At 34.5% G+C, this 72089-nt stretch overlaps 3 protein-coding genes and 2 pseudogenes across 3 annotated transcripts; 4 read left to right on the top strand and 1 right to left on the bottom strand.

The window, feature by feature from the left end:
• Nucleotides 1-3352: 3352 nt before the first annotated feature.
• On the top strand, nucleotides 3353-6349 carry LOC120178339 (40S ribosomal protein S3a). Its single transcript, XM_039184207.1, has 7 exons — nucleotides 3353-3407; nucleotides 3505-3552; nucleotides 3653-3758; nucleotides 5085-5225; nucleotides 5325-5510; nucleotides 5681-5881; nucleotides 6036-6349. Exons 1-7 carry the CDS (start codon nucleotides 3397-3399, stop codon nucleotides 6129-6131), a joined length of 789 nt encoding a protein of 262 aa, XP_039040138.1. The 5' UTR covers nucleotides 3353-3396; the 3' UTR covers nucleotides 6132-6349.
• Nucleotides 6350-7249: 900 nt separating this feature from the next.
• Nucleotides 7250-11410, bottom strand: LOC120178345 (annotated as a pseudogene).
• A 4628-nt stretch (nucleotides 11411-16038) lies between these two features.
• LOC120178344 lies at nucleotides 16039-18356 on the top strand (annotated as a pseudogene).
• A 24832-nt stretch (nucleotides 18357-43188) lies between these two features.
• LOC120178327 (protein TIME FOR COFFEE-like) lies at nucleotides 43189-50224 on the top strand. Its single transcript, XM_039184196.1, is given in 13 exon segments — nucleotides 43189-43521; nucleotides 43633-44010; nucleotides 44013-44114; nucleotides 44221-44405; nucleotides 44497-44788; nucleotides 44894-45341; nucleotides 45422-45482; nucleotides 45591-45683; nucleotides 45761-46031; nucleotides 46110-46173; nucleotides 46292-46358; nucleotides 46462-46830; nucleotides 47433-50224. Coding segments are annotated over 13 exon segments (4854 nt in total). The 5' UTR covers nucleotides 43189-43412; the 3' UTR covers nucleotides 49848-50224.
• An 11029-nt stretch (nucleotides 50225-61253) lies between these two features.
• Nucleotides 61254-69326, top strand: LOC120178343 (vacuole membrane protein KMS1-like). The gene is made up of 6 exons (XM_039184212.1): nucleotides 61254-61352; nucleotides 66088-66166; nucleotides 66763-67062; nucleotides 67559-67716; nucleotides 68576-68758; nucleotides 68874-69326. Exons 1-6 carry the CDS (start codon nucleotides 61254-61256, stop codon nucleotides 69030-69032), a joined length of 978 nt encoding a protein of 325 aa, XP_039040143.1. The 3' UTR covers nucleotides 69033-69326.
• The last annotated feature ends 2763 nt before the right edge of the window (nucleotides 69327-72089 follow it).

The raw sequence follows: 72089 nt of genomic DNA, 5'->3' as shown, positions 1-72089 counted from the left end.
TATGGGCAAATGTCACCGAAAATGAAGGCAATTTGGAAGATAAAAACATTACAACAAAAATATATTGTACGAATGAGTCGATCCTCTAAGTTTCAGGTTCGGGGTACCTATCCAAAAGTATCTGAAAGGGAGGAAAATTTTCAAAAAAATGAGTTAGTGAGCTTAGTGTGTTCCAGCAGTGCAAAATAAAAATATACAGTTGAGTTTTGAAATCAATTCGTTATCAAAGTTATGAAAATGATAGTAGAGTTGTATTTTAAAATACAGAATAACCTTCAAACTGTACACCATATACAGTTCCCCAGAACTGTATCCATAAGGACTTACCCTAAGCCCAAAGGGCGTAAGAGCCAACCTAAAGGAACACCTTGGGTCTACAAGGTCTTACCCTAGCCGAAACATAGGTGCCTACATGAGGGGTGTGCCCACTGGCCCATAAAGACTTACCTTAGGCCCAAAGAGCGTAAGAGCCTACCTAAGGGAACATCTTGGGACCATAAGGTCTTACCCTAACCTAAGCGTAGGTGCCCACCCGAGGGGTGTGCCCATTGGACCATAAGGACTTACTTAGAGCATAAGGCAAACAAACCACCCAAAATGAGTACCTTAAGGTCCATAAGGTCTTACCACTAGGCCCACCCAAGGGTTGCCTTAGGTTCATAAGAAATTACCAGCTTGATCGAAGCTGAACCTACATGAGGAATTATCAGCTTGATTGGTGCTGAACCTGCAGAGACTTCATACCAGATCCCGTAGTACCCTGAAGAAAATAATTTTCAGGCAGTAAGTAGTGGTAGCAGAAACACAGAGTTCAGACATATAATTATTTATCAGTAAAGCAATAACCAGAGAACATGCATCAAGAAAGCATGATTTAAATTATAGTAAATTATGAATCATACTTAAATTGGATAAAATCATAAGGTAATCAAATCAGAGTAGACAATACAATTCAAATCAGAGAAAATATTCATGTGCACATGGTATTTCAATCATATATTTAAAATAAATATATGGTACACAAGAAACACGTCTTGCAAAAAGAATCAGTCTGGTAGATCTATCAAGCACCAATTTCACTATGCTCTTCGACTGTACAAGAATCTAAGTCATATCAGAACAAAATTATTATCGGAGTAGTACACTAAACTAAGTATTTAACAGGGTTACAAAACTATACGAGTAATCATGGGCTTTTGTAGATGAGTGAATAGAGAATAACAGAGTCGAGAAGACGAACAGTCGGGATAATCACATGTACCTTTAATATACGATAGCATAAATTAGTCTTTGACCCTTTAATTAAATTAAATTAAACGCACTTAATTAAATCACATAAATTACATATGCATATTCGAGTTTATGGATCATTTCGAAGGTATTGGTTAGAATTTGGCAAAACGGACTTTGAATTCGGGCTCAAGACGTAGAAAAACATAAAATATAACTTTTCAAAAAATTTGACTTTTGGTTAAAGTCAACGGTCAAAACTGGTCAAAGTTAACGGGTATGGTCAACGGTCAATGGGCGGGTCAATGGTTCGGGTCAAAGTCAACGGGTTAGATCGATTCGGGTTGACTTAGACATGTTCGATCTAACACGATTCGGTTCACGTTTGGTCTAGAAGGGTATTGGCCGATGGAGGAGCCCCACATGCATTGTAAACCAAAACAACACGCAATTTAAGCTAAAAATTATAAAAATTGAACGAAAATGTTCTAACATCTTACCCCGACAGTAAACGGTGAGAAAGGAAACAATGACGCGACCCACTGGTTGGGTTTTGGTCGGACGACGATGAAGAGTCTAGTGGCGGCGGCAATAAGGCAAGAGAACAGTCGTGGCGATTGAAAAATGCGATAAACGAGGGTTTGAACTTGGGTTTTCAATGAAGCTTCAACCACTCATCCACTATGAACGACGGGCGTTTAGTGACGATGGCTGGCAGGGATTGATTTTTGGTAACCTGGTGCATTGGAATGGAGGTGGTCGTGCTGATCACCGACCACCGATGGTGGAGATCCAAAGTGAAGTGAACCGAACAGTTTTCTCATTCTTCGTGACGAACAATGGTTGAAATGGGTGGGTTAAAGGTCGGGGTTGAATCACCGATTGTTGCTAAGTCCGAAAGCGATGGTGGTGCACTCCATGCCTGTTGGAGAAGGATGAACGACGAAGGGCGACGGGAAAAGGATTTGATTTAAGGTAACTGGGTTTTCACGAATGAGAGAAGAGAAAAAATGGGTTGATGGTCGGGTATTTACAATCTGACCAAAATATTATTACAACTTATATTAATTACATAAAACCTCAATAGGAGTCTAGCCTATATAGGTAAGGCATGGTTTTGCATACCATAATGCCATGAGTTCAAACCAGCTTAGCCACCATTTTTCTTATTTTTTATTTTTCTCTACTGGCCTAAAAAGGGAAATTCAGGGTTAAGTCCATGGATTTCCTATATATTTGAAATTAACCCAGTAATTTTTAAAATTACCCATTTTGATCTTTTAACTAAATTAAATAAATTAAATATATTTTAAATTAAAATTTGGGGTGTGACAATTGAAATGGCCGTGGGTGGTTTAATGGGAAAAAGAATAAGAAGATGAAGAAGAAGAAGAAGAAAAAGAAGAAGAAGACACGTGAATTATTAGTTAAGAACGGAGCCATGATTGAACAATAAGGGGACAAGTTGTTTTATTTAAAACTAACAAGGTCTAAAAGTAATTAAATAATAAAAATTAAGTGAATAAGAGTTTAATTTCATTAATTTTAAAATTCAAAGGTCTTAAAATGTAATTATACAAAATAAATTTGGGGTCAAACCATTAGTTTTAAAATTGATATTATCTTAAAAAATAATTTTACCAAAAAAATTATGAGGGACAAAGGCTTAATTGTATGATTTCAAAATTATCAGTAGGTTAAAAAGTAATTATACCATGAAAGTTGGAATCATTACCCTCCCACCTAAAACATTGTTCCATACCTGATGGGGTGTTAACGATTGAATGATTAAAATTGAGCGAATTAACAGCGTAAGAGATCAAAATCACTTTTTTGGAATTGGTGACCAAAATCAGACAGACCAAAAATATAAAGCCCATCCATATAGTTTACCATTTTAAAAAAATAGTTAATTGACTAAAACAAAACAAAAATGATAATTAGATAACTAAATACGTAATTTTTTCTTATTTTGATCCAAAAACCTCTTTCAATAACAATTCAGTTCAAGCTGGGTCCAATTCTCCAACAGCAAAACTCAAAAGCCCAAAGCCGAAAAGGTTATAACTATATATACCCATCAATAAAGATAGGGTTTTTGAACTGAAAAAGAGTGTTGCTCTTGCAGCCGTCTGCGCGTCGTAGCTCGCCAGCAAAGTTTCGAACATGGCCGTCGGGTAGTCTTCTTGCTCTCTTTAATCTCCGCCATTGTTAAAAATATGTTTCTCTTCTGTTCTTTAATCTGCTTTGTCTTATATTTGTGTTGTAATATAGGAAGAACAAGCGGATTTCCAAGGGAAAGAAGGGAGGAAAGAAGAAGGCGTGAGTATCATTTGATTTTTTTTTACCTTTTAATCATGCTTTGGGTATGTTAGAAAGATATATGTTTGTTGAGTGTTGATTTTTTCCGGGTTCTCTTTAGAGCTGATCCGTTTGCCAAGAAGGATTGGTATGATATCAAAGCTCCATCGGTTTTCACTACGAGAAATGTCGGGAAGACTCTTGTTACGCGTACTCAGGGTACCAAGGTGTGTTTCCCCAGTTAACTTGTTACTTTTGAAAGCCCTTTCTTTGATAACTTGAGTGGAAATTTGGTTTCGTTCAGATTCTTGTTGCATTTTGTTGATTTTTTAGTGTTATATTGAAATGTTGATAAGTGAGTTTTTCATGCCATTTGTTGTTTTGCTATCGATGTTTGACTCTGATTGATGACTCCAGACCTTAACGAACTGAGTTGAGCAAGGTCCAACTTGACTCACTTAGTTCGGGTTTGTTAATTTTTTTTAAATAATTTTTTAGTAGTTATCTTAAATTATTGCATTAAAAAAAATGAAAGTCCAAATGATTATTACTAACTTACTAATAGATAATAAGAAAGATGTTAAATTATTAATTAATAATTATTAATAACTATTACTAATTTACTAATAAATTATTTTTTAATAAACAATAAAAAAATATTAAATTATTAACTGTACCCAAAAATTCTAGCGAGCTTAACCAGTAATGTGTATGAGTCGAGCAACAAATTTTTTTTAATGAGCACGAGTCGAGCAAAATTTTAAAGATTGCTCGACTCATGCTCGACTTGCTTGATAAGAACCCCTAGCACAGATTATTATTTTGTATTTTTCTTCTTTGTGGGATTGATTATAATTGTTGCTAGCTGAAATGTCTGCTTCGTTTATCTGATAAACTGTTAAAAGCCTGATATATTATATTGGCTTAAACTAGAAAGCGCTTTTTTGCTTTAGCTACCTTAACTATTTTTTAGTCAAAACAATCAATATCTCATTGGTCGAAAGAAATTTTTCTGACTGAAAGTATGACAGGACTTAGAATGGTTACATATAATAGTTTAAGGACTTATTTTGATAAAAAAAAGTAGTTTAGGGATTTAAAGATGAAAGAGACATAGTTTAGGGGATATTCTTACATTAAGCCTATTATATTATCAATCAAATTGGCTCTGCAATGGTTGAAGTTTTAATTTGTGCTGTGTCTGGTATGAAACCTCAATTCATGTTAACCTTTTACTTCATGGATACCTAGAGGATGTAACAATTGATTATGATAGAAATTCTAGGAAACCATAAGATTACCTTTCAAGGGATTAGTGTTGGTAAATTATGAACTTATTTTTTCCTTGTTCTGTTTAGTTTTTGCATTATTGGTCAGCTTAAGTTATTTAGACACTTATGTTGGTTTCCACTTACGTTGGTTTCGGACCTTGGGTAAATCTTAGTATTTAATAATTCATGACTGCAGCAGTGTTACTTAAGCCTGCTAAATACATTATTGTTTGATTTTTATCTGCATATTAAATGGTTTGGCCTTTACTATTTTATTGGCAGATTGCTTCTGAAGGACTTAAACACCGTGTGTTTGAAGTTTCACTGGCTGATCTTCAAGGAGGTGATGAGGATCATGCTTACAGAAAGATTCGTTTAAGAGCTGAAGATGTTCAAGGGAAAAATGTTTTGACCAACTTCTGGGTATGATAAATACAAGTATCTTTTGTTATGCCATTGTTTCTTTGTTGTTTTTGTTGGTAAGTTGACAAATTTGCTTTGTTTTCCTTTTCAAATTTCCAGGGCATGAATTTTACGACAGACAAACTAAGGTCTCTGGTGCGCAAATGGCAAACTCTGATTGAAGCTCATGTGGATGTGAAGACAACTGACAATTACACATTGAGAATGTTCTGCATTGGATTCACTAAAAGACGCCCAAACCAGGTTAAAAGGACTTGTTATGCTCAATCCAGCCAGATAAGACAGGTATAATTATGTTATCTTACATTTATTTAATAATCGTATTTTGTAATAAATTTTCTCGTCTTATACGTCTTTATATATTGGAACTTCACTTGTTACTTACACTGTATTTATGCATTCTTTGAATTGGTCAACCCCAAGATTAATTGAGCGAAGTTGCTTCTGATATTTAGATACGCCGAAAGATGAGGGAGATAATGACTGCCCAAGCAACATCCTGTGACTTGAAGGGATTAGTTCAAAAGTTCATTCCTGAGATGATTGGAAAAGAAATCGAGAAGGCAACATCCAGCATCTATCCTTTGCAGAATGTTTTCATTCGTAAAGTAAAAATCTTGAAGGCACCCAAGTTCGATCTTGGAAAGTTGATGGAAGTACGTTTCTGATACTTTTCTGGCTTTTACTCTCCCTGCATTCTATTGAACTTGCATTGATATATTCCATGGAGCCTTGTTATTTATTTGTAGCTGAATAAATCATTTATGCAGTGGTTGTTAATTTTCCCTCCTTTTCTTTTCACTTATTTAGGTTCACGGTGATTACTCGGAAGATGTTGGTGTGAAATTAGATAGGCCGGCTGATGAGACAATGGCCGAGGCTACTCCGGAGGTAGTTGGAGCTTGAACAACAAGTTATCTTGTTTTATTCTGCTTCTAAGCGTTTCGTTGATTGATTTCCTTTTACCGGAAACTCGAGTAGAGAATTTCTTGGTATTTTTTATGGTATGGATAAGATTTTGCTGAGCATTGAGTAGACAATCTGTTACTCCTTGGATACTTGTGTACTAGACGTTACATCCATACAGTTTACTTTTAATAGTTCAATCTTCTATGTTTTATTAATTTTTATTTATTTTTTATATTGTTCGTTTGCTGATTTGTTAAGAAAGAAATCAAGTTCGGAAAGAAGGAAGGTTTAAGGGTTTATTTTACCTCTAAAGTAAATCCAGTTAACATTCTTATCCAAGTCTGTAAACGAACTGAAAAGTTATCGAATTGTTGATGAAAAGTTCATTTATTTTGTTTATTTATTAAACGAGTGAACATGAATAAAATTTTATGTTCGTTTAATTAAATGAACGAACATAAATAAATGACTCGTTCTTTCATTCAATCTACAGATCTTTTAAAATGTTAAGACTTAATAAATTTTAGCCTTAAACCCTCTAGTATTTTAAAACCCATATAAAAAAATATCCAAATCATTTAAAGAAAATATAAGCTCTAAAATTATTTGGAAAGAACAAAACTCTTCTCGAATATAAATCCAATTAATTTTATGTTCATTCGTTTGTGTTCGTTTGCCATTTTAACAAACGAACATGAACAAGCTATATTTCTTAAAAAAATGAACACGAACGAGAAAATTTGTTCGTTTAGTTGTTCATATTCATTCGTTTGTTCGGTTAAAATTAAACAAATGAACATAAATATCCCTCGTTTGTGTTCGTTCGATTCGTTTACATGTCTAATGTTATCTTTATTTATTAATCACATCAATTGTATTTTTAAAGTCATTTAATTGTATTTATTTTATTTTATTTATCAATATTAGAATTAAAGGAAATAATATTAAGCATCAAAAGTACTTAATTAAAATAGTTCAATAATAATATTCAAAGCACTAACAACATTAGACAATAAAAATCCATTCCAACAAGAGTTCTCAAAATGTATCATTTGATAAAAATAAGTACTTAAACTATGCTTTCCTTTTTGTTTTAAGTACCTAAATGAATAATGTTAATGTTCAAGCTGAATACAAGCATGGCTGCAAGGATAAAAGTCAAATTCCGTAGGGTGACATGTTTAGAACAATTACTGATGCTCATCCACGAATCTGAACAACCAAATTATCCAAGGAACTTAATCTTTTACCAGGTAAAATGTTTCCACTCTTGTCTGTGCTGCTTCAGTCCCTATGATTATTAGCAAACAGTATGTCGTTTTTGTACAACAATGAAAGTCACCGGTGGTTGATAGTCCGGCTCTAGAGAAGCACAGGCGGATCCGAAATGAAAATATATCCTCCTTCACCTTCCGGATTGCATCGAGCTTATAAAGCAGAACTTGATAGAATTGCCTGCTCCAACAATACACCAATTAATACAACACATGAAGGGTCCCCGACATATGCATATGCATGACCAACAGATCATACACGCCTACATTATTTAAATGCAGGACTACAACCGAGTCGAATTTTAGCAAAGGAATGGCAACCGGAATATAGAAACTTTTACCAACAAACCTGTAAAATAAAATCCGCAATGGCTTCTGCCCTGTTGCCTTCCTAAAGGATACCAGAAGATTCCTACACAAGAAACTGTAATTAGAAATGAAAATACACAACTTGATGATTCAATGCATTTATCTTTACACTAGTTTACCTGATCATGCCACCACTAATGGTATCGTGTGCGGGGTCCTGCTACGTTTTGTACAAGTCCTGCATGAGTTCCAGTCTATGCCCTTGAGCACAAACTAGCCTGGCGTATATTTTGTCACTTCGGGCCAGTCCTGTGAAACTACTACCTACAGAACCAGTATAGATGAACAAGCCGAGCCTAAAGTCTAGCAGACTAGCACCAAGATGGAAAACTAAGCTTTAGGAAAGGGAATTATACAGCTGCTATCAAGGGGCTGGAGTCTTCTCCGTTTGCCGGGTGAGTCACATCTGCTCCAAATATTATTTCTGGTACATCACTAACTAGTAGAATTCTGCAGTTGATAGCATCCAAAAGAACAGTGTTCCTGCCACCCATCTGTATCGATTACGACAAGTAGTGTCGTTTATTACGGACTTTCAGATACATATAGTTAAAAGAATATAGAAGCATATATAGTGACCTTAACATTGATCTTAACTCTTAAGAGCGACATTAGCCAAGTACTGTTTACAGATCTTAAAGACATGTTTTATGAGACAGCATCGTGATATCAAGCCTAGATCGGTTTCACAAATCCGCTTCATATCATCTGAAAAGGTTGAATGATCTCACAATTCAGATCATTATTCCAGTTTTTCCATCCTTTTCGGAGGCCAAAAGGAATAAAGCATAAGTCTAAGAATTCGAACGACAAACCATCATAGCCTTACAAACCATAAAGTGATCCATTGTTGTCAGGCAATATAGCTAAAAGAAGCTCTGGTTCTTTTTTACCTTTGTTTTATTCATGGATGCATGATGAACATACTTCAAAGCTTTTTCCACTTGCTCAGGCCTGGCATTGTAGATTGGAATAACCGGCTCCGGATTGAACTCCTGTATAACAGCAATGGCTTATAGAACACTCTCTTGCACACTTCGAGAGAAGTTAATACATGATCATCAGCTTACAGTCATCCCATTGATCATTTTCTTATATCACATGAAAGAAAGGGGCCAAAACATCAGCAACAAAGTAAGAGAACATCTCTATAAGTTGGCTGAAGAAACATGAACCCATGAACCTCATGCTTACCTTAGCTTTATTCGTAAATTGGACGTAATAAACGGCCTACGTTCATCTACCCTGTATCTTAACTAATCAGTAGACTCAAATAACGTAAATTTGGTATATTTAATCTTCACAAACATTTCAAGAATCTTAACTGACCTCCCTGATCAATATTTTTCATCCTTCCTATGCTGAAAAGGGAATATTGACAACATAAGCAAGCATATATTACCTTGTTCATCATATTCCACTGCCCAACTTGAGGCAGGCAATCCTTTTCTCTTCCAGTTTCATGATATTTCAGCTGCAGGGTGCCAATGGAATGGTCAGTAATGAATATGAAATCTTTTTTCTCTTTCAGATTATGCAGAAATTTAAGGAATATTACCCATGGGGCAGGAAGGATTCGTGATCGTGCCTCGACTGAAGCAAGCTTTTCACTAATTTTGATCCCAAAATCCTTTGCATATATAGGATCTTGGTCATAAGCACTATGTTGAACTGTCTGCTTGTGTTCAATATGCAGCAAAGACTGTTCAACATACTGCTTCCAAGAGAGCAGTTATTTGCTTCTCATTCAATCTTTTCGTGTATCACCATCCCTCGTCAATTCTGCAAGCCTGGCAAAGGAAAGAATAAGGATTTCTCATGAGAGCTTGAAAAAAAGGAGGGAGGAGGATGTTGTTGACAACCAAAAATGATGAAATTTTCAATGACATCTGACCTCCATAGGTAAATAATTTGCCTTTCTTTGGTTTCCTACTAGAAGGCAAGGTAGATGTGTATGCTGAATTGTAAAGCCATACATCTCTTGGAAGTATTCAACAACAGACTTCATGGTTGAGTTATCATCAACTGGAAACCTGAAAAAAAAAGCACCATAGCATTAGATGAAATGCCAAGAATGAAATCAGGCTGCAGCTGCAGTAAAAAGAGACCTTCACACTATCAGAATCAGATAATGGCCTTGACAGTACATCCCTGCCTAGTAGCTGAGCAACAGACTCGATTCCAGGGGGTGGCTCGGTGAATGCAGCTGAAGCCATATCTATTATGAGCAACAAGCTTTACTCGATCGAATGTTCACCCTAAGTTGGTTTCATGTATATATTGGGTAGAATGTAAACGGGTTGGGAAGGGTGCTAATGATGAGTTTGTAGTAGTTTGAAATAAAGATTACTAAAATGTGAAGTTATCTGGATTTTGTGGAGTATTGTTGTATTGGGTTAGAAACAAGAATAAACCTTTTCCTTGAGAGCTTGCAACAGTTTGAAACCAGGACTATATTTAAAAAAGGTATAATGCCACAAATATTCCCCAATATTTACCAAAATGATCATTTTTGCCCATATTTTTTTGGGAGCATTTTGGCCCCCAAAGTTCCACTTTAGGACAAAAAGCTCCATCTATAGATGAAAACTATTAGATAACACACGATTAGCGCTTCAAAATAGGAGTTTTTAACCTTAAATGAAACGTTGATGGCTAAAATGCTCCAACAAAGTGATTATTTTGTCAAATGTTAAGGGTCTTTTTGCTCTAAAATGAAATGTTGGGGCTAAAATGCTCTACAAAAATAGAATAGGAGGTAAAATGATCATTTTGATAAATATTAGGGGTTAATATTTAGCATTATGCCTTTACAATATTAAATTCTCACAATGTTTATTCCTAAAGTTTGATTTAATAAATATTCATATATTTAAGTATTTTGGCCCAACAATTCATTTTAGAATAAAAATGTCTCTAACGCCTATTAAATAGTTACTGGCCCGTATTTGTTTTTTTTAGTATTTTGATTCCCCAATATTTCATTTTAGGATAAAAATATCTTATTTTAGAGCATTAACCATTTGTAGTCTTACGATTTCCATCAATGGAGGTATTTTTTGCCCCAAAATAAAATGCTAGGAGCCAAACGTTCCAAAAAAAATGGATCAAGTGATTATTTAACCAAATGTTACGGACATTTTTTTTGACATTATACCTCTCATTATTAGGGTTAAATAGTATTTTGACCCTAAATTGCACTTCATTATCATTTTGGTATTTGGATAATTTTTGTTTATTTTAGCTCTTAAACATTCACTTTGTGATTCATGTTACCTTAATTCATTTTGTGTTAAAAAAAAGTCACGTGACATCCTAGAAACATATCATGTTACACTTGATATATGTTAAATATAAAATTTATAAAAAAAATATTAAAAAAAACTTCAAGATAATATTTAGAAAAACTTTATGATTTTTATAAAAATGGTATTATTTTAATTTTAGATTTTTAAAGTTATTTTATGAATTTTCTTGGATCCACAACCAGCTTCAACAGGTTCTTCCGTTTGCGTTTTCTTTGTTTATAATCTCGACTTGTTTGCTGGGTTATTGTGCAATTTTACAGTTTTTCTGATCTCTCCCCATCTCCCCTGTGCTCGACCGAGAACCATCGACCCCTTTAACACCCATATTCCAGTCACTGCTAAACAAGTGGTTGATCTACTTGTGTTCTTTAGCTTCCAGCTAAAAGATCTACTTGTGTTCTTTAGCTTCCAGTTAAAAGATCTCTCTTTTTGGGGGTTTATTCTTTACTTTTATTTTATTTTTGTCTGAGTATATTCTTTCCTCGCTTTCTCTTACTAAATCTGTCTGTTGTATGTGAATCTTTTAGATCGGCTTGCCTTCGTAGTTTAAATTTGTTTTGTAGAGTTTTAAGACTTTTTAGTTTGGTCTATTTTGAATGGATCAGTGATATTTATGTGTTAATTAGGTGATCCAGTTGTTTTTGATTAGTTCATTACTCTTGAGAACTGTCTCTGGATTTTTAAGATATTACCCAGACTTGAAAAGTAAACTCTTAGACCTCTCTCTCTCTCTCTCTCGCTTGCTCTCTCTTTTAAGCTCAAATCACCCACGAATCAGGTACTTTTAATATTGTTTCCCCCGTATATTTTATTCCAGTCGATCTTTGTTTGAACCTTATAATTGTTAATAAACTTACTTATTATTATTATTAACCTAATTACACAATTTATCTTATAATTGTTAATAAACTTACTAGCAATAAATTAAAATCGTACTTAGTAACCAACTAGGCTTTTTAGTACCCCTCAATTCTCTAGCGTTTTTCTGGTGCATCTTCTGTCTTCTTTGGTTTCATTTTTCATAGTTTCTCATAGCTTCGACTATAGATGATTACTTGAGGTCATGCCCGTCTTTTAGAGCCCATGGGGCGTATAGGGGAGGGCTCGATATAGTGGTGACAAGGAGACTAGACTTAGAGTTTGCTCGTTGAATGTAGGCACATTAAATGCTAGGTTGCTAGAGCTGGCCGACGTACTTAATAATAGGAAAATAGATTTTGCATGTTTTCAGGAGACTAGGTGGAAAGGGGCTCGCGCCAGAGAGTGTAATGGGTACAAGTTGTGGTATTCAGGCGTAGATAAAGCTAGAAATGGGGTGGGTATCTTGGTATCCTCTAGGCTCAAGGAAAATGTAGTTGAAGTTTGTAGATACCGGGATAGGATCATGATGATTAAGGTTATTATAGAAGAGGAAGTGGTGAATGTCCTTTCAGTGTACGCCCCACACGTTGGCCTAGGGGAGGGGGAGAAACGTTGCTTCTGGGATCAGTTAGATGATGTACTTAGGAGCATTCCGGAGGACCAAAGAGTTTTCATAGGGGGAGACTTCAATGGCCATATAGGTAGTGCAACCGACGGGTTTGACGGTGTTCATGGGGGTTTCGGTTATGGTAGCAGGAACGATGAGGGACGTACGTTGCTTGAATTCGCTACTGCACACGATTTGGTGGTCACTAACTCCTTATTTAATAAGAGAGATGCGAACTTGATTACGTTTCATAGCGGGGGACATTGTACCCAAATCAACTACATCCTGGTTCGAAATCGGGATCGATGGGCTTGCATTGACTGTAAGGTGTCCCCTGAAGAGGCATGCGCATCGCAACACAAATTATTGGTTTTGGTGTTTCGCGTACCGCACGGGCGGAGCACTCATAGGAGGGCTAAACTGGGTAAACCTAGGATCCTTTGGAAGAAGTTACATGGAGCGGCAGCTGATGACTTTAGGAGTAAGGTTTTGTCTAATACAGGTTTTGGAACTACAAACTCAAATAATGCAGATTTGTTATGGAAAAATATGGCAAATTCCATCAGAGAGATGGGCAAAAACACCCTGGGGTTGTCGACAGGGAAGGCCAAAGAACATAAAGAATCGTGGTGGTGGAACGACGAAGTCCAAACTAAGGTGAAGACAAAGCAAACTTGCTTCAAAGAGTTTCTACAATGCAATGACGACGAAGAAAGGTCGAGATCTAAACAAAGATACAAGGAGGCAAAGCGGGAAGCCAAGAAAACGGTGGCTAAAGCAAAGGATAAGGCATACGAGGAAATGTACAAGAGATTAGACACCAAGGATGGACAAAACGGCATATTTAGGCTTGCAAAATCTAGGGAGAATAAGAAAAATGATCTAGGTAGCATTAGGTTTATTAAGGACAACAATAGTGTTCTTTTAGCGAAAGATCATGATATAAAGATGGTTTGGGGTAGTTACTTCTTTGGCTTATTTAATGTCGGTGCCTCTCCCTGTAGAGATAGTACCGTTGATGGGTCAGTCGACCATCATACTACGACCAATGACTGCCCTACAAGTAGGATTGGGTTTGAGGAAGTCAAAATGGCTCTTAGAAAGATGGGAAGGGACAAAGCTGTCGGTCCTGATCAAATTCCTATCACTGTGCGGTTGGCCCTAGGAGAAGAGGGAGTTAAGTGGTTGACCAACATGTTTAATATTATTTTAGAGACTGCCAAGATGCCAGAGGAGTGGAGAGAGTCCACGGTGATACCAATCTATAAGAATAAAGGAGATCCCCAACGTTGTGGTAACTACAGAGGTATTAAACTACTCAGTCATACCATGAAGCTATGGTAAAGGGTGATAGAGGTTAGGTTTAGACAAGTTACTAGGGTTTCGGAAAACCAATTTGGCTTTATGCCAGGCAGGTCTACCACGGAGGCGATTCATCTACTTCGACGACTTATGGAGAAATATAGGGAAAAGTCTAGAGATCTTCACATGGCATTCATTGACCTTGAGAAGGCTTATGATAGCGTTCCCCGAGATACGATCTGGAAGACTTTGGAAACGAGACGGATCCCAACTGCTTATATCCGGGCGATTCGTGATATGTATTGTAGATCTACTACACATGTCAGGACTACAATTGGCGACACCGAGGCATTCCCAGTGGAAATCGGACTCCACCAGGGGTCAGCTCTTAGCCCTTACATCTTCGCCTTGATTATGGACGACATCTATTGTGCGACACCTGACGGTGTACCATGGTGTATGCTTTTCGCTGACGACATTGTCCTAGTTGCTGAAACAAAATCTGAGTTGAATAGTAGACTGGCTACCTGGAAGACTGCTTTGGAAGAAAAAGGTCTAAGGATCAATATTGAAAAGACAGAGTATTTATGTTCAAACTTCAGTGGGGACCAAAACGATGAAGATGTAGAAGTATGCATAGAATGACACGTTCTCCCCTCAAAGGATTGTTTCAAGTACCTAGGGTCTATGATACATAAAGATGGGGGTGTAGAAGATGACATTACACACCGTATAAAGGCGGGATGGCTAAAGTGGAGGGCCGCTACTGGAGTTTTGTGTGACAAGAAGGTGCCTCTAAAACTTAAGGGAAAATTTTATAGAATGGCAATAAGACCAGCACTGCTGTATGGATCAGAATGTTGGGCAACCAAGAAGGATCATGTAAGGAGGATAGAGGCCGCAGAAATGAGAATGCTTCGATGGACATGCGGTAGGACTCTGTGGGATATGACAACAAACTCTGCTATTAGGATGTCCTTGGGGGTGATGCCTGTTTCCGAAAAATTGAGGGAGGGAAGACTACGGTGGTTTGGGCATGTCCTTAGGCGACTACCGTCGGATGCGGTCAGGAGGGTAGAGTCGATTACAGTCGACGGTGCCAGAAGGCGAGGACGACCAAGGCGGAAGTGGGAAGACTGTTTGAGATATGATTTGATGGATTTAGCTCTTACGGAGGACATGGCCTCTGATAAGAAAGTATGGAGACTCAAAACTAGGGTAGTCGAGTAGTGTGGATAACTTCTACTTTTTATACGTTTCTGTTATTAGTATTTATGAAGGCTTAGAACTGGGCTTGCTTTCGTTGACTTCTGTGTAACATTCTCTTCACTTTTAAATTTAGTCGGGTCTTACGTTTTCTGTCTATATGCAGAGATTTTTTCGTATGGTTTTATTTGCAGGGATTACTGCTCAAGTACAAACGCGCATATGATATTAATGATATTAATGTCTGCATATGAATATTGTTCAACTATGTATTTATGTATTTATTTATACATGCATTGCATTTTATCTATATTTTTAATTTTCTGACTGCCGGAGGTCTTCCACGGAAACTACTTTCAACCTGGCATTGGGGGCAGCCTACTACCCTACCTCCCCTTATCCCATTGCATATGGGAATTGGGTTTTGTTGTTGTTGTTGTTATGAATTTTCTTGATTTTTAATTTAGAATATATCATCATTCTTATAGTGTTATATAAATTCTTTTAATATATATATATTAAACTTATATGTATATCATAGTTAAAACTTTAAGAACTAAATTGAATAAAAAATTAAATATTGAAATAATAATTAAAATATATAAAGCCACACCACCGCCGAAGAGAGGCCGGCCATTTGGAAGCACAACTTCTAGCATAGCCTCCGCCTCCGCCGCTGATTTAGTCACTCCGTCCACTCTCCTCGGCCCTTCCCTTCAAATCCACAACTCCTTCTCTGGTAAACCCTAACTTATAATTAAAATCAAAGAAACGACAATCCGTCACTATTTAAATTAGCATTTTTGCTTAATTGAAATTACATTCGTTGCAATTTTATCTTTAAGGTTGGAATATTAAATTTGTTGTTGCTACTGGTTGTAGAGCTGAACAATAAAAGGATAGTTCTAGCACTTCAAAGTGGGTTGAAGAGTGAGTTAACTTGGGCTTTGAACGCTCTCACATTGTGGGCTTGCTCGATGCCCTTCTTCAAATTGTGGGTTTTTTTTCGTCTTGATGAACTTCAATTTTATGTTTCATGTAAATAGATTATGTCTTTGATATGGTGGTTATGATGTGGAGCAGATAGATGATTGGCGTGATATAGCACTGTCTAAGGAACATAGAAAGGGACACAGGGCTAGAACATTGGGTTCAAATTCTGTTGTAACAGGATTTGGCAATGAGTATGAGGCATTGGGATCAAATATCTTGCTGCCGCAGTCTGGGTAGGGTTGAACACTGTTTTCTTTGTCTTGTTGGTTTTATGTAGGAGGGAATAAATTTGGACTCTTTTTTATGTTATGACAGTTTGGGGTCAGGTTCTTCTGCTGCTGAAATACCCGGGCAAAAAACACAAGTAAACGCCGTCGTTTGGAGTGGTGGCTTGATGAAGATGGTTTATTTAATCTGGATGATGAGGGTCGAGCCGAAAAACAGCAGTGTGCTGTTGCGGCATCTAATATTATACGTAACTTTTCTTTCATGCCCGAGAATGAAATTGCCATGGCTCAACATCGGCATTGCTTGGAAACTGTTTTTCAGTGTATAGAAGATCACATCATAGGTGAGACTGCCGTTCCCTTTTTTCTCTGGTTCTGTATTGTTTAGTGTTTTTTTGGTATGTCTCTATACCATTAAAAATATATACTTTTTTTAGATTCTATGGTAGGGTTCAAGAATTTTTGATGTAGATCTTTATTAGCTCATTGAATAGACAGGGATGATCAGGATCTTGAATCATCTCATCAGATGCCACATTTCTTGAACAGTTAAACTTGTTGGACATTGCTAGACCAATAGTTTAGAAAGGAAAATTATTGCATTTCTTAAATGGTCTTGAAATGTGTTCTGTTGAGTTTACTTTGTTCACCAAAGGTGAATCATCAGGAGTAGTGGACTGGGAACTCTGTGATATATTCCTGCTATTGAATATGTTTTTCTTGTTTTTATTTCCCCTTTCTGCTTCTACAAAATAGCCTACCTTTTTTGTTTGTGTAATGGTTTTTTTAGTCGAATATTTAATTTGCAAAAGTTACGTTAACTCTTTCAATCTGTCATTGTGTGCTTTCTTAAGAGTTATTTTCTTGACAGAGGATGAGGAACTTGTCACAAATGCCATTGAGACAATTGTAAATTTGGCTCCGTTGCTTGACCTTTGGATTTTTAGTTCACCAAAGCCATCTTACATTAAAATAACGTGAGAATCTGATTTACTTTATTGCTTGAGGTCATATTTTTTTCTAATTCCTAACTTCTCTTCATTGGTTACATCCACACTTTTACCAAACAGAGAAAAACATGCAGTTCAAGCTATAATGGGGATGCTAGGATCTCCAGTCAAAGCCTGTGGCTTCAGAATTTCTTGGGTGCATGATTATAAACCCTGATAATGAACCTCTCCTCCTCCCTTTTGTTCTTCAGGTAAAGCATTCTGCTCGAATATTTTCTCAGTTAAATGTCTCATCATGATATAAATAGTACGACAAACTTGATGGTTAATTTCAGATGTACAAGCGAGCAGTAGATATTTTGAGCTTGCAAGCATTTGATGCACAAGCTGCTGCCATTGGTGCAATCTATAACCTTGTTGATGTCAACATGGACTGCAGGTTGAAGATAGCTAGTGAGAGATGGTAAGTTCTGTTTTTGTTTTTAATTTTGGGTGATGACATAGTGACGATGACTGACAATAATGCATAGTCATATTATAATTAAAGTTTTCAGTTGAAAGGGCTATCTTATTCATGTACAATGTTAAACCAATTTAGGGCCGTTGATCGTATATTGAAAGTGATCAAGACACCACATCCAGTGCCAGAAGTCTGCCGGAAAGCTGCAATGATAATAGAGCACCTCGCATCTGATCCTCAAAACCGGACGTCGCTGCTAGGTTATGAAAATTCTTGTGCAGAGATACTCTTTTCAGATGGTAGACATTCTGATACCTTTGCGAGAATTTTGTTTGAACTGACTTCAAAACCAAACAACAAAATTGCAGCATTGTGTAGAATTTGGGGCATGCAATCAAGACCCTACAATTTCAATGGTTCAACTCTAATCGACTGTTTTATCTGGACATGACCCCTAAGCTAACTGGTGCGAACTGGCTGTAGTAAGATTTTTTGCCTAATCATTTTTTATGTTGCTGGTAGTCTTGAATTGATGCCATGTTTGAGTGATGTCTTAGAAGTTTTAATCCTAATGAAGCTACCTATAGTCTCTTGGTGTACGTGTATAGCATTGCCATTCCCTGATTGAACTGAACCGTACATAAAACCAATACTGTGCAACTACATCTGCTCACAACCTTGCTGCATCAGAAACGATCATATCCCCTTGACCTCTAGTATGTATATCGCTCTGTAAGGATTTATGCACAGGGTCGATCGTGCACGTCATTGACCTTGCTTCATGTGAGCTAAAAACTGTGTTAAAATCTAAAATATAAGGGAATTTAAAATTTCTAGGAGGTGCGATCGCTCTTTCCTTGGTCAATCCCTTAATCGTGACTTATGTTTCTTGTCTTTTTTATTTGCTAGAACATCTTTTTAAGATTGAAAATCATATCATAAACTTCTGTGTTCGAAATTTTTATGAAGTTTGAAAGTCATGGTAGATAGCATCCTACATGCAATATCATGCTTCTCATAAGTATTCTTTTCATCCGACATGCAATATCATGCTTCTCATAAGTATTCTTTTCATTTCAAGTAGTATTTGCAGCTAGTTGCTCAGGATAAGGTACCGATCACAATGATATAACAGAATTGTTGTTATTATTCGTTTACAATAAAGTGCAAAATTTGATTGAATTTGTTATTAGTGAAAAGTTCTCACTAATAATAACTCTCAAGAATAATAGTATTAATTTAGTAACCTAAGATCCATGTTTCACCTCGCACCATTATCTTGTGCATACGTAACTCCTTTATATATGCTAATATTTAAATTTAATTTATTCATAATATCTAAAAATTATTTTTTTATCGATGTGAATCAAATATATATAATTATATGATTAAGTGTATAAATCTTTCATCAAGAACATAAACATAAACGAATTATCAGAAAAAACCCAATGATCTAACACATAATTAAAATTATCTAATAGTTAATTTTAGGGTAAACTATACGGGTGACCATCCAACTATTGCCAAAAATCAATTGACCACCGAAGTTTCGATTGAATCAATCAGACCACCCAACTATTTAAATGATTCAATCAAGCCACCCGTTGTTAGTTTTTAACAAGGATGGTGATGTGTCCGTTAATAAAAATGGAATAATTATATATTTGGTCCTTATTATTTATAAATCCTATCAATTTGGATATAAATTATTTTAATTAAATAAATTTAATCTCCAATTAAATGTTGACACATGTTATTACCTAGTTGGAGCATATTTTCTTAATTTTTTATTCATGTAATATATTTATTTTTCTACCAATAAGATGGTGACACGTGTCACCACCTTATTAAAGTGAGAAAATAATGAGTGAAAGTGCGCCTGGATGAAATCAAACTTAGGTCACCTATTTAGCCAAGGTCACGCCACCAAGTCCCCCTTTTAGTTCTAAATCAAATTGGGATTAAATATAAAGGGTTTTTAAGTGATTTGATAAGAAAGAGTTAATAAATGAATTTTGAAGTGAAATTTGACTTGTCATAAGTTGAAATAAGAAATTTAAAGTGTTAGATATTGATTTGAGACATGATGATTATTTGGTATGATTTTGGGTTTCAAGTGTTTTAATTAGATATTGGATGTTAAGATGAGTTCAAGTGATATAAGTTGGTTTGTGCGAGTATAGTTGAGTTTGAAGTACTGAAAGGAGTTCAAAGTATGGAGTTTATATAAGTTTTGGTAAAATTTCGGGTTAAAATGAGTATATTTTGGGCAAGGGGTATCAATATTGAATGAACAGTGCAAATCTGCTCAATTTGGGGCGCAAACCCTCAACGAACCAATCACAAGAATCTTTCTCAGTCGGGACCAATTTACCTGCAAATCTGCTCAATTTATTAAACTTGTACTCATACTCATACACAATGTGACTCCCTTGCTTCAAATTCATGAACTCCTGCTTCATTTGTCTAATGAACTTATCACCGATATATTTGTTCTTAAACTCATCCAAAAAGAACGACCACGTCACTTGTTCACTAGGCACTCTCATCGTTACATTAGTCCATCATACACGTGCTTGACCTCTTAGCAGTGAGACTACTCTATCCAGCTTCTCCATTTCAGAACAATGGAGACCATCAAGCATAATTTTTACGTCATTTAGCCAAAGATCTGCAAAAAGGGGACCTTCCTCAACTTCTCCCTTAAACTCGGGTGCTCCTAAACTTTTTAACTCCTTAGCAACATTCATCATAGGAGCTGAGGAAGTAAACGGTTGGAAACGCTTCAGAATTGTGTCCAACGTTCGAAAAAATACTCCCCGTTCTTGCACCAAGCATTTTCTGAGGCGCTTGTTCTTCACCTTGCCTAGCTAGGGCAAGTGAATTGTTACTACCCTCATTAACTCTATCTCCCTCTTCACTTCGGGAGCCATCGTAGTCTGACATCTATTAAGATATAATCACTTAACTATATTAGCAAAGACATCATACTCATTACACTATTAGATTAGAGATTTTTTTTATATTTCGCTTGCATGTACACATTTTAAAACATAAATTACTTCGTTTTGAGCCTAAAATCTAATAAATTGTAGCTCTGATACCAACAAATGTCACTCCCCCCACCCGTACCCGACTCGTATTCGACCTGGGTATAAATATGAGGTGTCACATTGACTTTTCAATGCTTTGGCTCTTTGAAAATCCGACTAAAATTTGACTTTTTACCTTTATTTAGTGGCAAACCCTCATTAACATGAGTTAATATTGAAATTAATATTAGATCATAAAAACAAATATTTAATACACTTACATAAACTCTAATTAGTATAGTTACAAAACAGATCAGAGCATTTACGATTTAAACATTTGTAGTACATGCCAATAAAATTTCAAAATAACAAAATTACATACTATTTAAATCGGTTTGGTATGATCTTCTTCAGTGGATATGATGTCTTGACCTAGCTTTAATCTGCTGATGTCTTTGAACCTACACGTGAAAACACTCACACGCTAAGTCTTTGACTTAGTGAGGCATAAATGAGCATAATAAAACATTAAAACATTTGCTTAAATATTTAAGGAGAAACATTGAATATGGAAAACAATATACATTTCATAACAATAACATATATTGTTATGCACTGTTCAATTCATATTACTTTGTTTAAATTGTTTAACGTATATCACTGAGAACTCAAGGTATGTGAGTGCTTTGAGGTTATGCACTGTAATTGCAGTCGAAATTGCCGTGTAGAATTTGTACCGAAGTGCCGTGTAGAATTTGCACTGAAGTGCCACATAGATTTGTCCCGAAGAACCGCGTAGAATTGTCCCGAAGGACTACATAGAATTGTCCCGAAGGACCGCGTAGAATCCCTTGACTCTTGGTATGCCAATTATACCTCTAATTCTCATAGCTCATACTTTGGGCTTTAACCATATAAGTATTTCATGTAGAATTGTTCCAATTATCATTTATTCACAAAGAACATATACACATATCAATGAAATCAAAACAATGCTTTTGACATACGATTTAAGTAAAACCATAAAAATTAATATAAATAACTATTCAAAATTCTATTTTAGTTAAGAATCATTGGAAGTTGACTCATCACAAGTCTTCTTCCTTTGCATTAATACATTGAAGTAGTATGCACTCACCTTTGCCTCACTTAAGCCCTAAGCAAAAATCTTTTTCACTTTTGCTCAATCTCTTTATTACGTCGATTCGTTCAATATTTGATTTCGATCGAAATCTACACATTAACATGACCAAGATAAATACCGAAGCTCAATTAATTGTGAACCAATCAGCATTTACATAAACTAAATAAAACACCTAATTCAAAATTTCAGGCTAAACAATATCGATACTCTACACCCAGAACCGATACTTCCCTTCTATGGTACCGATACCTATCTCAATATCGACACCCAAATTACATTATGGAATTTCCTTTTTAGTTATAGTATCGGTACCTTACTATTTGTATCGATACTACCCCTTCAGTATCGATTATGTTCATCCGATTCATATAGCATCGATATTGTTCTTCTAGTACCGATACTCTTTGCCTAGAATTCACTTATTTCATTTTGAATTTTACCCAACTCTCACCTAAATCTCATACTTCTAACTCCATTCATCACAACCAATTTATATCAATTAACTTCCCTTTAACATCCAAAATTTTCACTAGAACACTTAAAACTAAAAATTACATTCATTATTCAAACATATTTCCAATCCTTTCTAATACCTCTTACTCCTTATTTAGACCTTTGACAAGTCAAATATATCTTTAAAATCCAAATGCTAATCAATTTTCATCAACTCTCTTAAAAACTCATTTTACCAAATCATCATTAACTCAACAATCACATAGCTTCTAATCATCTTTAAGCTTTCTTAAGTTTCTATACCACCCAAAAACTCAAAACCAACTCAAAAATACAATAAACAATCAACTTCAAAGTTACTCACCTTAGCAATGGAGTTCACGGTGAAAAAGGAATAAGAGAAGATGAAGAGAGAGTGTTCTAGGCTTTCATTTCCTTTTCTTCGCATGTTATAATACATTAAAATGAATTTTAAATTCATTTCATGCCAAAACCCCACTTTGCCCTTCCATCCTTCAATCTTTGATAATATATCCTAAACAAAAATTCCAATTAAATCCTTGAACATTTCAATTTATCAAATCAAACCGCTAAATTCTAAATTCTTACACTTTAGTCATTGACCCGATGTTTTGGGGTATTGCAATTAGTTAGATAAATTTTACGTGTTATGGGATTAATTTTTATTTTTTGAATAAAAGATTAAATTCTATAATTGAGTTTATGGAAAAGTGTAAATTAAACTGAAAGAAATGAATCACATATATTTAGAGTGAAAATAAGGTACAAAATTGATCTCTTTAACAAATAGTTCACCCAAAACATAATGAAAGCTTGTGTAAGTAACCTATTGTGATCATTAGATTTACCATCTTAAATGTGGACTATTAGATATACCAATAATAAGTGAATTATTTATCTAAAAATGAGGTTGTATATTAAAGTTAAAGGGGAAAAAGATGAACAAAATAAAAGGGTTCATATTTACCGACAACTAGTCGGTCTAATGGGATGAGACACTAGATCTCTTAAGTAAGGTCAGAAGTTTGGATCTTAACGTTTGCGAATTGAGTAAACTGGATTGGGAGGGTCGCCCTCGTCTATGAAGTACTTGATCTGGATTAAATGATCAATAGATCGGATATCGATGATTATAAAAAAAAGTTTATATTTCTCCCCAAATACTTGAACCTCGTGAGATAGAGGGGGGTTAAGAGCTCTCCATTTTTTCTTCATTTTCTTCTCAAACTAGTTAGAAATCGAGTTACCTTGTAAAATATAAAAATATATCCATCATTTTTCTTCAAAATGAGTATAGTGTTGAAAGATTTTAGAGAGTTTTTGTAAAATTCTAGAAATTCTAAAGAGATAATTTAAAGTTTATAATTAGAGCATTAAATAAGGATTAATGTTAGATGGGAAATCCATCAACCTTCATTTATTTCATGTTTAAATGCCATTATTGTGCATATATGTATATATAAGTAAATACATGCATATATGACATTACTAGTGATGAATTTATGTATTGTGCATATGTTAATTGATACGTCGCATAATGTCAATGTATTGGAGTGCAAGTATACACGCCATTATCAAGTAATAAAGTGGACACAATAAAGTGGCAAGTATCTATCACACGAAAACTAGATTATAATGCTAGAAGCAACACTATTACAACTGAGTTAGTAAGTAAAAAAGGGTGCTAGATGTGTAAGGCAACTCGATCTCTCGATGTTTCTCTTGCAACTCTCGTTGTATCGTGCAACTAAACCCTCTCAGTATTGTGTTTTTATTCTTAATATATACATATTTTAAAGGTTGAGCGATTCTTTTGTAAAATAATTCAGATGAATTCACATCATCTCTATGAGATGATGAACTTATAGAAATGCTTTTAATGATTTCATATTCATGATTTGTAGTTTATGTTAAGATAGACTTGATGAAATTACAAACATAAGTGTAAATGATTAACCGTCTTTTTATCTAAAATGTTGGATTGTATTACAAGAGCATTTATCAGAATCCTTTAATGATTTCATATTCATGATTTGTGGTTTATGTTAAGATAGACTTGATGAAATCACAAACATAAGTGTAAATGATTAACCGCCTTTTATCTAAAATGTTGGACTGTATTACTAGAGCATTTATCAAAATCCTGAATACAATTCTCTCGAAGAGATCTCTTATTCTCTATTTTTCTTAAAGTTTTTCTATATGATTTTGAGAAGAATAGTATTGTCGATTTTCACTGTATATTTTGAGTGTCCAAAATTCTAAACGACTGTATTAACCTCAAGGGGCAACATCCATTTCGAAAGTTACACCAATCAGAATAATTTTGATTCTAAGACAGTGATTCTTCCACAACACGATCAAATTTTATATTATTTGAATTACTGTTTCTAATTAATGCTAAAATTTTATTTTGAAATAGTACCATTATATTTTCAACATATATAAAACTTTTTTAGAGTATTTAATTTAATTACATGATAATATTTGTGTTCGATTTTAAATTTGGATCATACACACTTATAAATTAAACTACTCGAACTGAGATCACTTAAATTCATTGACGAATGCATAATTTGTTAATAAGGATACAAATGGAAAAAATTATATTAAAAATGTAGAAGTACGAGATTACAAAATTAAATCATCAATATAATATATAAAAATATCTCAACTATCTCCTGAGTTCTATACATATAAGTATTAAAATTAATTATTGAATTACGGTAAGACTTACAAGTAATTAGATAATAATGGAAGCTTTGTTTGCTGCTGCTGACGGGTAGGGTTAATTAAACACGAGGTCAGGAAGATTGCCACGCAATCATGATGACATAGCACATCGGCTGCACGCATGGCATAGCTTTGGGGTTTTATTAGCCGTAAGCTTTTAATCGAATAAAGTCAAAATATTTTGAGTTATTCAAGTCTTATTTTATAATTTAAATTTGATTTGAAAATTTTTCGAATCGATTTGAGTTTTTAAAAGTTTGATTAAATTTAATTATAAATATTTATAATATTATGATACAATTTGATTTCAATTTAAATAGTTTTTTATAAATATATAATAAGTATATATTTCTTCATTTTTTTCATATGTGATATAAATGTATCATATAGAGTCGAGAGACTCAACTCAAACTTAAAAATTAATCTAAAATTACTAAAACTTTGAGTTATATTTTATAACTCAATTTAAATTTAATTTTTTTATTTAAGTCAAATTTATAAAATTAAAACTCAAATCAATTTGATTTGAATCAAATTAAAAAAATTAGGCTTCAAATTGAATTTTATTCACCCATATACTTGACGACAGTGAGGTATGAAAGCTATCACGAGACAAAAAGCGGAGAAAAGGGATCCATCATGGTGGGTCCCATATTCTGACGTGGCCGCAATGATCTCCTAAAAATGGGTTATCTTTTTGTTTAGATATATATTTAGTATTAAATTATTGATTTTATTTTATTTAGGTATCTAATTTTTTTAAAAAAATTATATCTAACATTTAATTTAAGTTTCAATTAGGTATTCGTTGTTAAAAAAATTAATAGAATTGCTCATGTAACATTTTTTCAATGATGATATATCATTATCTTATAGTAACATATTAACATCATCGTTAAGTTTTTAAAGTCGAATACCGAAATGAAACATAAATTAAACATTACGTATAATTTTAAAAAAAATTATTATCAAAATGAATAAAAGTAATAATTTAAATATGTAGTTTAATTTTTATTTATTTATTTTTATTGCTCGAGGGTCTTCATAAAAATGACATCCTCGTGCAATGAACTGTTTTGTTCACCACTCGAAAGTCGCAAGTGAACGACACTGGAGTCCGGAGACAATGAATATTATGTAATAAAACGTCTAATTATGCTGTCGGTATCTGTACTCCTTATAATTTTGAAACTTAATCCCTGTTTATTGAATTTTAAATCAACCTCTTGAATATTAAAATGTTCATTGTTAATGGAAAAATGGATTATGTCGGTCATTAGTGATTCATTTATAATTTAAATAGATAATTATAGTCGGTGTAAACACAACTGTTAATTGGTGATTCTATGTGAAAGAAAGAAAAAGAAATAGTGTAGTAGAGAATTGTTTTGGATTAAGGTTAGAAGATGAAAAAGAGTGATCGAAAAAGAAAGGGAAAGATATTTCTCAATAGTAATTGGTGGGGGATTTATAATGGTCTAGTTGATGGCAGTGATGGAGCTATGTAGTGGCTTGAGAGTCATTGTCCACTAATTTTTATCATTAAAAACATGTAGGGACAAATACACTTTAAATTTTGGTTTATTTTGATTTTAACTTCCTCATTTTATATTATAAATTATATTTTGCCCTTCATCTTCTATTATTAATTATAGTTTATCCCCTTCGAATCTTAGCTCCTGGCTAATGATGTTAAACATAGGGTAATTATCATTACTTGTATGTCAGTATGTTAAATAAATATAGTTGTCAAATTTTAGATTTTGATATGATAGATTATATGAGTCCGTCAAAAATCTTGTGTTACCTATGTAATATGGTAAACTCGAAGGTTATGATACTCTTGTGTCTTGAGGATATAAGTTCCTTGGAAGCTCCATTAATAAGAATGATTCGCTCAAAGGTCTCAGTTGATAGAGAACTACAAATGAACCTATTTGGAGATATCACTAGCAGAGAACTAACAGTTTTGAATGTAACTCTAGTATAACAAATATATTTAAATATAAAATATTTATTTATGGAATTATAAATTAGACTCCAATTTTTAAGTTAGGCATACAAAATAACTAGATTTTTAGAATTTAAAAAAGGTATTAAATTTTATAATAAGTAAAGCCTCAATTTTATTAATTGGGAACCAAAATGGTTTGTCCGAATGCCACGTCATTTCGTATTATCTTATATTTTTGCCCTTTTATCTGGAGATATTTTATTTATCAATTTGTTTTTTTAAATAACTTATTTATCAATTTGTGACAATGGAAAAGCGGAAGGGCAGCCAATAACAAGATCCGAGGCAATGAATAAAGCGGGAAACACAGACCGCGTGTCGTCCTCAAAGTCCGACACATAACGAAAGGGGCCTTGCCACGTAGGATTGCTTTTTTAGTATACAATTATTTTTCTGTTTTACACGTTGTCTGAAATGTGAACCCCACGCGCAGAGCGTGATATAAACGCGTTCGGCGCTTTTATTTCATCTGCGCGGTGAGATTTGACCGAACGGGTAGGTTTCTGCTTTTTTTAATTAAAAAAATATTTCGGGTGGGTCCCTTTACACGTCATCATTAGGGCCCCATTTCGCGAGCGTGACAATAGGCCAACGTGAGGAAATAATTTCGGATTGGCAGCTGAGTATGGGGCCTACATTGTCGGAAGTTCAGTGGTATCTCTCATTCATCGGACGGTTCAGATCCGTTCGCTGATCCACAATCACGAGTGTCCTGCTTCATGCAGCTCCCACGTGTTTTTTCAGCAAGAACTTCTACATAATATATATATAAGATTATTTTTAAAGATAAAAGTTTAGAGTATAAGATTATTTAATGGGGGTAAATTTAGTATTTAATACCTAAATTATTATTTTTGATCTATTTTAGTATCTAAACTTTTAATTTTTTTTCAAAATTATACCTAAAATTTAGTTTTTGTTTCATTTTAGTATCTCGTTGTTAAGTTTTGAAAAAGATGAAAGTCTAAGTACTAAAACATGTTTAGTACCTAAATCATACTTAAATTTTGAGAAAAATTAAAAATTTAATTACTAAACGGATCAAAACGGATAGTTTAGGTACTAAATGCGTTATGTTTTTAACGATGGTATTAAAATGAAACAAAAAGTAAACATTAAGTGCAATTTTTAAAAAAATTGAAAGTTTAGGTACTAAAATAGATCAAAACCAATAGTTTAGGTACTAAATATGTAATTTATCTTATTTAATATTGTCGTAGCCACTAAAAGTTAATCATTTATCTTTCATGTCTTATAATATATGAAGAACTTAAAAGCATCTCCGACATATAGGGAATTCTGGAAGACATGAACAGAATTTCTTCGAATAAAGGATCTTGACTATCTAACGTTTATTAGGAATATGCGACATCTGACAGACTCGCGTGATCTACCATAGTCAAACAAATCATCACTAAGTATATCCTATTAGCCTACAAACATACAAGTAAGCCATAATATCCCTACACTTGACACTCGCAAGAGGGTCATTATAAAACTTTTTGACCAAGATTGAGAGACGGATGTGATCTAAATGAAACCACCTCACCCTTATTTGTCTCATCTCTACATCTTTTGTAACATCCCAAACACCGTGTTAGTGACCAAGTTATAAAATTTTAGAATTTAGTGACTAAATTAGATAAATTAAAAAGTTCAGGGACTTAAGTGGAATATATTTTTGTAGGACTGAATAGCAAAGAATGATGAATGGAAGGGTAAAATGGTTATTTGACAAGTAAATGAATTAGAAATTGTTTTGGTTATTTTATATACCACGTGGAGATATGAAAGGGGAAAAGAAAAAATTTCCATAAATATCTTCATCCTTCTTCCTCTTCTCAACGTGAGCTCTATAACTAAGGCGAGTTTTGTTTTCAGCTGGTTATTTCTTGAAATTCATAAATGGTTTTGATATATGGAGCATTAGGAAAGATTATGGAAACTTAAAGGGATGTAGAAACTAAAAGAATTGTAAGTTATGGAGGATTAAATATGAGAGGTTTCTAAGTGAAATTGTGAGAAAGAGTTAGTAAGTGAAGTTTGATATTAAATTTGACTTGTTATCAGTTAGAATAAGAAGTATAAAGTGTTAGAAATAAATTAGAATATGTTGAAAATTTAATAAGATTCTTGATTATATGAGTTATGATGAGATATTGAAGATGATGATGTGTTATATGGATATAAGATGGTTTGAGTAAGTGTAGTTGGGCTTAATGGTCTGAAATGAGTTCAAAATGAAAGGCTTATGTAGATTATGGTAAATTTTTGGGTTAAATGAATAAATTTTGGGCAAGGGGTATCGTTATTGTTTATCCAGTACCGATACTTGAAAGAGAAATGGATGATATTTGGGGTAAGGGCATCAATACTATATGAACAATATCGATACCATAAGCTAAAAATGGATAATTTATTCAAGGGGAATCGATACCGAAGGAGTAGTATCGATACCAATAGTACTGAAACCATTATGCAAGTAGGAATTCCAGAACTGAAAAAAAGTATCGATACTGCAACATTGTATTGATACCACAATAAGGGAGTATCGATACCATACATTGGGTACCGATAATATTCAAAGTAAAATTTGAATTAAGTACTTCTTTTAGATTAGGTTATTGATGATCAATTCATAATGTCTAGAATTCTAATATTTGTATTAAATGTACATTTGCGTAGATATCTGATAACTCTGTAAAAAGACTACTTTTAAGGCCTTTTTGACTTAAGTTATTGTTTGTTTAAGGGTATATATAAGTCATTTTAGATGTATGTAGCTGCATGTAATTGCATTTGTGGTGGTTGTGTTATTTTATTTTATTAAGGTGCTATATGATGAGGAAGGTGTGGTTTTTAGTGATGTGCAGGAAACAACAAGCAAAATAGGCGAGCTGGAAGTAATGTCGCAGCATCACACGCTGAAGCAGATTGAAATGCCTCGGCATTTCTGGCGCATAAAACGACAAAAATATACAGCTGTACGTGGGCAGCTGGCTCTGCACGTGAAATGATGGTCGTAACAACCTGCTAGGGGACCACTGACACCTGGAGGATAAGGTTCATGCACAACATGTGATTCTAGGGGTATGAGGGGTATTTTGCACCCAACAATATCCCAACAACATCATCATTACCCCTAGATATTTTTATTATATATTACACCTCACAAGAGAGAGAGTGTGTGGAAGAAAGGAGACGCATATTATAGCAGAAAAATCACATTTTTATTTTCTCTTTTCCTTTCTTCTTTCTTGGGATATTCCTCCATTGATAAAGCTCCAAGGAGTGGCAAGCTAGGTGCCGAAAGGAGCTAGCAAGCTAGTTGGTTCGTGGTGGCCGAGAGGAGACCTCCGGTGGCGTGTCGAAGGCTTCTTCTCACTTCCCTTTTTGCTGCTATTTTTATATTATTTTGTGGGTTGTTGGAACGAATATTTTCATGACTTTGTGTTTGGATATTTCGAACCCCACCATGAACTAACTTATTTGGTGGTGGTTGATTTAATGGTTGTTTAAACTTTATTTTTAATGGTATATTTAAGTTTATTTTGGTTCTTTATTTGCTTTGCTTATGAATGCTTCACCATCTAGGCTTGTAAGAGGCATGGAAATGTCCATCTCTTAGATGAAGATTAGGTATTCGGAAGAATCCTAAACTAAAAATACTTGTAAGTATTCGGAAGAAACGCAAGATAAGATCCTCATAAGCAATGGGTTATGGTATTTTCAAGGGGCTTTGAACCGACCTAGGAATATTATAACTTAATCCCTTAGATCTCGGAAGAGACTAGGATAGGATTTCAACGACTAAAAATGGTGTCTTTATCAATAGGGTAGATGTCCAACATCGTTGAGTGAGAGCAGATGCCTTGGCATCCTATTCTGTTAGGTTCTTTTGAACACCTTAGGAAAGCCCTGTCGAGTAAGTAAAGTCAAGATAGCTTAAATATACTTGAGAAATAAGTTTAGCAACCTTAGACCAATCCTTACCATTCATTTCATTGGAAGCTTGTCACGTGAGGATTATTTTCTTCTTATTTTATTTTTTATTTTTTTTATTTACTGTCTTTACCATTTCTCATTACCTCATTTCACCATACTCAACATTAAACATCCATCATTGCCACTGCATTTCCATTTGCTACACCATCACACCATCAATCCGCATCCACCAGCATACACATATCCATTGCCGTGACATTTGTATATATCAAGACTAACTATACTTAGATAATTTAGTGCGTTGCTTTGGTTAGACTTTCGTAATTTCACCCAATCCCTGTGGAGACGATACTCATCATTATATTACTTGAACGATTGTGTATACTTGCACATTATTTGCGTATATTTTATAGTACTCACAACACGCGAACAATATCGAACATAAGTAAGTTTCAGAACAGTTGAATAGTAAGATCAATCGATCGAGAGAGAAAAAATGAGTTATATGAGTTGATTGGACTAAGTGAGGCTAAGGTGAGTGCATACTATATTAGATAGTATTTTATGTAAATAAGACTTGTGATAAGTCTATTTCCTATGTTGATTTCATGGTTCTCTAGTTATAAGCATATAGATGTCTTGATTATTATGAGTACATGCATAAGTGGTATATGCTTATATGTTATGATATATGTTACTTGATCTATGTGAACATAAGAGAACAAAACATAAACAACATGATACAATATAAGTAGTTATATGCACATGTGATATATGTTATGAGATAGGACCTATGTGATTACATGAGAAATGATATGAGTTATATGAGTACACATATATGTGATGATTTGGTTGACTATGTGAACATGTGAAACATATAAGTGGTAAAGCCCATGTTATGTGATATGAGAGTTGTGAGTATAATTGGCATGCCAAGAGTCGAGGGTTCTACGAGGTCCTTTGGGACATATATGTGGTTATATGTGACAATTCTACGAGGTCCTTCGGGATAATTTTATATGGCACTCAGTGTAAATTTATACGAGTTGTGGTAACAATATTTGTGCACAACCTCAATATATTCACATACCTTATGTTCTCAGTAATGTACATGGGCTAATAAAAGATATAATATGAAATGATATTGAATAATGTGATAGGTTATGATTATTTAAATGCATGTTCATGTATGTTCTTGTTAATTGGATAGAAAATGATTGACATTACACTTTAATAGATTGTATGTTCATGATGTAAGTATTGCATTATTGTATTATATGTCTCACTAAGTCTGTGACTTAGCGTGTGAGTGTTTCACACGTAGGTACCAAAAAGTAGGAAGATCAAAGTTAGGATCTATCAAGGCAACATATCTTTTAAAGAAGATCAGATCAGAAGTGATTCAAATAGTATGTCATTTTGTTATATTAATTATGTTGACATGTAATTAAAGTTTAAATCACATATGCTCTGATCGATTTTGTAAATTTTTTTATTATACTTATGTAAATTAATTCACTTTTATTTTAATGGAAGTTTAATTTTTCCACGATTTTTTTAAGAGTAAACATTTTGAAAAACCAATGTGACATCTCAGATTCGTATCCGGGTCAAGTACGGGTTAAGGGTGTTATATTTTATGGTATCAGAACTATGGTTTAGTCGATTCTAGGCATAAAAATAAGTCCAGGGTGTCTTTAAAAGTATAAATGCCAACAAAATAATGATAATTTCTAATCTGATAGAGTAATGAGTATGTTGTTTTGATAATAGAGTTATATGGTTATGACTTATTAGATGTCTGAACACGAGAGCTCCCGAAGTGAAGCGGGAGATGATAGACTAGAAGGGAGTAGTAATTCACCTGCCCTGGCCAGGCAAGGTGAAGAACATGCACCTTCAGGAGTGCTTGTATAAGACCAAGATGTGTTCTTCAGGACGTTGGACATTATTCTGTCGCGTTTCCAACCTCCTGCTCCCTCAACTCACAGAATGAATACTGTGAAGGAGTTGCAAGGATTAGGAGCTCCTAAATTTAAAGGTGAAGCAGAGGAAAATCCTGTTGTGGCGGACTTCTGGTTGAATGATGTAAAGATAATACTAGATGGACTTCACTGTTCTGAGGTAGAGAAACTAGATGGAGTGGTCTCATTGCTTCGTGGGCAAGCTAGAATATGGTGGACTAATGTCACTATGAAAATGACAAGTGACCAAGTGAGATGGTCTTTGTTTTTGGAAGAATTCAAGCACATGTATATTAGAGATCAGTTTATAAGACTGATGAAGCAAGAGTTTATGAGCTTGAAGGATTTGAATCACACTGTGTATAAATATGAGTTCGAGTTCAATAAATTAAGTCGTTTTGCTATTGAACTTGTTCAGACCGAGAAAGATACATGTGAATGGTTCGTTGAGGGCTTGCATCCGAGATTGAAAGAAATATTGATCATATTGAATCTATCATCATTCTAGAAAGTGGTTAATCATGTTAAAGCTCTAGAGAGAGCTCAGAATGAGAGGTTTAGAGAACAAAAATCTCAAATGTCCAAGAGAACGGGTGCTTTCTCGAGTTCTATACCATCAAAGAGGGGCATAGATTCTGGTTTTCAATCTCAGGCGAGGTCTAAGTCAGATGCATCCTATGCTAGAGGATCAAATCAGATGAGAGCCAGACAGACTCAATGTGTAGGGTCTGGATTGGGAGATTTAATTAGGGTCAAGATAGACAGTGCCAGCTTTGTGGAAGAAGTCATATCGGAGTATGTCGAATAATTCTGGAGCTTGTTTTCGTTGCTAGGACACCATACATTTTATCCAGGATTGTCCAATGATGGTTGGAGAGCCTGCACAGTCGGAATGATACTTCGGTATCCCAGAGATGATGAGGTAGAGGTAGAGGAAAGAATCAACTTAATTCCTCTACTCAATAAGAAATGCGCTAAACTGACCGAGTATATAACATAAAGACAAACGAAGAACTTGATGATTCAGAGATAATTGCAGGTACTTTCCAATTATATGATAAATGTGTTTTGGTATTGATTGATCTGAGTTCCACTTATTCATACATTAGTAGTAAATTGTGATAGAGTTGATAATTCAATTAGAAGCAACCAGTAGTATTGTGATAGTGACAAACCTATTAGAGCACAGTGGTCGGGTAAATTGAGTGTGTCGAGGGTGTCCCATAGGGATTCAGGGAATTGAATTCACTGCTAATTTGATGGAATTACCCTTTGATGAATTTGAAGTGATATTGAGAATGGACTGGTTATATCATCATCATGCCAATGTTGATTGTAGATTGAAAAGAACAACTCTGATCAGTTCTGATGAAGCAGAAGTGACTGTGATCAGTGAAAGATGAGATCCGTTAGCAAACGTGATATCAGTGATATTGACAAATAATTATTGTTATAAGGATGCCAGGGTTTCATTGCTAATGTGTTAGATATCAGAACCAATGAGAAAAGGGTTAGAAGAGATTCTCATAGTCAGAGAGTTCATCAATGTATTTCCTGCAGAGTTGTCAGGTTTACCTCTAGATAGAGAGTTGAATTCCAAATAGAAGTAATGCCTGGAACAGCGCCTATTGCAATGACACCTTACTGAATGACACCAAAAGAGTTGAGTGAGATAAAGATTCAGTTACAAGAATTATTGGATAAATAATTTATCAGACCAAATCTGTCACCTTGGGGAGCTCGGTATTATTTGTAAAGAAGAATGATGGTTTAATGCGTCTCTTCATAGATTATAGACAGCTCAACAAGGTGACCATAAAGAACAAATATCCCATCCCTAGAATCGATGATTTATTTGATCAATTAAAGGGAGCTTTGGTATTCTCGAAGATCGACTTGCGTTTAGGTATCATTAATTGAAGATTCAGGAGAAAGATATTCCGAAAATGACTTTTAGAACGAGATATGATCATTATGAGTTTATTGTTATGCTGTTTGGGGTAACAAATGCACCTGCTGCATTTATGGATCTTATGAATATAATGCTTCAACCTTATTTTGATCAGTTTGTAGTTATTTTGATTGATGATATACTGGTGTACTCGAAGTTTAATAAAGAGCATAATACACATCTGAAGGTAGTTTTGCAAACTCTATTAGATAAGAAGTTTTATGCTAAATTGTCTAAGTGTGAGTTTTAGTTGAATGAAGTGCATTCATTGGGCATGTGATTTCTGCATAAGGGATTCAGGTTGATCCTCAAATGATAAAAGCCATTTTAGAATGGGAAGTTCCAAAGAATGTGTATGAAGTTCGGAGTTTTTTGGGACTTGAGGGTTATTATCGAAGGTTCATTAAGAACTTTTCGATGATAGCTTTGCCTTTGACCTAATTGATTAGGAAAAATGTAACTTTTACTTGGACTCTTGAGTGTCAAGAAAGTTTTGAAACGTTAAAGAGAATTTTGACAGAAGCTTCAGTATTGGTCTAACCCGAATTTAGCAAGAACTATGTGGTTCACAGTGACGCATCCCATAATGGCTTGGGATATATATTGATGCAATAAGGGAAAGTGGTTGCTTATGCCTCTAGATAATTGAAACCACATGAGAAGAACTATCCGACATATGATTTAGAATTAGCTACAGTAGTGTTCGCCCTCAAGATTTGGCGTCACTACTTATATGGGGAACGTTGCTATCTCTATATGGATCATAAGAGCTTAAAGTATCTGATGACTCATAAAGAATTAAATTTGAGACAGAGAAGATGAGCTGAATTTCTAAAGGATTATGATGTGATAATTGATTTCCATCCAGGAAAAGTAAATGTAGTAGCTGATGCTTTAAGTCGAAAGACGTTTGCAACCTTACGAGCTTTAGATGCAATTTGTCATTAGATGGAGATGGTGGTTTATGTATGAATTGAAACTTCGACCAATATGGTTAGATCGAATCAAAGAATTGCAAAACAAAGATGAAAATTGTTTGAAGAAATTGAAGCAAGTAAAAAATGAAGAAAATAAAGATTTTGAGATTAAACCTTATGCGAATCTATATTATCGAGGGAGATTGGTAATTCCAAATGATGAGGAATTGAAGAGTGAATTGTTGACAGAAGCTCACTGTAGTCTATTGACGATGCACCCTGGTGGAAATAAGATGTATATGAATTTTAAGAGTTGATATTGGTGGCTAGGAATAAAAAGAAGTATTTCGAAATTTGTGTCCAAGTGTTTAACTTGTCATCAAGTCAAAGCTGAGCATTAAGTCCCTTAGGATTGTTACAACCAATATTCATTCCTCAGTGGAAATGGGAGAATATGATGATGGATTTTGTGACGGGGTTACCCTTGACTTCGAATAAAATAAATTCGATTTGTGTGATAGTTGATCGATTGACTAAGTTAGCACATTTCATTCCTGTACGAGTTGATTTCTCTATGGAAAAGTATGTTGAACTGTACATCAAGGAAATTATTTGACTGCATGGTGTACCTTGTTCGATCATTTCTAACCGAGATCCTCGATTTACATCGAGATTTTAGAAGACTTTGCATGGAACATTAGGGACACAACTGAACTTTAGCACAACGTTTCATCCTCAGACGGATGAACAGTCTGAGCGGACTATCCAAATCCTGGAATACATGTTAAGAGCTTGTGTATTAGAGTTAAAAGGATCTTAGGAGAAGTATTTGACACTTGCTGAATTTGCTTACAACAATAGCTACCAGTCAAGCATCAAGATGGCTCCTTATGAGGCTTTATATAGAAGAAAATGTCGTACGCCCTTGAATTGGTACGAGCTTAAGGATATGAAAGTTCTTGGTCCTGATTTGATTAAGGAAGTGGAGGAGAAAGTTCAATCAATTCAACACAATCTTAATGTGGCATCTGATAGACATAAATCGTATGCATATCTTAAAATGAAAGAGATTGAATTCCAAGTTTGAGATAAAATATTCCTGAAGGTATCTCCTTGGAAGAAAGTGTTGCAATTTGGTCGAAAAGGGAAGCTGAGCCCTAGATTCATTGGGCCATACGAGATCATTAAGAGAGTATGACCAGTGACATATCAGTTAGCTTTGCCATCGAAAATGGAGAAGATTCATGATGTTTTAAGAGGAAATCCACTAGGCAGTTCTTAAACTTCCAGAATCCATGAAATAACTCCAAAATTTAGAAATATCTCATTTTGGTCCTTAATTACATGAAATAAAAATTTACCCCTAAAATTGAGGTGTGACGTAGATATAATACCGACGACGACAAATCAAAGGCAGTAGAAATAAAGCTTTGATGTTTAACCAAATATTTTAATAAATTTGTGTTGATAACGTGTTAAAAATAAAATGAACGATACAATAAAAAGAATAATAAGAAGAGATATAAAAATATGGAGAGAAATTTATATTATTTTCTCAATGTAAATTATGTACAATTTTAATGAATTTTAAAGTCATAATAATAAAACATATCAAAATCTTATTTAATAAATAGTGATCTAATTATAATAAATAGTTATAAAATAAATATTTATAACAATAATCTATGTCTATTAGAAAACAATAATAAATATGTAGTGTATATAGATATTAGTTATAGGCATATATTAAAATTAAATAAAGATAGGTATAACGATAAAAAATGATTCTCATGCTTGTCTAAATAGTTATTTTGGCTCCTATTATTTTATGGAGTATTTTGATATATGACGTTTCATTTTAGGACAAAAAGATCCTATTTTGAGTTGTTTATTAACTAAAGATTTTCATTCATTGAGGGGTTTTTTTGCCCCAAAATAAAACATTGGAAGTCGAAAATGCTCTAAAAAGAAGAATAGAGGTCAAAATGACTATTAAATCAAATATTAGAGATATTTTTATCGTTATGTCATAAAAATAATATTATATAGTTTTTTTATTAATATACTAATATATGTATTTATAATATTTATTGATAGATTAATTCATATTCGACATTGTATAAATCCTCATAAGAATGATCAATTTTTTGTAATTACAACGGCACCACAACCAAAATTTTAATTTTAATTAAAAATATAGTATCCAACGTTAAATTATATTTTTTAAAAGGTATTTTTAAAATTCTATGATAATTATATGATAGTATTCGTTTAAATTTTTTATTAATCATTGACAATGTATACACAATCTATAAATATAACGGTTGCCAAAACCCCTAAACTTAAAAATACTCTTTTTAAATTTAAGGCTACTTGATAAATTTTTAAAATTTTAAAACAAGCTCAATCATTGTAACTTTTAAAAATAATAATTATTTTTTGAACCATAACAAATACTTATTTTAAATATAAAAAACTTTTACTTAAAATATAATATAATGAATATTGACGGTTGGAAGCATATATTTTCCCGTCATCTGATTCCTTGAGATGGTCAAACTCAATAGCATTTCTACGCTTCGGCGACAAATCCTATAGGCCACTGTTCATCAAGATCACCCATCTCTCCTAAGCGTTTTTCCCTAAAAATCATCGGTGACCGATATATTTACCGATCTAATACCGGTCAGATTATATTTCCCGATCTAACACCCGTAGCAGTAAAGTGCGCTCCCTATCCCGCATTATATGCTGATTTGGCACCACGTGGGGTATAGCGCGCCCCCTGTACCACGCTATACGCTGACATGGCTTACACGTGGGTATAGCGCGCCCCCTGATCCACTCTATAGTTGTTTATCTGATACGTGGGGTATAGCGCGGTACATGGGGAGCACTATACCTTTAATTACCACCCAATCCTCCCTATAAATACCCCATCCTCTATTACTTTCATCACACCATATTCTCTCAAATACTCTCTCTATTTAAGGTATATTTTATAATATTTAAGCATTTTACTTTATTTAATATTTTACTAATATAATTTTTTTACAGATATATAATGGAAGGCGGTCTACTTCGCTTGGATGGAAATCATATATCTCGACACTTTGCTGATACTGTAACATTTTAATGTTTTAATTTAATTTAAATTATTTGTAATAATTTGTTGATTTATTTAATGCATGATTATTAGATTAAGAATTAATTTGTGTAATTATTTAATTTTTGGAGAAGGATCGTGTATTATATCCTTTTATTAGGAATCTTAAGTTAGTGATACCTAGCCGTGTCTTACCGTATTTAGTAGAGGCTGTATTTGGTTACATAGGTAGATATCAGGGTCACTGTAAGATAGAACCAGACCTTATTTCTACCTTAGTAGAGCGATGGAGGCCGGAGACCCACACATTCCATCTTCCGTGCGGAGAGTGCACGATTACACTTGAGGATGTTGCTATGCACTTAGGGCTTTCGGTGGATGGAGATGTGATATCAGGGATCTCGAAGAGTTCCTGGACTACTTTGTGCCGGGATAATCTAGGACGTGTCCCGGAAAGTTTTATCGGAGGTAGAATACCGTTAAATTGGTTAGATGCCAATTTTCGGGAGTTGAGCGTAGACGCCTCTGAGGATGAAGTTAAGATGTATGCATGGGCATGCATACTGCAGTTGATAGGAGGGTTGCTGATGCTGGACAAATCGCGCAACCTAGTTCACTGCATGTGGTTGCGACATCTTAGCGACTTTCGTCTGGCCGGATCATACAGTTGGGGCTCGACAGTTTTGGCTTTGCTGTACAGGGAGATGTGTGGAGCCACTGACTACAGGCGTAATGCTATCGGCGGATGTCTCCTTCTACTGCAATCTTGGGCATGATATCGATTGCCCTTTTTATGTCTCGTTGTGAAGAACCAATTCGTATTTCCACTACTTCTGAGGTAATTATAAAACTGATTTTGTATATTAATAATTTTATACAACGTATAATAATTTTTTTCCTTGAATAGGTCGTCTACTGATAGAAAAAATCATCAGGAGCTACCTGATGATTTAGAAAAAAATTAGGGTGCTAATCGATCAGAAGGCTAGCACACAAGTATGAAATTTAATGTTTAAAAATCGATTTTAGATTATATTTATATAATTAGATTATTATTTTGATAAAAAATTATATAATATTTGTTTTAGTTTGAATGGGTGCCATATTGTACTGATGATGTGAGGGCGGTGATCCCACCTGAGTTGAAGGGCCCATCAGATATTTGGATGGCGATGGTCCCTTTGATCTGTTATGCGACCTTCGAGTGGCACTCTACTGATCGCGTGTTCAAGCAGTTTGGTTTTTTTCAACCAATTCCGGAAGCACCTCACAATATGGACGAGTTGTATAGCACAGATAGACGCGGCAAGACAGATACAAATTGGCTGGTGAGGCATTATACGTGGGTCGTGTTGTGGGAGGATCGACATCGGCGCCTTCCCCGTAGAGAGCCTATTTTTGATGACCTCTTGATGGTTGTTAAGGGTTATTACGAGTGGTTCAATAGTAACGGGAAACCGTTTCTACTTCCCGAGGATGCACGAGGGCAGACCTTTCCGCGTCGTCGACAGAGACGTACACCGACACAGCACCATCATCCCCCGACTCGTGGACGGAGAGCATGTGCTTCCGGTTCATCCTCAGCTGCATCAGCAGGACCTTCACAGCAGCCACCGAAACCATTTATGATGTCGCAGCCATATATGATGCCGCCACCTTTCCATTACTAGATGCCGCCGCCTTCACCTGGTTTTATGACCTCGCCACCGCCACCGTCACAGATGACCTCTCCTGGAGGCTTTATGGGTCTATATTTATAGATCTGACTTGGGGTTCATATGTTGGATATCTGGCGGGTTCAGCCTCATCACCCATGGCCGCAACACAGACATTCGCGTCGCATGCATCGATAGATAATTTTTTATTACATTCGCTCCGAACAGCACGCACTTGAACAAAATGTGCATACATCTCAATAGCGGCGTCTGAATAATTACTTTGAGCTTTAACCATCATTTGAACATCATCATTGTTTGAAAGTTCGAACGCTGTATAAGTTAATGACAACAATGATGTTGGAAATCTGTACTGCAACGACGACATTCTTCTACTACTTCCAACATGAATCTTCCTCGAAATCTTCGTTATCAGCTCCTCAAGAGTTATGTTTCGCTTGAATGATATTTTAACACGTTCATTTGATACGAAAACAATGCCAGTTTCATCTTCTCGAATTTCACCATCATAATAAACAATAGCTGAAAGACGCGCCATTCTTTGAGTTTAAAAGTGCGGCAATATTATATATGCAAAAAAATAACTGAAACAAACCTGATTAAATAAATTATATATGAACGAAAATATAACACAATAAATTTTTTACACATCAACGTAAATAATTTAAATAATATAATTTTATATTATTACCTGCACCGCAAAACTATTTTGACGTATGCTCCTGCTTTTCAATTTTACAAACACAAAAATTAATTGAAAATAATTAGTATAATATTTTTTCAAAAAATCATAATAAACAATAAAAAAAATTATAACAAAAATCGCACGAACTTCTAAATCAAATATGAGAAAATTACCAGAATTATTACTCGTTGACAGAATTGTTGTATTAATTTATAAATTGAGAGGAGAGATGTGAGGAACTTAACCGGGAGTAAAGGGTATTTATAACCATATAAGACGCGGTACCTGCACCGCGCTATATGTAATTATTCAGATAAAAGGTATAGCCGGACCAGGGTTCGCGCTAAATATAATTCTGTCAGATACCTAGGTATAGCGCTAAGCAGGGGCGGCGCTATACCCTTACGTGGCATATAGCGCGGATCAGGGGGCGCGCTATACCTACGTGTAAGCCATGTCAGCATATAGCACAGATCAGGGAGCGCACTTTACTGCTACGGGTGTTAGATCGAGAAATATAATATGACCGGTGTTAGATCGGTAAATATACCGGTCACCGGTGATTTTTCGGGAAAAACGCCTCTCTCCTAACCCTAATACTAGATTATTCACATAAAAGGGTAAACTATACATTTTGTAACTTAACTATCACTTTTATTCTAGTTTGGTCATTCAATTATTTTTTTGTTTTAGAATCATACCTAACGATCACGTTTTAGTTTCATTTTGGTCATTCACGGTTAAAAAAATTAACATTGACGCTAAAGTGTCATCATAAGGTAATTCCATATCATCATTGATTTTTTTAAGAAATGACACATTAGTAGTTTTGTTAATTTTTTAGGGTAAAGTACACAAATTGTCCACTTACTATAGGATATTGCTCTCTTGATTCCTCCGACTATTAAAAGTAAAAAAATGGTCTCCCAACTATAGGAAGTTGCTTTGTTGACCCTTAATTATTAAAAGTTACAAAATAATCACCTGATTATTCATTATTTCCAAACGCGTCATTTTTGTTAAAAAATTAACGGTTGTATGTGTTTGACGTTAACATGTTGATTGAGATTGATAGTCGTTTGAGATTATAAGATCATATTTTATCATACCTCAGTAAGCATGTTAACGACCAGCTCAAACTACCGTTATTTTTTAACGAAAAAGTACAAGTTTGAAACATAATGAATAGTCGGGTGACTATTTTGTAACTTTTAATAGTTGAGGGACTCAACGAAGCAACTTCCTATAGTCGGGAGATCATCTTATAACTTTTAATAGTCGGGGACTCAACAAAATAATATCCTATAGTTAGGGGACTATTTGTGTACTTTACCCAAAATTTTAATGACGGATGATCAAAATAAAATCAAAACGTAACATTAAATATGATTTTGAGAAAATAATAGTTAGATAATCAAAACGGAATAAAAGTAATAATTAAGGTATTAAACATTTAGTTTAACCTATATAAAATAAAAAATATTTTATTTATTACAAATTAATAAATTATTTGTTACCAAATCGGTAGTGAGTGAGATGAAAATACGGAAGCTTTGGTGGGAAGCCAAATAAAAGATGACACGTTGCAATAGGGGAATAATTTAGAAAAATGGTTAAGAGCGAGAAAAGATAATTAATCAACGGTCCAGATCTTGCCGTGTGGGTATAAAGCCAATGTAAACCGTTAGATCTGTCGAGGAATGAGGGTTGAGATTCGGTCATTATTTGGCAATCAGTGATCTGGGCCGTTCATTAAGGTTGGTGTGGGTTTCCTTGAGGATGAAATAGCGAAAAGAAGATGACATTTGGAGCACAAAAAGAGGAAAGAGGGAGAGATAAGGAGAAGAGGGAGAAAGAAGGCAGAGAGAAAAAGCTAAAATCTTTCAAGTCTGAGACTGACAGATTGTTGTTTCATCACCACATCTTTGAGAAAAACTATTTCAATCGGATATTCGCCGGAGATAGTCGACGCACCTCTGTTTTCCGGCGGACTATGGTGGATTTGAGACGATTCACTGATGAGTGATGCGAATGCTGTTGTTTCTGTTTCAACTGATTTATTATCAAGTAATTTACGGAGATGGATAGAACCAGGGAAGCCAGGAGAGCCACTATGACTGCCGTTGCAGCCACCATACACGGCCTTTCTCGGCGGCGGCATAGAAGTAGCTCTATTAGAGACTCGCCAGGTTTTTTTTAAAAAAAAAATCAGATCTGGTCTTCCTTTTCATCTCTATCGCTTTCTTGAAAGTGAATTTTTCTGATTTCGTTTGTTTTGTTTTCTCTTTTTTTCGGTGCAGAGGATGATGGGCCGGTGGTGTTGCAAGAAACGACGCGTTTAAGGGATCGAAAGAAGGATCTAGATCGAGAAAGGGAACGGGATAGAGAGCGAGATAGAGAACGGGAAAGAGAAAGAGATCGCTTGAGTAGAACGAGTAAGAGAAGAAGAGGGGATAGATTGATAAGTAACAGAGAAGATGGAGCTGATGACAGTTCCGAAGAAAGTGTAAACGATGATGAAGATGATGACGACTTAGAAGGCGGGGGAACCACCGCTGGTGGAGGTTCTGTTCGGATGATTCCGCCAAACAACGTCGCCGGGTCTTTGTCCATTCACCATCAACAGCAACATCAGCACCGGAAGAGTTTCCCAGTATCGGTGAACGTTATTAGAACGACACGCCGTCAGGCCCTTCTATGACTAGCACAACAACTACCTCGTCTACATGGAAGGCTGCCGACGAGATGATTGGCGTGTCGGTTCCTAGAAAAGCTCGGTCAGGTAGAGAGACGGAAGAGATCAACGAAATTCAGCTTTTTGTTAGCATATTCTACTTCGGAAGCCACTGATTTATTTTGTCTTTCCTTTTAATTTTTGTTTTTTACAGCTTCTACTAAAAGGTCTCATGAATGGGCATCAAGTGGCGGTGCTGTTGGTTTAGTAGGTGGAGAACATATTCACCGTCAAGCTTCAACTTCGCCGGTGAGAACAGGTGTAGCGGGGATGCTAACATCACCATCTCCGGCTCCTGCTTCTCCATCTTCTTCCAATGTTTCTGCGAGGAAGAATATTGTCAGTTATCTGGTTAATCTTTTGTTCTGTGCTTTTGTGGGTTTTTATTTGGCTCAAATTATTGACGAGAGTTTGGTTTTTGATGTAGAAGCCTAACGGGCCAAAGCAAAGGCCACCCAAATTGTCGACAAAATCCTCGTCTTTAGCTCAAGAAGAGATTGAGATGGAGATTGCCGAGGTTTTATATGGTTTGATGAGGCAGCCACAAGTCCCATTGAAGAAAGATATAAATGGGAATCATACAAGAGAAGTGAATAAACTCAGTAATGATTCTAAATCAAGAGTTTCTTCACCAATCTCCAACTCCACATCAACTATTCGTCAACCTTCTTCCATTTTACCTTCAAATTCCAACTCTTCCGCTATTTCTATGTCTGCAATTGGTTTGTAACTTTCAGATTAGAAGAAATAAAAGTTTGTACCTTTTTCAGCAACTGGGAGAAGGATTTTGATTCGAGGACTGTGTTGTTTTGTATTTTTTTTTGCAGCTCCAAAGAGGAAAAGACCAAGACCAGTGAAGTACGAGGATGAAACTACGTTGATAGCACCGCCACCTTCTATTTTCCCTATTATGAACAATTTCGTTTCATCTACTACAACTAAGTTTGAAATTGATCAGCCTGCTAAAATTGAAGCTACATTTCCCAATTTTGAGAAGAACACTGGATCTGTGGCTGAAAATTTGATGAATTCTTCTCAAGTCGGACAGGCTTCATCAGAGCTGGATCAGGCTGAACCAGTGAAGGACGTGAAGAGTAGTTTGGTACCAGATTCTAAGTCTTTGACTGAAGAATCTGAGAGTAGAGATCTAGGTATTTGTAAAAAAGAGGGGTCTCAATCTCCGACGAAGGGAACTTCATCTCATGCTAATAATAATCCTTCTTCCACTGGTCTTCGATTGGATGATGAGCGTGATATTGTGACTGTGACAAAAGCGTGAGCATTGCTTCCCTTGCTCATTTCCTTCATTTTTTTAATGGCGGGTGTTATAAGTCTGGAAAGCTTTGGTGTTTCAGGAATTCAACAGTTTATGAGATTGAGAGTCAGCGGGAAGAGAAGTTTAAGATTGATCTGATGGTATGGATCCTGTTGTTAAAAGATCCAAGTTTCTTTTTTTTAATCTCCATCTAATTGATTCTTGACTATGGAATTCTTAGTTTCCCCACCGTTTTTTTTGGGTTTTAGGTTCTTCCTTCATCTAGATCATCACCAGAAAGGGATGATGGGATTGATTTTGGGGCTTCAGATCCTAAACCAACGACCACAGATATGGAATTGGTTAGTCACCAAGCTGTCACATGTCTATCTGTATGATGTCTTGTCATTAATGGTTTTTGGTTTGCTTCCACGTGCAGGAGATGAAGTCTAGAGTTAAGGAAGATGATAAAAGACTGAAACTCGGAAAGGAAGATACTTCCATTGAAGCTGATGATAGTAAGAAGCTCAAACCGATTGCTGAAGAAGCTGACTCACCTAATCCAGTTCTAAATAATGAAAGCAATATTAATCTTCAGCTTGATTTGGAGAAACCTGATAGAGATAGTGGCACAGGTAGTGTCTGTGCGAACAAGTTCAATCACCATGCTCAAAGGCAGCAGCATCAACAGCCTGATATTGATAAATCCGGTATAAATTTACCTTTTCTTCTTTTCTTGGGAAAACTTATCCTCTAGTTTCTGATTTGGATTTCTGTTATTGGACCAGCACAATCTGGTGTACCTTTGCCAATGTCATTGACTAGCTGGCCTGGTGGACTTCCTCCAATGGGGTATAAATTGTTGATTTAATATTTGGTTTTTTGTGCTTCTTTTGGCATTAGATGTTACATGCCTTTGGTTTAGATGTTATAGTGGGAGTAATGCCTTTTTTCTCTTCCTACTGAACAGATACATGGCACCTCTACAAGGTGTTGTATCCATGGACGGGAGTGCTGTATCTTCAGCGTCTATTCAGGCATGTTGCTATGTTCTTTATGTTTGTTGGTCTTTGTTTTTATTATTTTTATTATTTTTATTTTTTTGGTTCTAATCTATCTTTTAACTTTTGGACTTTGCAGCCTCCACATTTGCTTTTTAATCAACCAAGGCCAAAGAGATGTGCAACCCATTGCTACATTGCCCGGAATGTACACTATCACCAGCAATTCATGAAGATGAATCCTTTCTGGCCAGCAGCACCTGGGTCAGCTTCACTCTATGGACCAAAGACGAATCTAAATATTGTGCTCCCTTCAGAAATGAATGGGAACATTCCTGGGAGAGCTGTGAATTCTGTACACGACAAGGGGCAGAATCTTGCAATTTTCCCTGGTCATGTTGGTAAAGATAGAAGTTTGCAGGCTGCTACCGATACTGTCAATGCTGCACAGAGAAAGCAAATACTGCTCCAGCCAGCTCTACCCCCTGGGGCCCCCAGTAATATTCTGGTATGCTCTTGACTGAGAAAACCTCTTCTCTTGTCTGTTCATTTATTTATAATAAAAATCATATTTCATATAAAATTCCACAATTGTATCTGGTAGTGTTGTCTAGGACCTCCAGTACACCTGCCCTTAACATTATACAATAAAAGTGCCGAGGCCGTTTGATCAGGCACCCGGCTGGTGCAATTCAAACTCTATATTTCTCAGCTTTTTATTGTTTTTATGGAGACACCTGTGTAGAACTGACTAACACTTGTAAAGGTTTTTTATATATAATAACATAGAAAACATTTTAGAATTTAGTTTCTTATTAACTGCCGTTCACACTTGAACTTGCTGTCTAACGGATCAAATCTGTCTACTTTAAAAATTTGGTGTATATGAATATTTGTATTTCACTGTTCATTGTTGAATGTCGCAGATTAAATTTAAAAATTTTAAAACAGAGTCAATGTCGTGGATCATTTATAGGTATTAATGGTGTAAACATGAATAAGGTTGACAACTTATAGTAGAAACTAAAGAGTTGATGTTTATTTTAAGGATAATTATATCATCTGGAGAATCGTTTTGATATTTTTTCTTTTTGATATGTTCTATTTCAGCATGGCCCTGCTTTTATTTTCCCATTGGGCCAGCAACCAGCTGCTGCTGCTGCATCTGTCCGACCTGCATCTGTGAAATCTCCTGGTGCTAGCAGCACAACTTTGAGTACATCTAATTCTGCCTCAGTGAGTACCACCCCGGATGGTGCAACTGCAGCCCCGGCAATGAGCTTCAACTATGCGAATATGCCAGGCAACGAAACCCAATACTTGGCGATTCTGCAGAATAATGCATATCCGTTTCCATTTCCTGCACATGTTGGGGCACCACCTGGATATCGAGGGAATCATGCACAGCCTATGCCTTTTATTCCTGGATCTTTCTACTCTTCCCAAATGCTTCACCCGGCACAGATTCAGCAGCAACAGCAGCACCACCAACAACAACAGCTGCCTACCCAGTTACAGCAAAGCCAACAAGGTCATCAGAACCCTAGCATGTCCAGTGGTGCATCATCCTCCCAGAAGCATTTGCAGAGGCCTCATGGAAGTGTGGTGGGTAGTGGCAATGGAAACTTGCAAGTTTTTCCTACCCCCAAAAATCAGTCACCTCATCCCCCACAGCTTCAGCAACGGCAGCAACAGCAAAGTCAGCATGCTTCCCATCAAGCTCTGCGTCTTGAGGGTGAATTAGTTGGCAAAGAAAGCCCATCCGCTGCTGATAGCAGAGTATCTGGTGCTAATATGAATATTTATGGTCAAAATTTTGCCATACCCTTGCAACCTCCAACCTTCACTTTGATGACTGCTGCGTCATTGGGTGGTTCCGCCAGTTCTGGTGGTAACCATGGGGAAAAGAAGCAACATACCCAACAGCCGGGTTCGAAGCCTGCATTTGAGCCTCTTACATCTCAATCTTTTGCCATGTCATTTGCCTCCATTAATGGTACTACTGCTCCTGGCCTTGATATTTCCTCCTTTGAACGAGATCATGCAATTCTTCAAATCCTTCCAGAGAGTACAAGGCAAGGCTATCAACAGATCATGGCAACTGCCGTTGCTGCCCAAACAGCACAACAGAAGAAGAATAATTATCATACTTCTGAAGAAGGGAATCATGGAACTAATGATGCATGTAGTGCGGAAGAAGGGAGGAACGCAATAGCAGGAAAGATTCTAGCTACTGCTGGGCAGTCCATTGCCTTCTCCAGGCCGGATCTGTCTGATTCGTCTGTTTCCACGCTTCCAAGCAACAATGTTATTGATAGTTCTGCCCGTACAATTAATCTTGGCTCTGCTTCTGCCAGAACTTCAGGTTCTGTTATGCCACAAGCTTTAATCAGTGGTGTAAATTCTCCTAATGCTCAGCAGCAACTTCAGCGGAATCAAAAGCAGCAGCAAATGCTTCATCTTCAGAAGCCGCACCAATTTGGGTCTGCTGCTGCTTCTCGAAGTAAGCTCCCGTCAACAAGTAATGGAAGTGCTTATTCTGATCACCTTCCTTCATCTTCTATGGCTGCCAAATTTCCAAATGCCCCGTCTGCTTTTCCTCAAAATATAGCGCAAACAAGCAGCAGTCCAGCTCAATCTTCTCAGTGGAAGAATTCTGCAAGAACAACTGCTTCTCAAGTATCTCCATCGCTATCATCTTCAACTTCATCAACCCTTAAAAATATATCCCAGCAACAAGCCCAGTCTCAACAATGCCATACAGAGATTTCTTTTGCAGCTAATCCTAAATCGACACAAAGTAAACAACCTCCTAATAGCAATCCATCCCCCTCTCCTCCGATGATGGTTGGCTCTCCCACAACTTCAATATCCAGGAGTGCTGGTGGTAGCCCCAAGACAACAGGTTCCACTTCTACCTGCAACAAAGGTGGTCAAGCATCTAGTTTATCATCTCAGCAGACCAAGAACTCACCATCAGTGCCTAGTCAGATGTCATCTCCTGTTGGTGGGAGTGTGCCTTCAGTTCTGGGAAATCCCCACTTAAGTTCATCGTCGAATATGGGTACCAAACCCCAGGTGGTGCAACAGCAGCATCAGAAGCATGCAATGCATCCTGCGCAGCTCTTCTTCTCAAATGCTTACATGCAACAGGCCCAAGCTCAACACTCACCGAGTACAACAGCTGCAAGTGGGTACTTCCTTCAAAGGCACCGTAATGAGCAACAGCAGGCACAGCCTCCGGGATCATCAACAAGTTCAAAATCCATGTTGTCGTTGTGTTCTCCAGTTACACTTGCCAACACTGGTACCACTGATCCCGCAAAGGCAGCAGCTGCAGCTGCAGGCAATATGAAGGGAGGTGGAATAACACCACAGGGACTTATCCATGTTGCTCAATTGGCTACTACACAGTCATCTGGGAAGCCATATCAGCTTGTTCCAGGTTTGCCGTATGTCCATGCTGTTTCTGCTGCTGTTCAGGTGAAACCAGCAGCAGAGCAGAAACAACCCGCGGGTGACTAGAATTACTCCCTTGTGCATCGTATTTGCTATCACCTTGCAGGGAGGAAGAAAAAGAGACAGCAGTGAAGAGGTTTTTGTATTGCTGCTGCTTGTGGATAGCTGGAAAATAGGTGGTCAAAAAATGTTTTTGTAGGGGGAAATAGGGATGGAGGAAAAGCAAGAGAGGGCAACACCTACTATTTCCATCAATTGTGGGGCAGTAATGGAGGTGGTTCTTTTTCTTATTTAATTTTATTTCTCATTTGGGATTTTTGAAATTTCCAGAATAGATGAGCAGACAAATATTTTGACATAAACATATATGCAACTGAAGGGTGTATATGTGTATGTATAGGTATATGTTGACATGCCATTGAAGAGCCATTCTTTCCCTCTGATCTACCGTCTCCATTTCATTTTTACTGGGATCAAAGAGTTTTTTTTGCAGGATATGACCAACAATTTTAAAGCTAAAAAGTTGTATAGGCAAATATTCTTTTTTTTTTTTGGAGTAGTTTGTCCCTAACATTTCATTTTGGGTAGAAAGCTCTTATATAGATTAAAAATATTAGTTAATATATGATTAATGTTTCAAAATAGGTGTCTTGTTTAATCTAAAATGGAATATAACTTTCTTTAATCTAAAAAAAAGGATAAGAGATAAAAATGATTATTTTATTAAATGTTAGGATTTTTTTTTCGGAGATCAAAATAAAATATTTCAAAAGATAAAATAATCATTTAAAGGCTAATTTTGACAATAAAAACAATGGCTGAAAATGATATAAGCATAAAAGAATACTTTATATTTTATTACTCTTCCAAATCCACTCATCTCTTTTTGTGTAAGAAGGGTGGGTCCCAAACCAGTTCTAAGAAGTAGTATTTTTTTCCAAATTTACCCTTTATCATTAGTCTAAGATGGGTGGGGTCCCAATCTGTACCTGTACTAAAAGGTAAGACATGCAGCTGCTCTCATCCTCACACGTACTCACGTATTGTGCTTTATATACAAATAGTTTGAGCTGTAATTTGTATAAAAATAAAAGAAAATACAATATTCTGGAGGTAAGAAAAAGAGATTTGAAGTTGCATAAATCCAAAGTGAGGTTTTTCCAAATTTTGGTGTGGATGTCGACGTTAACCCCACCAATAAAGGCATTTTCTTCCACTTTTAACCCCCCCAAAAAAAATCTCATAAAATATATACTACAATTATGTGGGGGAATGGGCCCACTTCTTTAGAAAATAAATTTAAGTGGGGCTAAAATTAATTACTATAAAATATTATTTTCTTAGATTTCCTTAATTATTATAAGTTACATAATGATCCTCTAATTATAGGGAGTTATCTTGTGGAGTCTATTGACTATTAAAAGTTTCAAAATGGTCACCTGACTATTTATTAATTTTCAAACTCAACATTTTTTGTTAAAAAATTAACGGTAGTTTGTGCTGGACGTTAACCTACTGATTAAGATATGATAAAATCTGATCTAAAAAAGACTATTATATATTAGATAACATGTTAACATCCAACTCAGACAACCATTATTTTTAACGGAAAAAGACGAGTTCGAAAGATAATGAATTGTCAGGTGACCATTTTGTAACTTTTAATAGTCAAAGAACTTAATAAAACAACTTCCTCTAATTGAAAGATCATTTTGTAACTTTTAGTAATCAGAGACTCAAAAAAATAATATATTATAATTGAGAGATTATATGTGTACTTTACCATATTTTTAAATATTAAAGAGTAGCCCCATTCCGCCTTATCTTTTTAAGAAAATAAAAATACAATGCAAAATCTTCAAAGATGTTTTATCAGTCTCTTTGACTTAAAAAAAATTGACAATTCCTTCTGTTTTGTATTTTATTTTTTCCAATGATGTAAGCAAAATACATATAAATTAATGAAATTTTAAAAATTTGGGTAAATTATACAAATGGCCCCCAATTATTAGACATTGCTTTGTTAAGTCTCTTGATTATTAAAAGTTACAAAGTGATCCCCTAGCTATAGGGTATTCCTTTGTTGAGTCATTCGACTATTAAAAGTTACAAAATAGTTACTATACTATTCATATGTTTCTAACTCATCCTTTTATGTAAAAAAAATGATAATCATTTGAGTTAGATGTTAACATGCTAACTTTTATATGATAAAATTTGATATCAGAATCTCAAACGACTATCATATACCAGTAAGCATGTTAACATCCATCTAAGACGACTATAATTTTTTAACAGAAAAAGATGAGTTTAGAACATATGAATAGTCTCGTGATCATTTCATAACTTTTAATAGTAGATAGATTCAACCCTAAAATTTTGTAAGGATGTTAAATGCATATCAAATCTTCCTATCACTCGTATTTAAATATTTTGATTTAAGAAAATCATGAAGCGATTTTAGTGATTGAAAGAAGTATTTTTATCTTTAGAGGTCTCATATTTTAATAGTTACATTTGCATGGAGTGTACGCGTTAATTATTAACTGGCTAAGAAAATTCTGAACAGATACTACGTTGTACTTATCCTAGATTAATAAAAAAATAATTATGTTTTCGATTTTTTAATCTAAGGTGATTACAAGTCGTACATATTCTAAATATTCCCAACCATTTGACAATGAAAGCTAAAACACCTTTACAAATTTTGGTGCTCAGATTTAGGACCTTTAGATATAACAATCATCCTTTTAACTACTAAGATAGTTGATTCATGCATTATGTTCTCGGTTTTATAGTTATCAAATGTTCCGTATTTATGATTTTGATTTAGGCAACTATAGGCAATATATACTAAATTGAGTTTTATACTATTAATTAGAAATGTTTGAAAATCAAAACGGAAAACAATATAGCCTCTCTCTCTCTCTCTCCATTTTGAGTTTATATCATTTTTAACATCAATTTAGATGTTGGTTGTCAATCGTCGATTTTCTTTTTTCTTTGTTTCTATTTTAGTTTATTAATAAGAATAATTATGCCTTTGTGGTATATTTTTTTTCTGTCTTTGTGACACATTTTCGTCTTTTTTCTCAGTCGTTTGGCTGTTACTTTTATTATATGTTTTCTCATGGTTAAATTTGACGACATTACGATTGATCAAGATGGTGCTTACTTGTAATATTGTTGATCTTCCTTAATATGGACCCTCGGATTGATTTTGGATACACGATTTTATGTTCGTAGATAATTTCCACAACGTTCGACTTTGATTTGCGGTTCTTAATAGTCTTTCAATAACTTAATTTCTTTTAGTGGTTTGTTTATTGATGCAGTCAGATTTGTTTATCTATTTTTGTTCGAGCCTTTTAGTTATTATGATCATTGTATGAATTAAAGTTGCTAGTTTCAATGTTATAGTAAAATGATTAAATTATATATTTAATTTACGATGACAATCTTAAACTTTTATTATAATTTTGGATATTTTTTTAATAAGATTAGTGTATTCTTTATAAAAAAAAACCCGAAAACGATACACCAAATATTTTATACATAATTTTTTTTACCCTGGAACAATGTCGTGATGTTGGCTGAACAACTTTGTGACATTGCTGGAATAATGATACGACATTGTTGGGATAATGTTATTACCATTCACAATGTTGAGACATTGCAAAGTTGCAACATTACTCTCCTCAACATTGAGATATTAATATGTCGCAATGTTGATTTGGATTTAATTATATCAGACAATAGAAATTTAGATAAACTACATGTTTATATCTAAATTATAACTTTTATTTGATTTTGATACTTAAATTTTATTTTTTTCTCAAAATTTTACTTATATATCAATAAAATAATAATAATAAATTGGCAAAAGGGTAATTTTTGCCTCTACAGTAGATCTAATTTATCATTTTCGCCCCTATCGTATTTTCGCATCAATTTAACAATCGAAATTATTCAATCACATCATTTTATACTCTACCCCTAACTTAAAACCCTAAATTAAGGGTTTTAAGTTAGAGTTTAAGGTTTATGGTTCAGAAGATATGGGGTTATGGGTTAGAGGATATGGGGTTATGGGTTAGAGTTACCAATTTAGGGTTTTAAGTTAGGAGTAGGGTACAAATGATGCAATTGAACAATTTTGAGGGCTACGTAACACTCTCGGACCGACGCGAGTGGCCCAATTCGATCCGAGGTGTCACATTAAGACCACCAGAGCGTCCCATAGTAAAAATCCAAAAAATCTTAAAGTTTCTGTTAAAATACGTAAAATCATAAAACAATTTATAATTAAAATACAAGTTCAGAAAACCATTCATATATATATATATATATATATATATATATATATTAAAAGTAGAATTCAACAATATCCAGTAATAAAACAGGTTTCGGACTCAGATATAAAAACAGAATACAACCTACATGCCCCCTAATAACATGCACCGTACTCCACATGCAACACCGGTGGAACTCCTTTACTGATGTCGATAGCTGTACTAGTTCGATTCTTTTAACCTGAAATGGTGAGTAAAAGAGTGAGCTTTGGGAAGCTCAGTAATACAAAGCTACCAAGTGATTGTGAATAACATACAAATAATAGACAAGCATAAAAATTTCCTTATCGATTCAGACGTCTACAGGTTTTTGGGATGAGATGTGGTTCCACTTATATTTCTTCGAGTAAAAGACATGAAGATTTCAGTTCAAAGGAAACATTCAGATGACCAAGTTCAGGAGATTGGAATAGGATGTCTAGTGTGCTCCAACAAAACAGAGTAATGTATATAGATCCTTTAAAAATGTTAATAGTTTAAAACATATTTTAAAACCATAGTAATACCCTCCAACCGAACACCTCTATGCAGTTTCCCCATAACTGCATCCATAAGGACATACCCTAAGCACACAACAAAGGAACCACCCTAAGGGAGTACCTTGGGGCCTATGGGCATACCCAAGGGTCTCCTTAGGTCCGTAAGAAATTACCAGCTCGATCAGTATGAACCTATATAAGAAATTACCAGTTTGACCGAGCTGAACCTGTATACTCCAACCTACCCATACAGTCCCCAGTAGAAATCACATTTAGCAGTACCCTATATATCAAAATCATAATCCAATAGTATATTGTAAAAATGATCAGGTAGTTATTTAAATCACATGAATGCCCTCCAACCATACACCATATGCAGTCCTATGATTTACCCAAATGAGTGCCTTGGGGCCTAAAAGCCTACCCAAGAAAGTTTCTCAAGGCCTCGGAGCCTACCCAAGGGTCACCTTAGGTCTAGGCCTGTAAATGAACTGAACGTTCAGCGAACCATTCATGAACCGTGCGGCGGGAAGTTCATTTATGTGCGTTTATTTATTAAATGAACGAACATGAACAAGATTTTGTGTTCATTTAATTAAATGAACGAACATGAACATAGGTCTCGTTCGTTCATTTAAGTTCGTGAACGTTCGGTTATGTTCGTTCGGTTATGTTCGTTTATGTTCATTCATTTATGTTTAACCCAATCTTCTTAAATCAATTTTGGTGACCAATTTGTAAGTATCTTAAAAATATTAATTAATCTGATATTCTGATGACCAACTCCATAATTAACCCAATTTTATTTGGAGATTAAATCCAATATGTTAACCTGTGAGGCACCTCGCACCTATATTCATTGTCCCTTTTTCCCCCAAACCCTAATATCCACTGGAGAGTGGAGACGATCGCTGAAAGCTTCAAAACAAGTTATATTATAGTGCAATCTGAAGTTTTACAGGTCTATTTTCATCTCTTTCTCTGTTTTATTTGGCTTAATAGTTGATATGTAAAGTTATTGCGGGTATCTTCACATCTAAAACTCAAGAAAATATCATACTTCTTTCTAGAAATATATGGGAAGAAAAAGGTAACAATCGGAAGTATTTGAGCATCAGTAAAGAGAAAATATAATAGAATTTTCCAGAAAACAAAACAAAGGTTTATATGCAATTTCTGAAAAAGAGTGTAATAGCGGAAGTAATGGGTTTTCCAGGAAGAACCCATTAATAAGTAGAAAATACACTTTGACAATGAACTTTTGTTTTCATAGTTCTTGTGTGACCTTTAGTTGTGGAGTAGACTTTAGGTACGTTAAAATTTTGAATGGTGGTTTAGCAATAATATCAGTTACGATATGTAGCATCGAAGGAATTTTGGATCTATGTTATTGCCTTGTAGTCCAATTTGTACCGTTCGAAATCTTCATGCTGTTAAATTTCTACTATGCCAACGGAAAGGACCATAATTAACAAACCTCACTAAAGTCTGACATTGATGTCACAAAACTTTTAGTTGGCGAATTTATTAGAATAACGTAGATTTGGTTGATTTGCATTGTCGACTATTTTTCATGAAAGAACAATAGAAGGTAGGGTCTCTAACGTTTATGTTCGTGTTCGTTTATGTTCGTTTATTTATTAAATGAACGAACATGAACAAGTTATATTCCTTAATAAATGAACATGAACAAAATAATTTTGTTCGTTTATGTTCGTTTATGTATTAAATGAACGAACATTAACATACCTCCGTTCATGTGCGTTCGGTTCGTTTACAGGCCTACTTAGATCCGTAAGGAATTACCAGCTCGATCGGTTTGAACCTATATAAGGAATTACCAGTTTGACCTAGTTAAATCTCCATACTCCAACCTACCCAGATAATGTCCCAATAAAACAATTCAAGTAGTAACCAGTAGATCCCATGATCCATAAATCAGGAACGATTATACTTTCCATTGAAAACGGGTAATCAGAGAACACATATCATGTAGCCATAGTTCATTTAAAAGTAAATTAAAATATTAGTAAATCTATAATTTCAAAAAATCACGCTTTAAAACATGTAAAACATTTACATGTCAGTTAAGGAACACACTAGATGATCCAGTTATTCTTCGGAGGTACTTGGTAATCAGGTAGGTATTTAGAATCTTTGTATCAGAGTTACTTAAGATTTCAGGTATGATAGGAGTGATTCCATTATTCAAACAAACAGGAGTATTTCAGGCATTTTGTTTCTTGGATAATTCTCAGTAATTTAACTTAATAAGGGTAGAGTGATGGTTTGTGCTATTCAAGATTATATATTGAATTATCAGGATTTCAAGTCCAATTGAACTACATATCCCAACACTGAGATGCTTGTCAATCATTCGGATCGTGATACTTCACTATTATTCACTTCTTAATACTGATTGCACTAGCTAAACTGATCAATATCAACATCATCATTGATCATTTCTTGAGGAGACGAATAGGTATTCCATCGGTATTTATTTCATTTATATATTGTAATATTATCCAAAATGTCTGGTGACTTGGGTCGTGCTTCATAACCTTTAGGGGAATACATCATTTAGGTTCATCGGTGTTCCCATAGTCTATCCAAAGACATTCACTTAATCTAAGTCATAAAGGTATTTAGGTTATCTCAGTATTCGAGGTTATTTTAGTTATTTTGGGGTCCAGACACATTAGTTATTTCAAAACTTGAGGATAATCCATCATTTAAATACTTCGGTGACGTGTCGCACTTCCAATAATCTAGTCTTCAAATGATCATTCAAAAACGAGGAGATCGTCATATTAAGAATTCCAAATATAAAATTTTATTTTTGGGGTTTTTTCAAATAGATCGGGAATTTAATCGGTGATTCCAAGGTTCAAGTGGATCATAATATGAGTTCTCAGGTCGTCTCCATTATCATAGCTATATATAGTTATTTTTACACTTTAAGGGTATTATCGTCATTCCATTCAATTCTGTTAGTGGCAATACTTCCAATAAATTAGGCTTTAAATGTTTATTCAAGAATCAAAATTTATAGGTCTTCTATTTTTTCTGAGGTTAAAAATTGATTATAAGATATTTTCTAAATAAATTAGGAATTAATAGGTGCGTATCCGGTAAAAAAAATATAGATTTTCGAGGTAATTCTACTATCAGGGTCAATACATACCATTTTTACAACTTAAGGATATTTTTGTAATTTCTTATGCATGAATATCCAACATTTAACCTTTAACGAAAATAATCAAAGTTTAAGGATCTTAAATTCAGTTGATTTACTGATTAATCATTGAACTTGAATTTATTGCTTACCTATCTTCTAATTCCTTACTAGAGTCATTCGAGTAATATACGATTTATTACATTCTTATCGTAATCATACCATGTAACACCCCAACTCGTATCCGACCCGGATCCGAGTCCGAGGTGTCACATTGACTTTTCAAAACTTATATTTGTATACCAATATAAGAAAAAAATTCCACTTTTATTCAATATAAGTTCATAATTCATATCATTAAAATAATAATATCTTCAAAACTGATCAGAGCGTATATAATTCCAAACATTAATTACATGCCAACTATTTCCAATAACCAAATACAAATAATTCTAAACTCTTTTCTGATCTGATCATAGGAAAGGAGAGGTTGACCTGTCTTGCCTTGACTATCGCTGCTTCGCTTCTCTATTTCCTTCCAGAAACCTACGTGTGAAACACTCACACGCTAAGTCGATGACTTAGTGAGGCATATAAAACATATAAGGTAACTATAACTCTTAACAATTAATGTATAATTTATACAATCAAATAATAAAATCTCATATATTCCAACATATCAAACTAACATAATTTTTAACATAGATAATAACATATGCAATACATACAACTATTACACTCATATTCAAACACACAATTACATAACAATCATATCAAATTTATTTATATTATCTCTTTATTAGCCCATGTACATCTGTGAGAATTGTAGATATGTGAGTTTATTGAGGTTGTGCACTATGCTGTCACCACAGCTCATATGGGGTCCCACTAGGGGCTATGAAATTTTGTCCCGAAGGACCTATGTACTGTATTTGTCCCGAATGACCAATCTTTAAGAACCATATACATATTCCAATGGATCAAATATGTCTCAAAAGACTTTGTAAATGTTCCAAAGGATACATATACGTCCCGAAGGACCACGTAGAACCCTCGACTCTTGGCATGCCAACTATACCTATAGCTCTCATATCATATAACATGGGCATTTTCACTTATATCATTTCACATATACGCTTTCATATTACATGTCATATAATCTCATAGCTTCTTTCACATATACATATAGTCACATAGCTTCTTTTCATATTCTCATAGGATCACATAACTCATATCTTATACCTTGTTTTCTCATGTTCACATATATCATATCATATGGATCATATCTTTCTCATGCAGTTACATAGCACATACTTCTCATATCATTACATTCAAAAGCATGTTAACACATATAATCATGCATACATACAATTCATGTCATTCATATACGTATAATCATATATTCATGCATTCTAATATAGGAAATAGACTTGTCGCAAGTCTTGTTTCCATTTAGCACCATAGACTAACTAATATGCACTCACCTGGGCCTCACTAAGTTCCAATCCACTTTTATGATTTCCTTTCTTTCGATCGAATCTTAACTTGATAATCGTTCCGGAACTTGTTCGTGCTCGATATCTATATAATCATACATTGATACATATTAGTATCCAATTGATATGTTCTAATCTATCATTCCTTAGACCAAAAGAAAGGTATAATTCTATTTTCCCCTTCAAGTGCATCGATACATTCTACAGTGCATCGATGCATTCTTTAACATGTGCATCGATGCACTACCCATGCATCGATACACAAATCACCTTCGATGTTTTCATTTTAATGGTGTGCATCGATGCACTCCTTATGCATCGATGCACTAATTACATTCGATGTTTCTTCTTTAAAGAGTGCATCGATACACATTGAATGTGCATCGATACACCTTGCCCAAAATTTGTATTTTAAGCCTGAAAACCATCAACTTTTCACTCAATTCTTCTATTTTAAGTCCCTATCATGTCATTAAACTCAACTACCATCACTTAAACAAACTTATATCCATATAAACCATCTTTATCTTCCATATCTCATCATGATTCTTAAAATTTAATAATCTTGCTAAACTTTCAACTTTGTTATTAATCCTTTCTAACTTCATAAATCTCTTATTCTTATTGATGGCAAGTGAAATTCAACTTTCAATTCTTATTATAAACTCTATTTCAATATTTCACTCAAGAACTCCAAATCTTTAATCTTCCCTAACTCCTTTATCTTTTGATTTTAAGATAACTTAAGCTTTCCTTAAGCTTAGTTATCATCTAATGATCATAACCCAACCTTAAATTTAACCAGAATTTATCTAAATAGAAGACTCACATTTTATTCAAGCCTTCACGTATGAAGAATGAAGAAGAGAAGAGACGAGAAGAGAAGAGAAGAGAAGAGAACTCTGGAACATTTTCTCTCTTCCCACGTGGTTTCCTTATCTTATAAGGGAAAATAAAAAAATATTCCTTGTCAAATAACCATTTTACCCTTCACTTCATTTAATAATTGCCAACAACTTTTATGATTTATTTCCAAATAAATCATTGAACTAATCCATGGTTCTACTCTAGTCACCAAATTCTGAAACTTTACAATTTGATCACTAACCCGGTATTGAGGATGTTACATACCGAGTTTACCTCAATCAACGATATTCATAAGATCAATCAAACTCATTCATGAATTTACCAACTATCAATGTGTACCATACAACATACGAAAGATAGTAGAGTATTACATCGATTTTCGTGCTCCACCGATCAAATATTTAAACTCCATTCAATCACTCTCGATATTGAATCAAACGTCTAATAATATCTCAGATACATATAAATAGAAATTACATAAAAAACGGGGCTTAATTACGAAAAACGGATCGAATCAAAAGGTAAAATGATGAAAAATAGCTTACCGGGTTGGAATTTGGCGAAACGGACTTCGGATTCGGAGTTAGGATGTCAAAAAACAAAAAAATATGACTTTTCGAAGAATTTGACTTTTCGGGTCAAAGTTAACGGTCAGACCAATTTAAGTCGAGAAGACTTGATTCGGATCTGGTCAAGCCGGTTCGATCCACCCGAACCAATTCTAGAAGATTTCCTTGGAGGGGAAGAGCCCAACGCGTGTACGACGGTGCGTGACGGCGACAACGGGCTCGGGGTGGTAGGCCGATTGCTCCACGATCATTCTCACACCAAAACAATTCCAAATCAGCTCAAAAATCAAAACACAATCAAACCAAACTCAATTAAAATGAATGAGCAAGGATCGAAAATGCTCACTCAACGTCGGAAAAACAAAATGACGACAATGGAGCGATCCATTGATTGGGTCTCGACCGAAATTGTATGCTGAGTTCAATGATGCAGGCGATGTCGTGCTCGGGCCACAGAGGTGGTGGAATCGACGACTTTCAGCGGTGGAAGTTTTGTTTTCTTTCGACGCTACTTTAAATCGTTCTCCACTGCAAATGGCGACATTTATCAACGATGTGGCATTCAGGTTTCGTTCGTATGTCACTGGTGAACACGACGGTGGTGGCGGTGACAACCACGACGGTCAAACGAAGGTGGATCGAAGGTAGCGGTGATGGGTGAAAGGTAAAGAGCTTGGCTTGGTGTTTCACTGGGGGTTGTTTTATTTTAGTTGACAAAAGATGAACAAATTTAGGGTTGGATCCCTCAACTATCATCAAGCTTGCACAACAACCATCATACTTTAAAATCAAGCATTTTAATCCCCAACATTTCCTTTGTTACGACTTTAATTCAATATTTTAAGTTAATAAAATCTAGCCCCTAAATTGGGGTGTGACAGACTAAATTGATGCTAAAATATGATAGGAGTGAATATGATATATTGGGTCTACTATAGGGACAAAAGTCACGCCAAACAATTATTAATAAAAGAAATTAGAGTGATTAAAACATGAACAATTTAAAAGTTAAGTAATTAAATTAAAAATTTTTAAACTTTAATGACCAAAATAAAAGTGAGAATATACCAAACTGGCCCTTAATGTTGTTTGCATGTACTATTATTGTTATTATTATGTTTATTATAAGGTTGTTATGTTTATATTGTTATTAAATGATCTCTGTTTAATATCTTATTGTTAGTTGTATGGTTGGATTATATCGAGTTTTTTAGTTATTCCTTCACTTTTTTTTCTAGATATTAAATGTTAAAGGATAATAGGATCAGATCAATATATGAAGGATCATAGTTTTAGAGATTTATTTTACTTGCACCAACCAACTTATCTCAATAGGTAAATGAATCGTTATTGTTTTTAGAGATCATGAGTTCGAGCACCAACGATTATAAGATGGTTGAGAGTACATTCTAAGACACAAAATTATTATGGATCATTTAAATTATTAATAAGACCTTTGAGATTTGATTAATAAGAGGAGGTTAGAAGAATCCGTATAACCTTAATTAAACTTGCGATTATATATACTCTATAGATATAATTATTCGAACTTATGATCTTAAAAAAATATTTCTTTTAATTACTATAATCACTTACTGTCGTGGAAAAATAATCTTTTAAATTGTCAACACGAAAGAAAGTTATCCTCCTATTTGTAAGAAAGGTCAAGCATAATCCTTTTTGGTCATAGGAAATTCTTAATATATCCTCGTTATTATTGGTGTATCTAAAAATATTTTTGAAGGTGGACACGTATATATTAACGACATAATTTTTTTTGAATGGAACGGCCACAAATAAAATTTCAAGGTGGACACTATCAACAAAATAGGTAATTAACCTAAAATAATTTAGGTTTGAGGGTGAGTACAAATAAAATTTCAAGATTGATATCAACAATAAAATAAATAACTAACCGAAAAGATTGATTCAAATTTAGAATATAATATTTAAATCAATTGTTTTTTTTTTTGGTTTAATAAATCAATTGTTTGAATGTATAATAGAATGATACAATATTTAATTAAGTGAATCTATATATACTATTGAATTAAGATACAATAAAAACACCAAGATACAAATATAACACGAACATAATACAAAAACAATAATGTCACAATTTATAAAAAATTTAATGTGTCAAAAACTGCACGAATCAACTTAACTCTGTGGTTAAATGAATTGTTATTGTTTCTAGAGGTTACGACTTTGAGCACTAACAACTACAAGGGTGATTGAATGTTCATTGTCAAATGGTTAAAAACTATATATATATATATATATATATATTATTTTTTTTGAGTTGTCATCCTGATTCTCTAAGATTTTACTCTGATTAATCTGGATCGATAAGTATCATAAACATGACTTTGATAAATAACTCTTCTGATGAAGATTTTCTGCATACCTAAATTTATATAAAATTTCATAATATAATACTAAAACTTTAGTCGAAAATTACAAATTAAGATATATAAAAATATATAACTTGTTTTTTGGTCATACAGAAATATTATAATATAAGGTTAAACTATATATTTATATTCAGTTGTCAAATTATTCTTGCAGTTCAGTTTTGGTCACTCAATTTTTGTTGTTGTAAAAATCATATTTAAAATTACGTTTTGGTCACCTGTTGTTGAAAAAAAATCAAATTCAATGACGATGTGATATTAACTTATATTGACACGTCAACATCACAGTTTATTTTTTTAATAGTTGGTGACAAACCGAACGAAAACGTAAATTTAGCTATGATTTTGAAAATAAAATTAGTCAGCCAACCAAATTGAAATTACCAGTGGCGGATCTAGAAATATTTTTAAGAGTAAATACATATATAGTAATAACATAAAATTTTCGCATGGAGTAAACACAAATAAAATTTTAAAGTGAGCACTCTTAGTAAAATGAATTACTAACATAAAGAAATTCAAATTTCAAGACGGACACGTGCCCATCTTGGGCAAACCCTGCATTCGCCATTGAGAACTACAAGAATAATTGGATGACTAAATTAGTAGTTTACCCTAAATGTTATTAAAATTAATATTTTTGTTTAATTATTGATATTGCGCGCGAAATAAGCTAAAAGTAGGAAAAGTGGAGATCTTAACGCAAAAATTACTCTCTCCCGCTCTTGATTTCTTCTTCTCTAAATCTCAATTTTAATCCAAATAACAAACAAAATTCTTTGCTATTATTTTATTCGTGATTGGAAAGAGGAAAAAAATTGATTCCTTTTCAATCAGTTCGATTATGCCCGTCTGATTCCTGGCCCCAAAGCGGAATAAGTAAATCAATTTAATTGTAGTTTGTAAGTTCAGAGATGGGGTCAAGCAAACGCGGGACTTCTTCTCAACGGATGCGTAAGACGATCGAAGGCATTTTTTTTCTCTCCTGAAATTTTGAATTTTTTGTTATTATTTCCCTTTTTTTGTAATTGGGGTTTTTTCTCCTCATATAATTTTATTTAAGAACTTGAATCGTGTTATTGTTTGGTTTTTCTGTATCTCTTGTCATTTATTATTTTTCTAGTTTATTAATTAGATTAATTAGGATGGAATTGTTGTAAAAATCAATACTTGATTAAATTGAGTACTTCTAAAAATTGTTTGGTTGATTATTTGAAAGATCAATGTGAGTTGAATATATGAAAGGTTGCTTTTCCATATTCTGGAAAAGCCGCATAAAGAAAAATGAAATTGTTTACTTTGTTTTAAGTTTTTATGGTTATGAGATGATGTCAATTTGATGAAGATTCAATCTTTGTTCAATGTTTATTTAGCTGAGAACTAAGGGTTTATCTTATGGAAACTGCTTAGTGACTTTGTAGTAAAAAATGTTTCCTTCTTGAGGGATGGTTTATTTCTGCAACGATTGCTTTTGGTAGTTTTGATGTTATATGGATTTGGACTTTTCAGCAACATTATGGGAAACGAAAATAGACGTAAAATAAGTACAGATTTATTAGGGTTGGTGCTTGGAAATTATGTCAAAGTCGTGTAGGTACTTAGAACTCACTTTATTGTGTGCAGAAAAAAGATGGAAGTGTGCATGCATGTGCATACATTTTCTTTCTGGGTTGAACCTCTACCTTTGTGTTGTAATTGAGGTTGGAAAAATCGCAACTAGTTTCTTAATGCTGTGCTTAGCCATTTGGCTTCTGCCAAAGTATGAGATATGTTAACCTCTTTCCATAAGATAGGTCAAAATTCCTCCTGCCTTGTTGAAATTATTCATGCTTTGTTTTTCTTATATTCTTCATCTGAATACTGTCTAATAAGTTCTTTGGGAGTTCTGTTTCAAATAATTGAACACCACTATAAGTGCATTTAACTCACTTTTCTTGATTCCAATCCTTTAAATCCTCTGACTACTCTGGAAATTGAAATAATAACTTATGGGCAATGCTTTTAACTATTATCAATGATGGTAATTTAGTATATTTTCTAAGAATTGATTTGGTTATTAACATGGAGCTCCCTATTACATGAGGAAGTAAAATTCTATCGCGAACTTTTTTTTTTGTCATAATTTCTTTGTTATCCTTCTTAAATGAATTAGACGTGGATATATTAGCTTCTTTCATGAAGGCATGCTAAATTATTTTAGCTTTATGTGCACATGCTGTATAAAGAGAGAATCTTGAGTCATGGAGTTCTTCCTGATCCATAGCCGATAGACTTGTTAAATTTTGCAGATCTTCAAAAGAGACAGAGACAAGAATTAGAGAAATTGACATTGACAACACAGCCTTTCAAAACGTAAAGGCTTTTGATTCTGGCTATCTTTGAATATTTCAAGCAATCAATATTTTATCTTTTTGCAAAGGGAAGCTGGCTTATGTTTTTAATCACCCTAATAGCAGCTCTTGGAATTTTTCTCTTGACCACTGAGGGCCCTCATGAAAAGTTAATACTATGTAGGTTATCCTAGTATTTTCATGTGTATTTCTCATGGTTTTATTTTGATGTACAGCATGCATCTATATGTAGTTGAGGTCTTTTACTTGTTCAGAATTTGTGATAGTTGTGCACTATCTGCTCCATTTAACCGTGCCTTTGAGAGATGCAAGTGGCATTATTAATATATTTCCCTGGTCTTCTTCTTCTTCTTCTTCTTCTCTTGTGTGTCTGTTGTGGTGGGGAGAGAGAGGGTGATGGTGGTGGATGGGTTGTGCTGCTTCTTATTTCCTTGTAATGAAATATACATTTGTACCTTTTTACTTTTATGGTGATTATGATGAGTTTTTGCACATTGTTTAGTTGAAATAGTTTCTGTTTCATTAGTAGTTTTCATCACTTATCATGATCAGATTAATGGAAACAGTAATTAACATTTGTTGTCTTGATTATTTTTTTCGCAGCATGTTGAGGAAGTTTCTCAGTATATTCAGTTTGGATTATGGTGGATTGCACTTGGTGTTGCATCTTCAATTGGTCTTGGTAAGAATATTGATTTCATGAAGATCTTTTATGATGTCTGGAGTATGCTTGATGAATAAAGCATGATTAGAATGAATTCATGATTTTCTGTTGCTGTTACAATTCACTGGTATGATGTAGACTGTTTAAACACTTCAGAACAATGCCTGACATATCAGATGTGAAATGATATTTATGGAAATATGCAATTTCTTCTGCATTGAAAGATAGGTCTTATCTTTTAGACGTGTTTCTTTCTATTAATTGCTGCCTTTTCTTTCTTTTTTTTTAAAAATAAATTGGTTTGGGTTTTCTTGATCTGTACTTATCAAATAAACTGGACTAATTTAAATTTTAAGCATTAGGAATAACTTGAATGATTATTTCTAAACTTGACGTGTATGGTCTACCCATTTGTTTTCAAATTTCTATTGTGATGAAAGAGAGGATATCTATTTGTATGCTTTCTGCTATGTCCACTTTTGTGCCAAGGAAATTTTCTTGAATTTGATCTGATTATACTTTCATTCTACTTTTAATTTTTCTTGTAAGTTTTGGGACACCAGGAGAAATTTTCCTTGATCAGATTTTAACTTACTTAACCTTCGGTATCCCAGGATCTGGTCTGCACACTTTTGTTCTTTATTTGGGTCCTCATATTACTTTCTTTACAATAAAAGCAATGCAATGTGGACGAATAGACCTGAAAAGTGCTCCTTATGATACGATACAATTGAAGAGAGGTTCTTCATGGCTAGACAAATCCTGCAGTGATTTCAGGCCTCCATTGTTTTCATCATCACATGGGTCAGGGGTTCCCATTAGCAGCATATTGCCACAGGTGCAGATGGAAGCTATCTTATGGGGTCTTGGGACTGCAATTGGAGAGCTTCCTCCTTACTTCATCTCAAGAGCAGGTAAGAGCATTGTCTTTTTACTTTATTATTCTATTACAATAACAAGATTTGCTAGAAGAATTTATTTATGGTAGGCTGGGAGAGCATTTCTTGAAGAGGCCCCATCCTTTTAGCATTGAATTTGATGTGTTTGATAACGGTTGGGTTTAACATTGCAATATGCAAAGGAGTTCCTTGAGACCTTCTATTCCAAGATGAAGCCAGACGCTTTGTTTCTGCAACCCTCATGAAAATTGGATTTATTGTTTAAATTTTTGTTTTAGTCCGTAACTTCAATTTTTTAAATGTTGTTTGTTGATCTAGTTCGCTTGAGTTTGTAATTTAGTTCCCTTATTAACGTTTGATTCCTCATTGATAGGTGATTATGAAGTTAAAATCCTTCTCTGTTCTTTGTCTAAATGTTGGTTGTCTAATGACTATTGTTATTTCTATTTAAATTTCTACTTGTCCATACCGTTAAATTATCCAGCTTATATCGACCTACTTCTCTATGCAGCCAGTCTATCAGGCAGCAATTTTAACGTCATGGAAGAATTGGATGTTTCCTCAAGTGAGAATACTGGAATCATAGCTACTCGCTTGAACCAGATCAAGCTCTGGTTGTTATCCCACTCCAAACACATGAACTTCTTCACCATTTTAGTGCTTGCCTCGGTTAGTTGTAATTCACCTTTTTCATTTCATATCCCTACGTTTTGAACAAAGCAAAATATTGATTCTGCTTTAGACATTTGTTTTTACTGCAGCTTCTTTTATCTCTGTTATCTCTGTTTTCTGTCTTCACATGCATGAGAAAAAGCAAATGTACACCCACACCCATAGTTTTGCCTAAAAACATCAATCTCTGGATACATTTTCTCCAGGGTAGTATCCTACTTTATGACAAATAACCGTCCTGGTAAAAGTTTTCTCAACCTATAAAATTTTGTTGATAATGTAAACTTGATGTAAAAATTTTAACAAGTCAATTATGAAGTGTGGTATTATGTTGTGAGAGTATATTGGAGAAACTTGAAAAGCATTTGAAGAGTAAGTCTTGTTAGTTTTCACTTAAGATCATAAAAGTTCGCCACAGTTTATAAATGCTATTTATGCCATTGCTGATAGATTTTATCATGTAAACCTGCTGATGGACTGAACCCTGTTTCAGTCCCAAATCCTTTATTTGACCTTGCCGGCATCATGTGTGGACAATTTGGTATTCCATTTTGGGAGTTCTTTCTAGCAACATTGATTGGGAAGGCGATTATTAAAACTCACATACAGGTCGCTGATGATTTCTTTGTGTTTTACCATACAAGAAGAGCATCAGTTCCCTGTTATCTTTTATACCGAATCAAGTTGTTTCTACCCCCTGAAATGAAGCTCTTGTAATACTTCAATTGTTTAAATTTTTTATTATGGTTTTCATGGAAACATATCCACTGTAGAATTATTCAGTTGGAGTTGACTACTATCAGACACAGGGAAACTTCTACGTCTTACATGTATGTATTTGATTCCTTCACTGCAGACGGTGTTCATCATCTCTGTCTGTAATAATCAACTCCTGGAATGGATAGAGAATGAATTGATCTGGCTGCTCAGCAGCCTCATACCTGGTTTCGACTCTTACTTTCCCACACTCACTGCAAAACTTCATGCAGTCAAGGAAGAGTACTTGGCTTCCCCACATCCAATCCCTTCAAATATGAAGGTACTCCTTGAGTTGGTACAAAAAAATGTTTCTATTTTTGCCTGAATTTAAATTATCACCCGCTCTAGAAACAAATCCTTCTAAATGAACTCTGTAACTGCAAAATGTTTTGCAGGGGAAGTGGGATTTCTCTTTTTCTTCGATCTGGAACACCGTCGTGTGGATTATGCTTATGAACTTCTTTGTCAAGATTGTCAATGTGGCTGCTCAGAACCATTTGAAAAAGCAGCAAGATAAGCAGCTTCCGGGGAAGTTATCTGCCTCAACACATTGAGGTTAGGAATTCATGAAGCGGATATACCTCATCTCATCGCCCTTTTTTTCTTTGTTTATGAATAGTGTTAGCGAACTACATGTTACTACTCTTTTCATAATTTACCATTGAAGCAACTCCAAAAGAACTCACTGCCCTGTTAGAAGCATTGTATAAAGAAAAATAGGAACATAGACAAATAGAATCTACAGGTTTTATAATTCCTGTGTAAAGCAGGTGGTGATCATTGTTTTTGTCCCGGTGTTAACAACTATTTGACACTGGGAAATTTATTCTTTGGTAATGCAAGACTTCCACCAACGGTTTTGCTTTCATCTTCCGCTCTTAATTAACTTGCATACAATGAATGATTTGCTATGTTGTTGTTCATATGTTTTCTTAAAGGGTAACTTACATAAATAGATTGATATTTGAGTAAGTTTCTCTTTTCCCACTGATGTTTCAAAACTAACGATATGATTGTTAACATTATCGATTTTATTATAAATTAGTCACTCACCGTTAGCAGTTGTTACTGGGGTGGTAGAATAATATTGACTGAAGTTTGATGTGGCTTATACAAAAAAGGTCTTCAGGTCAGCCAATTAACGTGCCACACCGGCATTTTGTCACCCTCAATAACGGTTGTTAACAACGAGTGATCGATTTATTATAAATCGATAATATTAATGACCAAATTGTTAGTTTTAAAACAATAGTAGGAAAAATAAAAAATTATTCAAACATAAGTGACCATTTATATAATTTACCCTTTCTTACATTATTACCTTGACTTCAACAACTATTTTAAACGTCATGAATTTTTTTGGGTAAACTATTCATCATCACTTAATTATTGTCCATTTTCATTTTGATTGTCGATCTTAAATTTTTTTCAATCAAATCACTTAATTATTTAAGTATTGTATTCAAGTTATTCCCTGTTAATATTTAATTGGTAAGGTGATGTGATGGTTAAAAAATTTGATATAATTATACAGTTGGTCCTTGTTACTTATATATTTTATCAATTTGATTTTAAAAAATTTGATATAATTATACAGTTGGTCCTAAAAATTATCTTTTAAAAGAGTTTTTAAGAAAACATCAGTTAAAAGATAAACTGATATGCTTTTTAACCAAAGATTCGTTCTTTTTAATAATAAAAAGGATTCGTGGTCGATTACGTTTGGGGAAGGATTATCACCCCCACAACGCCCCAAAATTGGTACTTATTAATTATAAATTATTTCTATTATTGGAAATTTTAAAAATTCAAAGATATATTTAATTTATAATCCTGTTTATTTCAAATTTATAATTTTAAGAAAAATATATTAAGATATATGTATATATATATATATATTTATAAATAAGATATTTATTTACTTGGAAATATCAGAAAAGGACTTCTAGGTGTCTTAAGACAGTTTTTTTATATAAAAAAGTAAATAAATATTAATAAAACATTTATATAAAAATAATTAATTAAAAAAATATAGATTATTATATATAATTTTAAAAAAAATAAGATATTTATTTATTTAAAAATATCAGAAAATGGACATCTAGTTGCTTTAAGATTGCCCTTTCTTAATATTGAAAAATAAATAAATATTATTAATTTACAAAATTAATTAAATAATATATATTAAAATAATAAAAAAATAATAATCAAAGTACTAAATTAAACATTGAAATTGAAATGATAATAATACAAATTAAATTGCAATTAAATAGTGACTAAAACACATAAAATTAAAATAATATGATTAAAATATAAAATATTAAAATTAAAGGTCCTAGTTCGTAATATTATAAAAAATACAATTACTAATAGTGTAATTAACCCTTAATTATTAAACAATTATTAAAATAAAATTTATCAAAGTTAAAGGCCTTAACTCGAATAAATAAAAAATCTAAGTGCTAATAATGTAATTTAGCCCTATTTAATTAATTTGGGTTAAAATATAAATTATAAAATTTTGTAAAGGACTAAATAAGGCATTTAACCTAAATATATAATTATACTAGAAATGACTAAATTATAATAAAATAAACTTACGAGACCAAATTAAAAGTTTAGAATTCGATTTCCAGTGACTAAAATGGAATGTTACAAAACCTGAAGGGTCACGGACGGGGTTTAACCTATGCGTGAAATTAAATGGGTATCCCTCACCAAAACGACGTCGTTTTGGTGAGGGTATTTATACCCCTTAAAACCGGCCCCAAGGGCCATTTACTCTCATTTCTCTCCTTTCAATTTTCTCTCTAACTAAGAGAAAAAAAACTCTCCCGCCTCTCTCTAGAAATCTTTGGCCGGAAAGAGCCCGGTCACCGGCCGACCGCCTTACTTCGACGCCGACAGCCCCCGCCGGCCACCATCCGCGGTGGTTGGAAATGAAATTTTTACACCAAAATTCCCCCCTTTTTTCTTGAACCCGAATATAAGTACTTTTAGTACTAAAAACCCCTTTAAATCTGTAGATCTAAACAAAATCGAAGGTTTTACCTCGGTTTTCGCTGGTTCCACGGAGGTTTGGAGGCTCCGATAATGTGTAGTCCTCTCGGTGACTCTCTTCTCTCCTTTGTCTCGGTTTTTTTGTCTTGGTTGCTGTTGAGATGTGTTCCTTGTTGTTGTGTCTCCTCGTTGTTGGTTGTTCCCCTCTGTTTTTTGTTCTTGCTCGCTATTTTTTTTGTTGCAGGTGTGGTCGATGGCTTTTATAGCCATCGACGGTATGGCTCTCGGACCAATCCAAAGGGGGAAACTTCGGTGAGTCACCAAAGCTATGTTGGTGACTCACCATAGAGAAGCGAAGTGGACGGCTGACCCATCGTTGGGGAGCTTCTGGAGGCTTCTGGCGAGGGCGTGGCACTGGTGGAGCGTCGGTAGCGGCGTTGGCAGTTACTGGTTGGGTCACTTGGCATTGGAGGCGTCGGCAGCAGCTGGATAGTTGATAAGGCGACGGCGGCGCTAGGGTTAGAAACCCTAGTAGAAACACTAAATAAGTTTAGGGTTTCCATTTGGTTTGGGTCGATTCTGGATTGAATCGGGCCTATGTTGTAAAAGGG

This window comes from Hibiscus syriacus, unplaced genomic scaffold (genome assembly GCF_006381635.1).
Source record: "Hibiscus syriacus cultivar Baekdansim isolate YM2019G1 unplaced genomic scaffold, ASM638163v2 tig00112347_pilon, whole genome shotgun sequence".
NCBI lineage: Eukaryota > Viridiplantae > Streptophyta > Magnoliopsida > Malvales > Malvaceae > Hibiscus > Hibiscus syriacus.
This window is presented reverse-complemented; position numbering and strand designations above follow the sequence as displayed.

What these genes read in the sequence shown, in the direction of transcription:
- LOC120178339 (XM_039184207.1), top strand. An exon ending in AAGGGAGGAAAGAAGAAGGC is followed by an intron (nt 3,553 to 3,652) that starts GTGAGTATCATT and finishes GGTTCTCTTTAG; the next exon opens with AGCTGATCCGTTTGCCAAGA. An exon ending in ATCTTGGAAAGTTGATGGAA is followed by an intron (nt 5,882 to 6,035) that starts GTACGTTTCTGA and finishes TCACTTATTTAG; the next exon opens with GTTCACGGTGATTACTCGGA.
- LOC120178343 (XM_039184212.1), top strand. Translation starts at nt 61,254, where the DNA reads ATGGCGACATTTATCAACGATGTGGCATTCAGGTTTCGTTCGTATGTC. An exon ending in ACCACGACGGTCAAACGAAG is followed by an intron (nt 61,353 to 66,087) that starts GTGGATCGAAGG and finishes TTTTTTTCGCAG; the next exon opens with CATGTTGAGGAAGTTTCTCA. An exon ending in TGCATCTTCAATTGGTCTTG is followed by an intron (nt 66,167 to 66,762) that starts GTAAGAATATTG and finishes TCGGTATCCCAG; the next exon opens with GATCTGGTCTGCACACTTTT.